Raw genomic sequence first — 72,089 nt, 5'->3', positions numbered from 1 at the left:
TACTTACTCATTTCACCCCCACCTACTGTACAACACTGTCTTTTTTTATTTCCAACCAATTTTATACATAAACGCGTGTTTTTTATTTTTTTTCTCTTTATTGTTATACTTGCTGGAGCGCCATGTTTGATCCCCCCCTCATGATAGGGTCTTGGGCGGTTTTGTTTCCCATCTCTGGCGGGTCCACAATTTTATTTCTCCGGTCCGCCCCTTAATTTTTTAAATAAGTCTACCCCACATATACTATATTATCTATCCTCGTTTTATCCTCCTGGCCAAAATGTGCATCTACTCCCGCTTAGGCTCATGCAATTTGTACGCTGTGTACTTTACTCTTTCTTTTTGTTTTGTACAACAAATACCGATTACCTCCACGCCCAGTGAAATGGGGACCGCCGATATCTCTCGTAGTCCCCCACCCGGTTGTATATGGTATTCTCCAAATACTTCTCTGAGGATATGTGGTTGCACTTTTTTTTTTTTTTATACTGTTATTGATATTTATTTGCACATTTTTTCTTTTTTGTTGGTACTCTGACCTCTGGTTTTATCCTTTTTTGTTGGAATTGTCTTTATCTCCCCCCACTCACCCTCTTGTTTCCGTTATTTATTTCATCAGGGACTCTGTACTGATGTTATATCTTATTTCTACATTATACTTTTTTACTGTTTGTTATTTTTCTTTTTATCAGTCTCTCTAAATACCATTAACGTCTAGTTTCTGTATTGTTATAACACTGCTGTTTTACCTCTCTGTTTATAATGTATTATGATTCCATTCTTGATGTTTTTCCGATTAGTGTATATTCTGTCTTTACACTCTGTATGTTATGCGTAATGGAAACATGATCTATACATATATATTATCACTTCCTTTTGTATTGTATTTGTACGCTATTTTTAAATGGCCCCTGTTTTGTATATTATTCTATATATGTCATTTACCTTTGTCTCCGGTTTCGTTAAATGCCCCTGTGTTGTTTGGTATATTTTTTATTATAACTAATTTGGATATAAATATATGTGAGTTTATAAATATATCTTGGATAAAATCTACACTGTTTGTATTTTTTCATACTGATTCAGTGCCCGTATAAATTTTTTAGTAAGTACTCACTGTTTGGTTTATTTAAATTGTTTTATTATTATTTTATCTATAATATACCCGTGACTTATTTGTTTTTTGTGTAATCGGGTTATAGCCTATGATTTGATTCTTCCACACTGTACATACATACATTAAGTTTCTTCCTTTCAACCTATTTTTTTAAATAGTCTACTCAGGCCAACAACAAGTTATTTTTAAAAATCTCATATTCTGTAAAATCACCTCGTTCGGTGACACCTATTAACACACCCCATATTTGTTTTTTATGATTTCACTTTTATGTTTAATTTTTTTACAGGTTTTGTTGTTCTAATTTTTTATGTAAAAACAGTTTCCTTATATTCCCCATTAGTATCGTATTTCCCTGACCTTAACTCTGAAAAAACCTCTACTAAAAATTCTGGGCCCTTACCCGCAGAGAGTTCTCCACTCAACCACCCTGAAAATCCATGTCCCGAAACAAAACATCAATTTTCTTACATAAACATTTATTATAACTACGAGAAAGGACATAATCTGAATTAAAATGCATTTACCTAAATTGGGATGATTTTCAAACTGACTTCCCCCACGATCAGCTCCAGCAGAATTTGTAGTAGAGAAACCCTTTGGCAGGAGGAGCGTCGTGGTGGCTCGATCTTCAAATACGACAAGAATAGAGCTAGGAATCGAAGAGGAGAGGAGGAGAGAAGGGGAGAGGGGCGTTTAGAGAGAGAGAAATGGAGGTTCTTGCGCCAAGAATCTACCTAAAAAATTTGGGGTTTTGGCAAATTTATAGACCCTAGGTTCGTCAATGAGAACGTCATTTAGTTCGGACGAACTCCCTCCCTCATCGCGTAATTTTCAAGCTGCCCAAAACATCTCTCGGTTGTATTTTCTGTCGACGAGGCGTAGCTTAGCTTCGTTTTGACAAGGTTCCCCTATGTGTCATCGACCAATTTCCCTGTGTTCGTCGACAAGGCCCTGACTGTGTAAGAGTTTGGTTATTCCATAAAAAATGCAATGTCCGTAGTCGATCTGACGCCTGCTTGCATCCTTCAATTTCGCTTCCATTTTCGCCTCTCTTTAATATTTAAATTCTCATTATCTGATCTTTTGGGTTTGTTTAAATCGAAAAGGTCAGTCAAAGTTTGGTTCTCCAAAAAGTAGTCAAACTTGGTCTAACTCTGTCTTGACCGGTATGGCAGGATGAATGGACATATTGAAGCGTGCCACCTACTGACGTGGCATCTGCAGACGTGGTAGTAAGTGCAATTCCTTCCCAAACAAATAATCTTCTATCTGCATCTTCCAGAAACTGAAATTGTTTCTGTTGAACATTTCGATTTTTGAGCTCTTTTCATTTAAAATCTTGATTCGCTGATCTAGAGATGTAATTAGCTCAAATGGATTGCGTGGTTGGATCTGTAACGATCGAAAACCTTAGAAATGGTTCAAGTCGCTCAAAAAATAGACCAAAAACGACTCCAAAAAGTTCAGTCAAAGTTTGGTCAAACCTAGTCAAACTTGGTCAACTATGCTAACATGGCAGGCTGACGTGGCATGTTGACGCTGCACCTATTGACATGGCAGTGAGGCCCACCTACTGACGTGGCACCCCTGATGATGTGGAAAGCTGAGGACAGGGGAAAATAGGTCCCGGGGTGGGATGACGGGCGGGCCACTGGGCTGATAGAAGCAGATGCGGGACAATGGCAAGTGCAGGAAAATGCCTTGCGGGGGGGGTCGGATCCGGTTCTCGCGGACTAGTCTTGGGTGATCCGGTTAAGTCAGGTCCGGTTTGGTCAGGTTCACTTTGGGTTGCAGGTCGAGGGTCTGACGGCTGGCCGAGGAAGCACCGGTCGCAACGAATGCGGCCATGAGGGCAGCTAGTCCTGGCTCGTGGCACAGGCGCGTGCGAGGCATCTTGCTCCGGCAAGGCACGTGAGGGCGCGTGAGCCTTCTTCTAAACTTTGTTCGAGCTCCAGCTTGCACGGTTCTCTTTGTTTCGACGAGCTGAATGCGATGGTGGTCTCAAAACTTGGTTTCGATCCACTAGACAAAGCTTTGATTTCAGGATCACTTCCGATCTACCTTTTCTACTCCAATCGGGCTCTGATATCACTTGTTAGGAACCTGTGAGCATCCAGATCAATGTGACACCAAAAATTTAACGTGGTTCGGTCAATAACGACCTACGTCCACAGAGCACACACCAAATATTCACTATTGCTGAAAAAATTACAATTCTCACACTCTTTCTCCCTCTCTTCTCAAATTTTTACTATATGCTCCTCTCTGAGTTCTCTCTGTTCTAACTCGTAATTTCTTAGCCCTCTATTTATAGGCTAAATTCATCATTAAATTAATTTACAATTTAAACCATAAGAATCCAAAACATGGGAAGTTACATCATGGGGGATTAATTTCACCGCGTGTGAGGATTGATTGCAAAGCAGTTTACAATATCAGATCATGAATGGATCGCGTCTCCAAATCGACCTCAGCTCTCCCCTGGATGTCTTCTGGCTCCAGCTCTACCATATCTCCCACTTGGAGACAGAGACGCCTCCTGAACTAGTATCAAGAATAAATGGTGCTGCTCAAAAACTATGTGTTCAGGCTATGAAGACCAATTGAAGGTAGAACTCACAACTTAAGCGTATCAGTAGTTACCATTCTTTCTTCCTATCTGCCGATTCCATGAATAATTGATGGCTTTCACTTCACAACTGGGGTAAAAATGCCAGTGAGTTCTCCCCTTCCTTCTGCTATTAAGTCATTTGACTACCAAATCGACCGTGCGGCTGTACCTTCTAGAGCCGTCAGGTCCTCTGCGATTTTTGTACCACCCACGTTATTGTTGTGAGCCTTTGGCGCAAGTCCACATCTGTTCGAGCTGAGGACTTCATCTTATCCTTTTATTGCCAAACCTACCTAATTGATCGTATCTGCCCACCTAACATGATTCATCATAAGCATTAGGCTTCCTCCATCTGTAGGAAGGAAGTATCAATATACCTTCTGTTTGGTATATGAGACCGAGAGTAGATCTCCTAAGTCCGGGAGCTGGGAAAGTAGGAGGATGGGTGGGTGACGACGATATGATCCACATGTTCACCACCTAAAGATCCGTATTTTACTGTTGTGTCCCTACACGTCTGAGTGGACCAGTTCTAGTCCAATTCTATTTGGGGCACGGGTTGTTTATCTGGAAAATAACTCTCTTTGGTTCTTGACTATACAATCCTCGCACATCAATCTGTAGTGAAATAGACATGGAGGCAATTTGAGGTTAAAAAAGTGTTCTGATTTTATTACCTCGCGCAGCGTTAGTACACCCTTGAAACTACATTCATCGCCAATGAATTCGTCGTGTATCCCTCATTGCCAAACTAACCAACTAAAATCAAATTCTTTTCAGGTCTGGAATATACCTGACATACTTCAGCTTCCCTACTGTCATCGTTTATATGGATCTTCACAACTCCCATTGTCGGTGTTACATCGCAGGTTGATGTTGCCAAGGTACAACCTTTACCACAATTACCTGGTGTGACTCTCCTAGGCAATCTCTGCCAACATTGTGGCATGAAATGGGCTCGGGGTCTAAGACCCCAAGACTCCTGCTTCTCTCCAAAGAGCAGATCAAAATCTTATCATTTTCAGAAGCATATTTGACTTCTTCGCATCTTAGAAATCGAAGTGTTTTTGGTGAACCATTGTGCGAGTTTTTGAGTTTTGTTTAATTGACCCAAATTTTTTTCTTGATTCACTCGATCTAGAAATGAAATTAGCTCAATGGATAGGTGATTGGATCCGGACGATCGAGCAACCCTACAGATGGACTGATGGGAATGGAATACCATTCCAACATTATTTCTATTAACTTGTTTGATTTTATGACTTTTCAAAGTGGGAAATGCGCTATTTTCGCGTCTAAAAGTGAGGCGAAGAAGAGATTTGATTATTAGATGGAGGAATTGCTGTCTAACCTACAGAAATGCAGACATCCCATTTTTTATTCAGAGCTTATATAATATAATTGGGTAAATATCCATATAAATAATGTGAAAAATATAGGAAAATGAAAAAAAATCAATGAAAAAAGAAAATTTTTACAAGTAAAAAAAAGGAAAATAAACAGAAATTTAAAGGGATCAATGGTGTTGGCTTTTCCATACTTGCCACCTGCACACACATAAATAATTTTCATTTATAAAATCAACACAAATAAAAACCCTAATTGAGTTTTTAAAAATTTGATTGAACAATTAAATTGATTAATCAGTTTAATTAACAAACTATTTTTAAGTTTGATTCATCAATTTAAATTTATTGGTCAATCAAATTTAAATCAAGGTTCTTCTCTCAGACCTATAAATAGAGAACTTCAGAAGAGACAAAAAAAAAACACACACACACACACATACACACAGAGATAGAAAGAGAGAAGAATTGCTCATTGGAAAAATTGGGAAAGAATTTTGAGAAGAAAAGCTGAGAGTTTAAGGGATTAGGGTCTGGAGAAGAAAAGTTGGTGGTTGTGACCGAATTTCAAAAGTGAAGAATAGAAAGAGAATATTGGAGCTTGGGCAAAGGAGGAATGAGATAGAAAATTTTGAAACAAGAGGTTGGTTTTCAAAATTTTGCGTTAGTCAGTTTAATTATGTTTAAATTTGAACCATGCTTAAAAATAAAATTCTGTAATTTGAGCTTAAATTTAAATAAATCCCTTGAAAATTCCTATAAAATCCTCTGAGTAGGCTAGGGTATTTGACCCAGACCCAGACTTGAGAATTTAGATCCAAATATTGGATCCAAAAACTTAGACTTGAATATTTCTAGATCTAACCCGAAAACCCTCGGTCAATTTGACTCAAGTCAAAGACAATCGACTCGAATACCCAACTCGGGTCTGACCCAAATACTTGGACCCAAGTCAATTTTGAGTTGGGTCAGCTAAGCCCAATCCAACCCTAGGCACAAACCTAGATTTAAACCCTCAACCCTAAGCCCAAGCCCAAATGAACCTAGCTCAGCTGACCCTACCTTGAACCTAACCAAAACTAAACCCAATTTTAACCCTAGCCCAAACCTGGCCTAATCCAATCGAACCAACCCAAGACTTGAACTCTGGCCCAACTGGGCTTGGCCAAACCTAAAACTAACCTGAAACCTAAAATCAAGTCTAGCTCACCCTTGCCCAACTTGACCTAGGTTAGACATAAGCCCAACTAGCCTACGATCTAATTGGGCCTAACTTAACTAAAGGTAACCTAAACTAACCCAACCAACTTAACCTCAACCTTGACCAGCCTTACTCAAGCCACCACCTAAGCTAATCTAACCTGGGTTAATGCCCAGGACAACTAGCCTCTAACCCCCTATTTGGCTTGCACGAAAATGCGAGAAATGCCCTAAAAAATCCAAGAAAATCAAAGTAAATAAGGAAATAAAGAGAAATTAAGAAAATGAGAGAGGGATTTGAGAGGGTTACCTTTGGATCTAGCATATAGGGCAAGAGCTTAATGCTCTCTATCTGATACCCCGCAGAAGAAAGGCTTAAAAAGTATTTGATGTTACCACCCATATTAACAAGGCGCCCCTTTCTTTTCGGGAGCCTTCCCATAAGAACTCCACAATTAAGCATGCTTGACTTAGAGTAATCTTGGGATGGGTGACCTTCTGGAAAGTTTTCTCAGGAAGTGTGTGAGTGAGGACAAAACTCACTAAAAATGACACATGTTGGTCTGTGGGGCCAGTCATTAGTCTGATAAGGTCCCCCCTGTTGTCTGGTCCACGTGGAGGAGGAGAGACGCAGTACTCCTTGCCAGACCCAGGTTGGGGCGTTTACAAAATGGTATTAGAGCAATTACTCAGCCTGAAGTGTGATGAGATTCACATCGCCTGAGTTTGGAAATATGGGTTTGCAATAAGGACGTTGCGTTCTGTAAGTGGGGGAGAATGTGATACCCCGTGAAAGAAAGACTTAAGAAGGATTTGATGTTACTACCCATATTAACAAAGTGGACATTTCTTTTCGGGAGTCTTCCTATAAGAATTCCACGGTTAAGCGTGCTTGGATTGGAGTAATCTTGGGATGGGTGACCTTTTGGGAAGTTTTCTTAGGAAGTGTGCGAGTGAGGACAAAACACACTAAAAAGGACACGTGTTGGTCTATGGGGCCAGTCATTAGTCCGATAAGACCCGCCCCCCTATTGTCTTGTCCATGTAGGGGAAGAGAGACGTAGTGCTCCCTAGCAGACCCAGGTCAGGGCGTTACACTCTACCACAACACATTCACCATTTGAGAGAACGACGAAGGAGAAAGAGCGGGACAGAGGAGAGAGAAAAGGAGAGAATAGAGAATGAGAGAGTGAGGAAAAAGAAAGAAAAAGAACAGAGAGAGAGAGAGAGAGAGAGAGAGAGTTGTGATATGGATCTAATAATTAAGATGCACAGCAAAATAAATACAACAAGTAAATGAAACACAACTAGAAAATGATAAATAACAAGAACAACGACAAGATTTACATGGTTCGGTAAAGCCTACATCCACAGAAGCAATGACACAAGAATTTCACTAAGTAGACAATACACTTCTCAAATGATCACTTTTAATCAATATATGCCCAGAATGACATATATAATAGTCCCTTGAAGGTTTCCCTCTGAATATCCAACCACCTAACATTCAAAATTCAAAATTCAGAAAAACTACTCACAACCTAGGTGCATTTGTCGACGAGTACAGGGGATTTGTCGACGATCCATCGAAGGCCACTCATCGACGATAACAAAGCATTCGTCGACGAGTACAGAACTTTGAGATTTCCTTGCTCTCGGGATCTACTCGTCAACAAGCATAGGGCACTCGTTGACGAGTCCCTACTATGTTGCCCCTATATGTTTTTCTTCTTCGTTCTTTATTTAAGAAAACCAAAAGTATAAGAGCCACACCTCAAACAAAAATCTCCACCTTGGCGATTATATGACCCTTAGGAGAATCCTGAAAATTATGTCTAACTGCTCCACCTTGAACTTGAAACGCTTGGTTGGGTTTGTCTCCCTCTATCAATTGGAGACATGGATTAAGTCTAAGCAATGCTTGAACTTCTCAAAAGTAACTAATTGTTTTCAAAATATCCGTTGCATTTTCAAATGTGTGAACTTTCTCCAACACAAGCTCACCTGAAGTAATCAATTCCCGAACCCTATGGAACCTCACATCAATGTGCTTGGTTCTAGCATGGTATATTTGATTCTTCGCCAAGTAAATGGCACTCTGACTATCACAATGCAACATCACTCCATCTTGTTGTAACCTCAACTCTCTAAGTAAACCAGTATGCCATAAGCCCTCCTTTATAGCTTCGGCAACTGTTATATATTTCGCCTCAGTCGTGGATAATGCTACCTAAGATTGTACCATGGATCTCCAACACACCGGTCCTTCTACAAGGGTAAACACATATCCCATTGTAGACTTTCTCTCATCCATATCTTCGGTATAATTAGCATTAACAAACCCCATAACTAAAGGACAACCCTGTTGCTTGTCGAACATGATGCTATATCCCGATGTACCCCGTAAGTATCTAAGTATCCATTTAACGGTTTCCCAATGCTGCCTTCCTGGATTAGAAAGAAACTTACTTACCACGCTCACCGCATAAGCCAAATCTGGCCTGGTACACACCATGGCATACATCAAACTCCCCACAACACTAGAATAGAGGACCTTTGACATGTCCTAGATTTCCTCATCCGTACTTGGGCAATCTGCAGTAGACAATTTGAAATGATTCGCTAGAGGTGTGCACACTGGTCTTGCATTAGTCATGCTAAACCTCTCCAACACCTTCTGTACATAACCACCTTGAGATAGCCATAATCTCCCTGCAGTTCTGTGACTTCTATCACAGCGAATCTCCATCCCAAGTATTTTCTTGGCCAAGCCAAGATCCTTCATGTCAAATTTCTTATACAAGAGGTCGTTTAACCGATTCACCTCAGTTAAATCTTTTGCAGCTATCGACATATCATCGACGTACAATAACAAGAAAATAAGAGAACCATCCTCGAGCTTGTTCACATATACGCAACATTCATACTCACACCTCTTGTAGCCAATATTGATCATGTAAGAATCAAATAGTTTATACCATTTCCTTAGAGACTATTTCAGCCCAAAAAGAGGTTTCCTCAACCTGCAAACTAAACTTTCTTTTCCCGGTTCAATGAATCCCTTCGGCTATATCATGTAGATTTGTTCCTTCAAGTCACCATGAAGAAACGTCATCTTCACATCCATTTGTTCCAAATAAAGATCATAGTAGGCTACCAACCCCAACACAATTCTAATAGAAGTATGTCGGACTACTAGAGAAAAGATCTCATCATAATCTATCCCCTTCTTATATGAGTATACTTTTGCTACCAATAGTGCCTTCAATTTCTCTCCTTCTTTTTTTGAAATTGCTTCATTCTTTCTATATACCCATTTGCAACCTATTTGTCTCTTCCCATCTGGAAGCTCCACCAAATCTCAAGTTTGGTTCTTATGTAGCGATTCCATCTCCTCAATCATCGCACCCATCCACCTATCTTTCTCCTGGTCGTGCACTGCCTCTTGAAATGTAGTTGGATCGTTGCAACTAGTAAGAAAAGCATAAGATACTAACTCTTCAAATGCATACCTTGGTGGAGGTCTAATAGTGTGTCTGGATCTCTGTATAGGAATATCGTTGATTTGCTGGTTTCCCAAGCTAGAACTCCCTGTAACCATATTACCATGATCATTTCTGTTTCCCTGAGCTTTCAAATCCACCTGCACAACATGTTCATCGCTGCCCTAGCTTTTTGGCTCGTGTTTTTGTTCATCATACTCTTGAGTACGCTTCACCATAACCTCTTATCAAAGACTACATCCCTACTGATCACCACCTTATTTGCCACAGGGTCTCATAGCTTGTACCCCTTCACACCTTCAAGATATTCCAAAAAGATGCAATGACGAGACTTTGGGTCAAACTTAGACCTCTCCTCACTAGATATGTGAACATAGGCTAAACATCTTAATACTTTCAATCCGAAGTAGTCTACTGCATTTCCCGTCCAAATCACTTCTGTCACTCTATCCTCTAGTGACGTCCTTGGTGATTGATTTGTCAGAAAACAAGTCATACTTACTGCCTCAGCCCAGAAGTTCTTTGGTAGCCCTATAGTTAATTTGAGACACCGAGCCCTTTCAGAAAAGTCTGGTTCATCCGTTCTGCCATACCATTTTGCTGGGGTGTCTGACAAACTGTAAAGTGTCTCTTGATGCCCTACTCCACACAAAAATCCATAAACCGAGAATTAGCATACTCAGTCCCATTATCTGACCTTAAGTATTTGATTCTTCTCCCTGTCAGATTTTCCACTTCAGCCTTCCAAATCTTAAACTAGGCAAACGTATCTGATTTGTGACCCATGAAGTAAACCCAGACCTTCCATGAGTAATCATCAATGAAACTCACATAATACACATGTCCACCCTTTGATGCAACTCTAATCGGGCCCCAAACATCTGAATGCACCTAATCAAGAACCTTTTGTCTTGTGTATAGTTGATCTAAACTTTGCTCTGTTTTGTTTTCCACGAACACAAATCCTGCAAAATTCTAGCTGACATGATTTCAAGCCCTTCAACAATTTCCTCTTGTGTAGTTCTTTCATGCCATGTTCCCCCATATGCCCAAGGTACATATGCTACAAGACGGTCTCATCTGATTCAGCATTTATGGCTGCAGTTCCACCTACAACGGTAGTTCTCTGCAATGTGTAGATATTCCCATCCAAATTTCTGCCCTTTCATTACAGTCATATTTCCTTTCTATACCGTCAGAACTCCACCTTTGGACTTGTAATTAAAGCCATTTCAATCCAAAGTTCCAAGTGATATCAAATTCTTCCTCAACTCTGGTATATGTCTTACATTACACAATGTTCTTACAACACCATCAAACATTTTTATCTTTACATTTCCTATGCCAATGATTTTGCAAGAAGCATCATTACCCATAAGAACTAATCTAGAATTCACTAATCTGTAAGTACTGAACCACTCCTTGTTCGGAGTTATGTGATAAGAGCATGCCGAGTCAAGTATCTAAGAGTTCGTTAGATTTTTCGACCTCGCTAAAATTGATAGAGCATGGGTACTTCAAAATCTGTGATGTTTTCGACCTCGCTAAAGCTGATAGAGCATCACCATCACTACATGCTGAACCTCCTTCTTGAACAACATTCAAAGATTTCGAAGTACCCTCGTGTTTCTTAGAGTTTCCCTTCTCCTAATCCAGACACTTCGGTTTCACATGCCCTTTTTTACCGCATCTATAACACCAGATTTCTTTCTTCTTCTTGGATTGATTTCAGGATTTTTGACTTGATCCATGTTTGGATTTTCCCTTGCCTCGCTCGTTACTACCCTTTACCACAAGTCCTTCTCGTTCATCACATATTTTCAATCTTTGATGAAAATTTAGCAAAGCACTTGTTACCTCTTATAGATCAAAAGTTTCTTTTCCCCACGTAAGAGTGGTCACAAGATTTTCATAGGTATGAGTCAAGGGCAAAGAGTTTAACAGCATCAAAGCTTTGTCATCCTCATCAAACTTAAAGTTAACTCTCATCAAATCACTAATAATTTGATTGAAAGCATTAATATGTTGATCTAAGTTTGATCCTTCAACTATATTAAGCCAATACAAACGTTGCTTAAGAAAAAGTTTATTATTAAGAAATTTGGATATGTACCGCCTCTCTAACTTTGACCATATAGCTGCTAGAGAATCCTCCTCCATCACCCGATAGAGTACTTCGTCGGCCAAACACAAGCATATTGTAGAAGCGGCCTTTGCTTTCAAATCTACCCATGTTGCCTCATCCATTCCTTCCGGTTGAGTATCAAGTAGAGCCTTAACCATCCCTTGTTGCACAAGAATGTCTTTCACTCTCCTCTACTATAAACCAAAGTTCCCGGTTCCATCAAATTTGACCATGTCAAATCTTGTAGAAGACGATCCCGATGCTATAATAACAATCACTTTGATACCAATTTGTTGTGATAAGCATCGAATAATTAAGATGCACAGCAGAATAAATACAACATGTAAATGAAACACAACCAAAAAAGTGATAAACAACAATAACAACAATAAGATTTACGTAGTTCGCCAAAGCCTACATCTACATAAACAATGGCACAAGAATTTCACTAAAGAAATCACAAAGTACACAATACACTTCTCAAATTATCACTCTTAATCAATATATGCCTAGAATGACATATATAATAGTCCCTCAGAGGTTTCCCTTCGAATACTCGTCGACGAGTACAAGGGATTCGTCGACGATCCATAGAAGACCACTTGTCAACGATAACAGGGCATTCATCGATGAGTACAGAACTCTGAGACTTTCCTACTCTCGGGATCTACTCGTCGACGAGCACAGGGTGCTCGTCGATGAGTCCTCGTTGTGTTGCCCCTTTATGTTTTTCTTCTTCCTTCTTTGTTTAAGAAAACCAAAGTATAAGAGTCACACCTCAAACAACAGAGAGAGAGAGAGAGAGAGAGAGAGAGAGAGAGATCTGTGCGAGAGAAAGAGTGAGGAGCGAAGAGAAAGGAAAAGAAAATAAGAGATTTTAAAATATATATATACACACATAAATATTAGTGGGAGATATGTTACCATGTGGACAGTGGCACATGGCGTGTTCAGGACCACACATTTAAGAAGCGACGTGGCACAATCCTGAGAGTCCAATATATGTGTGTTTTCTCTGGATGGATGGATTGCTGTCACGTCAGCGATCCATGCCAAACTCCAAGCACCTACCAGATTCTGCCATGTGGCGAGTGACGTCATGCTAATGTCACCTTGTTGCAGTAAATTTAAAAAATAATAATAAATAAATAAATAGAAATAAAAAATATCAGCGCCACATGTCGCCACTGTTGGTTGACACGTGGTAGCCCTTTTCCCTAATCGGGTTAAACCGGTTTGACCTGAGTCAACCTGAGCCGACCCATTGACCTAGTCCAAATCGACCTATTCCGAATTGCCGGTTTACTCTTTAATTTAAATTTAAATTTTTAATTTTAGAAAATTGGGAAAAATAGTAAAGAAAAAACTAAAAAAATTAGGAAAAAATAAATAAAAATTATTTTAGTTATTTGGACTCAGACAACAAAAAAAATGGAAAAAATATTAAAAACAAATAAATGGGAGAAAGTCTTTAAAAATCACAAAGAATTGCAGAAAAATGTTGGAAAATTTTTCAAAAATTCTTAAAATTTTTGGAAAACCTAAGAATATTTTAAAGACGTTTCTTGCTCAAGTTTGATGAATTTGTTTGATTATTTTCTTTTATATATATATATATATATATATATATATATATATATTCTATTTAATTTGGTGTATGTTGCATACCAATGATTAAGCAAAGGATAAAAAGGTATTTCAAACATCACCTATATTAGTATGAGGAAGGTTTATCTAATAAGATCCCCTGCTTTAGAGATCGTATTAGGAATTCCTAAATCTCACCTTATTTCACACTTTCTTTTATAATTTTAATATCTATTTAGGAGTTAATTAAGACCATTAGATTCAATTTATAGATAATTCATAGTTAATTAGATACCGTTCATAGAGCATGTGTATAGGGGATGCTAGTTTCTTCCCCTCACATAATTGAACTCCTAATCCCTACTCTGGTAACTGTAAATTGAGACTATTGGTTCCTTGACCTAGGATTAGTCTAGATATCAATCAACAAGTAATAATTAGGTGAACTAACTTCATTTAGGAAAATAACAGGTTAGTGGCGACTCTATTGAACCTTTAATATTATTATTTCTCACTATGTCGAATCCTTCTCCAGGATATTGCGACGGTAGGAATCCCCCAACTCGCCCCGATACTCCCCTCATCTTCTCTCATTATCGACTCTCCCTGCTAAAGAGAGGGGGGAGAGAGAGAGAGAGAGAGAGAGAGAGAGAGAGAGAGAGAGAGAGAGAGAGAGAGAGAGAGAGATCACGCACGAAACAAAATTGGACTTCAAGATTAGATAGAGAAAATTAAGGCCCGACCTGGTTAAAATCCGATGGAAATTCAAACTGACAAGCTTGGAATCCATATAGTTGTCGCTTCTTCCTCCTCCATTATTGCTTATTCATGCGATATCTTCACTCTCTCTCTCTCTCTCTACAAATTGCTCAACAGTTGAATTATATATTCTCTCTCTAGAAATCGCGCTTGAATGACGAAGATTGATGGCCCCCATGATCGCACCTCCTCCTAATTCTCTCTCTCTCTCTCTCTCTCTCTCTCTCTCTCTCTCTCTCTCTCTCTCTCTCTCTTTTCTCTCTCTCTCTCTCTCTCTCTCTCTCTGATTCCTAGCCTTTAAGCCATGGTGTTTTGTTTCATTTTAATGAATTCATTAGTATTCCATTTCATTATTAATTACTTATAACATGAGAATGGAATGGAGAATGGGAATGCCCATTCCATTCCAGTGCAATTCTATGTTTGTCACCAAATAGTGGAATGTGAATGGTCATTTCATTCCATTCTCCAATTCATTGTATTCTTTTCCCATTCTATCTTTGTGTACCAAACATAGTGTAATTTTCTCACGATCAAAATAAAAGTCTCTAAATTTATGTTCTAAAAAATAAAAAAATTATAATTTTGTGATTTTCTTATTAAATGTTTGGCAATTACGAGATTATAATTTTAAAGATAACTTCAGTTATTATGTTACAAAATAAATCATTCATTTTATGGTAAAAATATTATTTTAGGGATGGAAATAACAGACTATCTACCATCTGCCACAGATTGTCCAATCTGAACCACCATAAATATGTAACTTAAATAAGTCGGATATAGACTGTAACATCCTAACCCAATAATCTACCCAATCTGCCTTGAATTATCCGATCTGATTTGCTTTATTAAGTTATTTCACGTTTCGATATTATAGAAATCTTGCTACATAAGGTCGAATAAAGCACTCCATGTGTTTCAGAGTATGAATCTCAAGTTTTGAATTTAAAATAGAATCCAATATAATATTGTATTGATTTCTATCAAAATCTATAAAAATCCAATTTCAAGGCCCAAAATCTACAATCCAGAACACAACATTAGTTTGTCACATCCTAACTTTTGAAAATAATTTTTTGAAAAAAAAAATACTAAATTCTCTTGACATTTGGTGAAAAGACACAACAGACATTCCCTTCTTGAGGTTGAATATATATTTTAAAAAAATTCATAAACTTTCCTCGTAATTAAACTACTTCTAAAAGACTAATGGAGAAAACTTGGCCGTCCTCGAAGTGATAAAAATTAAAATCTCAATTTTACCCTTCATTTTCTATTTATGAAATTTGAAATTCCCTAAATGTGCCAACAGACACACTAAATGCCACTCCTTCCAAGGCCATCCCCAACTCCCATCCATACAACTCCCACAACTCACCTTCCCTCAGCCCACAAATTAATCATTCATTTAAAAATTTATACCCCACATCCATTTCAAACCCAAACAATTAATTCACTCACCTTTCCATCTCCCCTATGTGTCCTGTCAACAAATTCTCCACCAAAAAGGATAAAATTGAAAATTTTATTTCAAGCCCATTGCTGTTACAAAGCATGATTCTTGGTACTAATTGGTATTTTCATTTTCTTCTTCCCCCTCTCTCTTTTTCTTGATTTTGACTAAATTAACCTTCCTGAAATTTTAGGTTGGTGTTTAAGTAGGCTCACTTATAATTGTTTTACCTTTATTACATAGCTCGTAGACTAATTTGGCACTAACCCAATAATACTTTTGCTTTCGGGGACTAGGTTGGAGGCCAACATATTGACAAGAACATTTTATCTTTTTGAAGGATCTTATGATTAACATGATGTTGGATTTCTTTTTTTTTTTCGTACTTTAAATGCTCCATTTGTCTTGTGGAGCGCAAAAGGAGTGTGTTTGTTATCTTTTGATGTAGATTTTTATTTTTTCAAGAGATCATTGCGATATGAAGGTGTGAAATCAGCATTTGTCAAATATACATTGGAAGTTCATGAAGGAGGGGTCAAGTAGGCTTCATCCCATCTTATTCTTCCTCTTTTTATCTTGGGAACCGATGATTACTAAGCAATATCTGGAGAATGAGTGGTATGCATGTCAACTTGTGAAGATCTACTTTTTATGTTTGATCTCTCTTATTGATTTTGTTTTTGCACATTGCCAAATTACTCGCAAACAACTATTGTTACGCACATGTTCAAATACAGTGGATAAAAAATGAGAATAGTATAAATGACCATGCTATGTATTTGTATTTTCTTTATTTGTTTCTAATTAATCCTATCAAATTTCAACTCTAAGAAACTATTTTCTTCATATATTTCTCATTCTCTAATTTCCACTAAAAGGAAAAACACAAATTTTCTTTAGAAATCAAATCTAAACTTTGTAAAGAATATTGTAGGCACACCTTTAGAAAGAAGGATTAATGTAGTCAATGCAAATAATAATTTGAACAAACAATAGATAACAAGTTTTCTCTTTATTTTTTTTTTACCCCACATGCAATGCATATGCTGCACACAAATTTGATTTCAAAAAAGATTCGTGCAATTTTGGAACCTCAATAGAGATCCAGATTTAGTAATAGAGGTTCATGAGATTTTTAAAATCTTATCCTATGTTTGGATACATAGAGTTGAGTTTTTTTTTTTTTTGAATTCGCACAAAATTGATTCAAATTTATAAATTCAAATTTCCAAATATTACTTAGCAAATATCATTTTTTTGTTTTTTGTTTTTTGTTAAAAACATCCATATTGGGTTAAAGGCCATTACAACTTGGACTCGGGGCCAAAGAAAGGGCCTTGAGTGGAAGCATAGCCCGGGTTTCCATGGGCCATAGACCATGGGCCATGGGTAACAGATTTAGGTTGTGCCATGTACCAGCAACAAGCACATCAAAAGTCAAAACGCAAACGCACAAGTTGAGGCCCAGTTAAGCCCAAAACCAACCATTGAAAAAAAAACTATGGAAAATTTGGTATCATTCAAAATTTATGTGATACGGCCACCAAAAGAGAAGACCAAGGAGAGAGGGTTGAAAAAAAATCAACAAATTGAGTTCAATAATGAAGATTCTTAATAATTCTATTCATTACTATAATATACATCTACATAGGAAAAGTAAAAACAAAAAAAATTAAAACTAAATCCTTTATTAATTTAAATTAAAATTTGTAATATTCAATAATTGAAAATAACCCCCGCATAAATATTGATAACTACTAGTCAATTCATTAAATATATGACATGTAAGCCTTTTTTTTTCTTAGGAGAGGGTCTTCAAATAGAGAAAATATTAGATGTACCTATCTAATATGATTTATGGTCTAATTCAATCAAAATACGCACGCAGGGCAAAATCATATTAGGTTCAGTATATACATGTATCTAATACATGTAGTTACTATTTGTTTTAAGTCAATTCTCCCCTATTGAGAGAATCTCCACTTTGTATTGAGAATTAACATTATTAAGAAAAGAACCAATAGTGCACTTCAACTTGGCAATTGGAATTTCTTTAGAATACATTTGCATGCTTTTATTTCTTCTTGATGAAGAAAAAATAAAAATATTTTCATGCATTATGAAAACTACTCCTTTCATAAAAATGTAGGTGTCCGAAAAGAATATGATAAAATTTGAAGGAAGAGTGTCATACGACACAATTTTTACTAGTGAGTCAATCTTGAAGGTTAACAAACCATATTTTTCACCTTCAACTTGGTTTACCCAAACATAGCCCTTGCTAATCCTAACCAACTCCTTATACAATTCCATACTCTAGCAGAGAACTCACATCTAAAATAAATATGGTCAATTGTTTCATTTTATCTCATTACATAATACACATTTGGAATCATCAACGAACCCCACTAAGTTGTCACAAGTGGGAAGCTTTCCTTTAATACCAAACCACAAAGTGAAAGCGTGTTTAGGGGTACTTCCAACTTTCCACACCACATTATACCATGACATCCTGTTCAGGTTTAGCTCTCCAGAAATTGTAACATTATGTCGGGCCTTTGCATTGTAATTCCCATCTTTCTAAGAGAAGCTGTACAGCTTTAAACCAATTATTCGGCTTCAATTGTTCAACATTGGCCGCTGGTTACAACTTTGATTCTACCTGCGATTCATGAACTTCGAGACTTTTCCTAAATTTTTACGGCAACCAAACGAGGCAAAAGTTGATATTTTCCCCCAATAGTAGGGGTGCACAAAAATTATCGAAAAACTAAAATTGGACCGAAAACATAAACAGTTCAGTGCTTTGGTTTTCGGTTTCGGTTTTGGTTTTTGAAAATCAAAATGTTTGGTTTCCGTTTCAATTTCGATTTTATATTGAAACCGAACAGAAAGAACAGAAAAATTGATTTATATAAAAAAATATATAATATGACTAGTATATATAGGAGATTAGGGATTTTGGGTTTTCACTTTCACTTTGTCGTCTAATTCCTCATTTCTCTTATTCTCTCTGTCCTTGACTCTTTGCGCCGTGCGTCCAAGTTTTTTTCCATTTTATCTTTATTTTAAAATAATATATTAAATAATACCCTGTTTGGGAAAATATTTCTTACAATAACTCTAATATAATCTCGCTGCTTGGTCCAACGAAATTTAAATAAATCTCGTTGGATCAAGCAGCGAGATTTAAAGGATCAGGGCAGTGGGGATAGTGTTACGTGGCAAGCAAATCTTACTGGACCATCCAGTGAGATTTGCCTCAAAACTAGAGCGGGCCTTTACATAAAAATCAGATCCACGCTTACATTAAATTCAAGTTCTCAGGCTTTCCCTCTCTTTCCTCTGTATTGTGGGTAGTACCTCCTCATCCACACCAGCTTTAATAATACCCTTTTTACCTATGCATGTCCCCTGCAAATTAAAACTTGGAAACTGCAAAAAACACAGCTTTAATAATATCCTTTCACCTCATCCTCTTCCTCTTGGGTTTTTTTTTTTTTTTTCATGACATGACTCAAAAATTATTTTAAAAAATAAAAATTTTGTAAAATTTTCACTTTTAATTAATATTAAATTTTTGTAACCCCAAAAAAGTACATTTAAGTATATTAATTAAAATTTTAAAATTTTAATATAAATTAATATTTCACTTATAAAATTTTCCCCTTGTGTTTATTTATTCAATTATTTTGTACACATATTATGTGACTAAAAACAAAATAATCAATAAGATTAAAAGATATAAATTTTTAACCAACAATAAAAATAATATTAAACTTTTAAGTTGATTTTATTATTATTGGGATTGAGACAAAGTAAAGTTAGGATTTTTGACTTCATTTAAAAAAGTAAGCATTTCCTATTTTATTCTTAAAAAAATCTGTATTAAGAATTGAATTTTGAATAAATAGAAAAATTTTAATTTATGTATTATGAATTTTAAAAATAAATAAACACGAGTAACATGAATAGGATCCTATTTTTTAAATATTTTAAAAAATAAAAATATATTTATTTATTTTTAACAGAAAACTGTTACCCGTGTTTATTTATTTTTAAAATTGATAATACATAAATTAAAATTTTTCTATTTACTTAAAATTTTTAAACTTTGTTTTTAGAGTTATTGAGAAAATGTTTCCTGTTTTAAACAAAGTCAAAAACAATAACTTTGCATTCATTATTATATTAAGCGTTATTGTTGAAATATTTTCCGTATTATTTAATATATTATTTTAAAATTAAGATAAAACCGGAAAAAACTCCCGTGGGTCACTCTCACTCTCTCGTCTGCGATTCCCCCACCCCCCTGCTACTGCTACGCCGCTAGCCTGCTTGCCAGCACCCAGCGACCAGCACCACTGCACCAGTAGCCACGCAGCCACGCTGAATCTCCCTCTCGGCACTCTCCCCTATCGTCGTCTCTCACTCTCTGTCTCTCCTCTGCGATTCCCCCCTCCCCCTTCTAGGTTGCTAGCCAAGTAGCCAATCCCAGTAGCCACGCAGCACGCTGAATCTGCCTCTCTGTCTATCGTCGTCTGAATCGTCTCTCACTCTTGCCTCTCGGATCTAATCTCAGGCTCAGCCAGGTCTCGGTTAAAAACCGAAAATTGTAACTGAACCGGCAAATTTTCGGTTTTCAGTGGAAGAACAACTTCGGTTCGGTTTCGGTTCCGGTACGGCGATTTCAAAACCGACATTTTCGGTTCGGTTCGGTTCGGTTTTCGGTTCTGGCCGAAACCGAACTGCACTGAAGCAACTCCGTTCTCTTTTTTTCCCCCTTTTCCTCGAAGGCATTCATTATTATATTAAGCAGTTTTTGGGGAACGGCAGTAATTGATGAGGTCGTAGAATACCCCATTTGAAGCTGAGCACGGTAATCTCACGAATAAAAGAATTGGTAACTAGGTGTCTGATCAGAATTGTGAGTGCCGATGATGATTGCCGGAACCAGAGGCATTGGGCTCCCATTAATAAATCTTCTAAGATTTAAGGGATTACCCATTTTGCAACAGCTACACTTGGAGGAGGAGCTGCTACGGACCTCGTCGGATAATTGGTGCATTATGAATGATGGAACGAATGACCCTACTGTCGTGATGGGGGTTTCTGGGTACATCACTTCTTTTCATTTTATTTCCCCCCTTTTTTCCTACTTGCTTACAGATAAAATGGTTTTGAGATCGTATCGATTTACTTGCCTTGGCGAAGGGGATGGTGACTAACCGAAGTAGAGTTTGTGAGTCATTTAATAAAAAAATTTAAAATTAAGATTTGCTTTATTTTATAATTTATCGGATTTAAATGTAAACATTAATCCCCTTGAAAGGAGTCATCACAACCGCCATATTAATCGATTCTGAAGAATTGGAAGTCTTACAGCTCACATAATGGGACTGTTTTGACTTCACTGAAGCACCAAATAACTTCATTGGTGATTCTCTACAGCCTTCAGTACCCCATGGTTCGATCTCTTGAACGTTAGCCATAAACTTGTCAAGGACTTTTAACAAAGGTGCATTCGACTGGAATGGACACTAAGCTGTATGATTATCAATAAACTATTAACAACCCAGCTACTGTTCCCTGATGATAAGACTCCCGACTCCAACACGGCACAATATATATATATATATATATGTTGGCGGTGGGAACTTTGCAAAGCGTTTAATGTAGTCACAGAATTCTTTAGCCTCAATCATCCTCTTGAGTTGTGCCCTGTAGGTAACATTTGTTTGCATTCAATGAATGATTAATTTTGATTTCTTGAATATTTTACACAGGAAACCTTCTGAACTGCTCGAAATTGACTCAGTATTAAGAGATCGGGTTCCTGTCATTAGAAGGTTTACTGGGGGAGGTACTGTTATTGTTGATTGTGGGACAATATTTGTTACTTTTATATGCAACAAGGATGCTATTCCTGGGTTACAACCATATCCTGGCCCTATCATGTCTTGGAGCAGTCTATTGTACCATGATGTGTTCCAAGGAATTGGTGATTTCAACCTTTGTGAAAATGGTACGTGTTGATTCATCTCTTGGGCATTGTCTCTGTATAGCTGATTTTGTGAAAGCAGTAACGTATTTCATTTTTGTAATACTTCTTTCAATGGCAATCTATCCCTGCTTCATTTTTTTTTTTGATTTTTTTTTCTGCAATTTTAACTTTTGAAGCTTTCATTTATTCCCATTGATACATATTGCTTTGTATTGCCTTCTTTCCTTGAGGATGACTTTTTTTTGTTTCATTGCGTTCACTTTCTAAACAATTGGTGAGAGGATCAGCTTACACTTCTATAATAAGGTTTCCTGTTTGAGGCATTTTATACCATAAGATAGGGTTTTTGATGTACTGGGTTTTTGGATGTCAACTAATCAGTGTTGCTTGTATGATCAATAAAAAATTTCAATCTTGTGTATTTAGTCAATTCATTGTTCCTTAATGGCAATTTAAATTTGTTGGCTGAAACTTTAAGTCAAGCATGTTTCTACAGTTGGACAGCCACATACTAGAGTTTGGAATTTCCACAAAACCCAACTTATCCTGTGGGAAGGGTTGGATGAGTTGGATTCCCTTAACTAGCCTGGTTGATTTCACTGCTCTTCAGTCTTTCAAACTCCAATGATTACGTGTCCTTGTGATGTACATATCACAACATGAACGTTGATGCGGGATGTGCATCAAACGCAACTCCTTTTAGATATATCCCCATGGGATCACCAAGTGAAAGATGGCGTGATGGTAGCTTGTTTTTTTAAAATTTTTTTTTTTATTAATAAGTTCTTGCATTACAACTGTGATTCACTTAATACCCATGATGAAAGAAGTCAATTATGTAGTTGCTTTGTTTTATTCAAGTTATAGAAGGGAAAAAAAATTAATGACTCTCAAAGAATTCATTGTTCTATTATGCCTTTTTTTTTTCTCAGGGGAGAGGGGAGGGGAGGGGGGAGGATTATTTGCATTAAAAAATCATTCAAAAATACACGTTCGGAAAAGAAGTTGCCAACATAACGCCTTTATGCTCTTCATTTCTATACAAGTGCCTTAACAACTTTAAATTCAATGTACTTCCTAATTAACTAGTTGTACCTATTTGTGTGTGAAATATTTCCATTGATATGTTTGGTAAATTGTAATAGACCTTTATATTTTACAGGGTTTTCTTCACCCCCTTTGGATTGGTAAATTAGACATGCACCCAACTCACACACACCCATAGCACAAACTCCATGATGAGGGAGTTGAGCCTTGGCTGCTGTTGTGGGGCCAAGAGGTGAGCAATTGAGTAAATATTTATGAATTGATATGAGATTTTGTTGGTGAGATTGCTGTGTTTATTGTAGACATGTAAGCTTTGTTAACTACCTGCATTAGAATATGATGTTCTGGAAGTAAATGTGCACTAAAACTATGCTTTTTGCCTTTCTTTTAGATTATGTATTTGGTAATCGCAAGTTTGGTGGAAATGCTCAATCCATTACGAAAAACCGCTGGATTCAGCACACTTCTTTTTTATGGGACTATGATGTCAAGAACATGGCTTACCTAAAACATCCAAAACGAGCTCCTGAATATCGATTGGTATGATAATTGATAATTTAACTATTTATGTTTCCTCTTTATAAATGTTCTTGCTACATTGATGATGGATTCTAATGTCAATACCTCTTATTTCTCTAAAACCCTCCCTGCTAAAAGTTCAAAGAAAACAAAATTGAAACAATTGATAGAAATGGAGAAATGTGATGAGTCAAAAGAACTGGTAACATGCATGTGATGTTGACAAGTAGTTTGGTTCTTATTAATTCATTTATTTTAAAAATTGCTTATTTAATTTACATCCATAATTCTAATAGAGTGTCTATATATTTCATCTTGTTCTTAATACTCACCATGCAAAATTTGCTTGGTGGAAACCCATAAGGTAGTTTTTTCTCATTGTGGCATTGCTAGAAATAATTGCATGGAAGCTGGTTTGTCCTTGTTGCTTAGGTACCTTTTAGATTCATAAATGGGAAGTTGGAAACAGAAATAAGAAAACTTTCATTCATTTCTAGTGATACAAATGAAGTTGTCAGGTGAGGCTTAAGGCCCAACATGGTAGGGGCACAGTGTAAGGGTCAATATTCCATATTAATGTTTAGTAGATATAAGAATACTGAAAATTTCAAGAAAAAGAGAAATAGTTTATCCAAAAAAAAAAGGGTAAGGGAAACTTGACATATAGCAAGTAAACAAAGATTGTAAAAATGTTTGCTAGACACTTAGGGGCACACTAGCACATCTAAACAAAGGGAATAGCTGATTTTTAATCCTTTGTATTGAAATTTGACTAATGAAAAAAAGATAAGATGATTGTATGGTGAAATACAAAGACTGTCAGACATGGTTCAATCAAGAAACTATCCTGTGTGAGGGAAAGGAGAAGAAACAGGTCTTTGAATTTTTATGGACAGAAGTCCTGGCTTGAATTATGACAGGAGGTGGCACAAAGGGAGTGGCTAGACTATGTTGCACGGGTCGAACACTTTACAAGGTCGTGCGGCACTAGCTAAAACATTCTTGCCTAACTAGTCTGCCAAAGTATACTGTGGTCAACCACGAGAACACACTCTCAACTTGCAAAGTAAGCAGAAACATTAACCAATAATTTAAGCAAATAAGAATCACATTTTAAACAATGAAACATCATAATTTATTAACAACAACTTTGTAAATGACATGTTTTTAGTGAGGGAGGCAAGTTGGATAAACAAGTTTAACAAATGTTAGTGAATTTTACAAGACTGATGAACACTCACCCTCCCTTAAAGAGCTTTATATGCTATTCATGGTTTTAAATCGCAGTAATGAATAGCATGGTTTTGAATAATGGCCGCGACCGTTACGTAACGATTTTTTAAATTACCAATACTGTTACATGCCGAGAAATTGGTGGGAAGAAAAATCACGGTTGTAGCGGCCATTATGGACTGCAACCGTTATGTAAAGGCTGCTACAGCCGTTATGTGACCGCTACAAGACTGTCACACCAAAAAAATTATATTATTTTTTACTTTTTCTTCTTATTTTTTCCCTCTTTCATAAATCATATACCATGTGCCGAGAGTAGGAAAAAATTATAATGAAGATGACAATGATACAAAATTTACTATTTCCTTAAATACTCATAAGAGATGCATTAATTAATAATTTGAAAATACTAACTTGTTAGGAAAATATTTTATTTTGATAATATTAGTAATGTGATATTTATGTTTTATATTTTTCAACTTCAACCTTCTTTCTTTTCTAGCTATTTTGTATTTGTATTATTCGTATGTCTTATGTGTCTAATAGATTAATGGAGTGTATAATGTATTTTGTTTTATTAATTAATTTAGCACACATAATAATTTATCACAGATATGAACAATGAGAAATATAAATACGCACACAAGTAATTTTTCTATGAATGGTGGTTTAAAACAAATGTAAACTTGTTGTCCTTACCAAACTTAGTTACTTGAACTGAAGGATCCAAAATACACTAAAACTCTTTCTAAGAAGGCCTAAAAGCTTAAAACATGCAAGTATGCTAATATGCACAAGGTTGTGCATGCTTCAAAAAAATTCATTGCCATTACACCTGCTTCCCATTATGTAACATATGCTACTCCCGCTTCCTGATACACCTGTTGCTGTTATGTTAATGAGTAGCGGATGTTACATAACAAGAAGTGGGTGTAATGGTCGTGAATTTTTTTGAAGCACGCACAACCTTATGCATATATACTTGCATGTTTTAAGCTTTCCTTGTTGATATACGGTTTGTATTATTTATAGAGAGTAGTGGTTGTACAAAATTAATTGAAAAAAAAAAAAACAAAAATCATTTATTATGATTTCATGGTATTAGAGCTAGGAGATTAAACCTAGCTATCAATGGCGGAAACTGCCGGCCAAAACAGAGGTTCGATGACCTTTGAATCTCACAAGGGTGAGAACGAAGCTATCTCCACCATGGGCTCAAGAGGACGCGACAACGCGTCCTTCCGGCTCACTGTGGAGAAGATGAATGGCAAGAATTTTCGAGAATGGGCACAATTGATCAAACTTGTGATTGATGGCAAGGTAAAGTTGGGATTTCTTACTGGTGAGACACAGAGACTTGCCCCAACCGAAGTTGCCACCCTTCAGAATTGGAAATTGGAGAACCCTATGGTCACGGCATGGCTAGTGAACTCCATTGCATCCATGCCTATTTGTATATATTGTGAATAGTATAGTATGATTGTTTGCATGATGAGTTCGGTTATGTGAGGGGAAGGTACTAGCACCCCTTACACACCCGTTCTATGAACGGTACCTAATTAATTAAAAATCATCGAAAATTAAATTTAATAGCCTTTTAATTTTACTCCCTTTGTAAATTTACAAAATACTAAAGTACATGCAAACAAATAGACCACACAAGTATTCACATTTTTACACAGTATATTCATAATAGAAAATCCCTAAGAATTAAAGCATGTGAGGCTTAAAAAGCCCGTGCCCCTCTAAGGCGCTCCTTAAGCACATCACATTGGTGTTGTTCTTAACACCTTGCTCATCGTGACCCTGTTCCAAGCCCATGACTCTATTCTCCACTTGTTCGCTCATGACTCTAGCTTTTCTTCGAGTGTTGTATGGATGAGTAGAGGCCTCAATGTTTGAAGTCTAAACTTACTCCTTGCTCTTCTACAGAAAATCCTTCTCTTAGAATATGAATGCATGAGTATGTTATGCATGAATATTTGATGTATGAATGCAATGAGGAAGGATCATGCAATGTATGAATACCAAATGATTGTATTGCCAAAATTATTAAGATAGCCTTTATTACTTCAACAAGTGGGTACATTGATTAGTTCTATATCCTTCTTTCCCCATTAGAACCATATCCCCTCTATATCTTTTTTTTTTTTCAATTGTCTTAATGCCCGAAGTCAGCTTTCTGCAAGGTTCGATTGATTTGAGCCTCAATTTGAAGCATCTTTCTTCATGCTATTATCTCTTCTTCGGCTTGTATGCATTGACTCTTCTTTCGCTTTACGCTTTTCTGACACCAAAGGATTAGTTGGTGCTCCCTATCCTTTGCTCTCTTGGCAATGAGCTGTGCTTCAATGAGTCTTTCTTCTAGCTGCGTTTGATTCGTGAGTGTTCTTAGTGGAATTTTTGCAATTTGAGGATTAACTTGATTGGCAACCCAACTGTCGTAATTTCCCCGTACATTCATCAAAGGCTTGCCTGAATTAATAATATAGATAGTCTTCCATGAAGCTGCAAATATTCCAATTGACTTGTGGGCTTCTTCTTGTTCGTAAGCAAACTCTAATTTGCTTAACTCGTGAGTCATTGATATGAATTGACATGAACCCAATTGCCTTCTGAACATAAGGGGAGCATACGCGGCCCCTCCCCATGGGCCTAGTAATGGGACCCATGGAAAGCTACCGCACTGGTAGACCATATCGGAATCTCCCATCCATGGTGCCATCCATGAGAATCCTTTGGTTTCCCAATTGCACATCCTTTTAGCCCATTCTTCTTTGCTTGAATGTTGCTCCCACGAAGCCTTCTCAAAATCAGTTAAAGGGATCCGGAGTCTCGATCGGATGGAAGTGGCTTTCCTTGCACGGTACATGACTCATGAACCATACGTAAAGTAATGGAACACAACATTTCAATCAGCCCTTTCCCTTAGTTCGATAATGATCCAGGGATCGGATTGTTTCTGCTAGAATGCCTGGTACCGGATTAGCCCCTTTTTGGACTTGGGCCACAAAGGAAACAACTACATGATCAATAGCCCCTATTTCTTTCGAGAAGACTACCAACCCATAGATAGTGAGGGCCAGCATGCTCATGTGACTTTCTTATGATTCCTCCTGTTTCACTAGAGTTTTCAATACTTCCCAAGAGATGGTTTTTGCTTCCTTGCTGACTTGATCATTTATCCTCTAGGCTTTGACCCCAATTTCCCTGCTTAGCTCCTTCATGTATAACATAGTTGTGTTAGGCATATAGGCTTTGTAAGTCTTTGGTAGGTGCAGCAGAGACATATACTCTTCCATGGTAGGAGCCATGTCTACCCCTTCCATAGTGAAGCAATGGTAGGGAGGATTCCAAAATTCTGTCAGGACGTTTATTACATCATAGTTGACCACGACATGCAATAGGAAGACTATGTGACCATACAACTTTGAGAATTGCAGACGTCTTTCAGCTGTCCAATGGATCCAGATTTTCTTAACTTCGTTCAGGACGTTGGTTCTAATATCCAGCTTGACCCAGACATGCAACACCTTTTCTGAGCTTTGATTCAAACTATCTCTGTAATGGTTCTTCTGGGCTTCAAAATATGATTGAACTACCATCTCCTCCTCTTTGCGTATTGCCATTGGCCCTACCATGAAATAATTTCGGGCTATCTTAGAATTTTTGCAATACAATGATGGCCTATCATGTATGCAAATGAATGGATGATGCTAACTATAATCAATCAAAACACAAAACAGGATTATGGAGAAGGATGTCGATCCAGTCCCTCGCCCCAGGTGGGTGTCTTAATAGAGGCTTTTGTTTAGTTGAAAGCTCTATCCTTGTGGTCAAGTATGCAAGGTTAAGCTCTAATTCCTATAAACAACAGGTTCCTAGCACGTCCCCTATCCTCACCCAATGGGCTTGGACAAAGTTCAAACTGAGCGGAGCTCCAAAAGACCTCGTCTCATGAGGGCTAATAGTATTGTGCTCCATTCTATTCCTAAAGGGCGAAGCCTGGGTAGAAGACTTGTGAAAGTGTGTATTCCTAATTTGGCTTGCTCCCATGTTCCCGACATGCAATATTCAGATATAAGCACAGAATTGAAATACAAGTCATCATGCAAAATATCATATTATACTACTCACAACATATACAAATAAGCATTAAAATATTCACAAGTATATAATATTAACAACATAAGAGGGAGTAATTAAAGGCCTATTGAATTTGAGTTTGGGATAATTAACAATTAATTAATGGCTCGACTCTTTTCTTCCCTAGCGGAGTTGTCAAGCTGTCGTGACATCCTGGGAGCAAGAGTGCCCCGGGGCGAATAAAAAAAATGATAATAAGTTAGATTTTTGAGAAAATTGGAGTTGAAGTTGCCACTAACCTTTTGGACTGTGGTTAGAACACATGATTACTACCCAATTAAGGGTAGAATCGGTTTGCGTGTACTAAGATTGGGATTGGGAGTTCGGTTATGTGAAGGGAAGGTACTAGCACCCCCTATACACCCGTTCTATGAATGATACCTAATCAATTAAAAATTATCCCAAATTAAATTTAATAGCCTTTTACTTTACTCCCTTTGTAAATTTACAAAATACTAAAGTACATGCAAACAAGTAGACCACACAAATATTCACATTTTAACATAGTATATTCATAATATAGTATCCCTTAGAACTAAGACACGTGAAGCTTAAAAAGTCCGTGCCCGGTTTTGAAATCATAGGGATTAAAATCAAGAAAATATTTTATTAAAATAACTTCTAGATTTATTTAAAAAATTTTATAGAATTTTTCTAAATATTAAACAATATTTTCCAATTTTTTTTTTTGGCAAGATTTTGGGAACCATTTTCTATTTTTCTGAATGAAAAGTGTGTAAAAACAATTTTCGGACCTCAAAAATATTTTTCAAAATTTTTCTCTAATTTTTCCAAATTTTTTTTGTGATTTTTTCTATATTTTCTCAAATTTTCGAATAAATAACATAATAAGAAAATAAATAAAAAAATACAAGATACCAGTTCAATACTGGTTCAGTGGGTCAAACGGTTCGCAGAGGAATAGATCGGGTTAATTGGACTGGGCCACATGTCGTATACGGGTGAGGACCATGGTATTAAATAATGGCCGTTACGTAGCGTAATGGCCGTTACGTAACAGAAAAACAGGTCACCGATTCCGTTACAGGCCGCATTAGCGGTGAGCCAAAAATTCACATGAGTAATGGCCGTTATGGAATCGTAACGGTTCGTAACGGCCGTTACAGAGACGTAATGGCTCGTAACGGCTGTTATACTAACTTTATGGAACGTAATGTCCGTTACTCCACGTCACGGCCGAAAGCCCCTTATAGCGTACCTTGTCTCCTCAAATTTGCTCCACTTTGTGCGTCTCTCCTTCTTCTGATATCGTCATTTGAATACTCCAAAGTCCGAAGAACCGAAAAGCAGCTTCGAGCCTTCGAACCCTTACATCTGTAGTCTGCAAGCTGAGTTTAGTTCCCTTTTCACTTGAATTACTCTTCGATTCTTCGTCTCCTTCGTACGTATAGCTTCGATCTACTGATCTGAAGCTTCGAAATCCTGAAAACCCCCAAAATCTGCTTCGTACAGCTTCGTCTTCCTCGGTCTGTCATTCATCTCCTTCGTCCAAGAACACAAAAATCAGCAAGCCTTCGATTCCTCCAAAATTTGGAGGCTTGCAGGTTGCAGCTGCAGCAGACCAGCAATTCTCTTGCAGCGCAGGCTCGCAACTTCCGTGGGAGTGGGAGTCGGGAGTGGGTATTGGGTATTGGGTATTGGGTAAGTGGTAATTGGGTAGTGGGTATGTAATTTATTATTTCAATTTATGCTTTATTGCTTAATAATTTATTCTGTTTTATTATTTCAATTTATGCTTTATTGCATTATATAAATTGTAAATTTCAGTTTATTTAATTACTAATTAGTATATAAATTGTAAATTTTGTTTTATAATTTCAGTTTATAAATATAATTAGTATATAAATTTAGTTTATTTATTATTTAATTAGAATACAAATTAACAATTGTAAATTAATAATGATTGTATAAGTAAAATTTATTAATTAAAATAAAAAAAATAGTATAAAGTTTTTAAAATATAAAATTTATAGAGTTACTTAAACTCTTAGAGAGTTAGAACCTAGAACTTAGAACTTAGAAACTTAGAGTACAAATTTAGTAAAAAAAATATTAACTAATATTCTACATATTTATTTATTTTAATTCCTTGAGGTCCTTGACAATTAATAATTTAATATTAGATCAATTTATAATAAATTCTAATTTGTACACAATTAGTCAAGTCTCAACTCTTAAGTGACTCAAGTTCAAGTCTATTACCATTTAAATAATTAAATTGTAAGATTTATAATTCCATATTTATTTTGTTAAATTGTAAATTTTAAAGTAATGTAAATTATAAATATATATATATATATATATATATATATTGTAAAGAGCGCACTAAAGTTAATCTAAAAATCATAATGCCTATTAAAAAACATTTGTAGGTTAAATGAAGACCTTTAAAATTCATTAAAAATCATGTATTAATGGATTTCATGCTTATTTTTCGATTTTGGCATGGTTGTGCATGCGTGAAAAAAATTCACGACCGTTACACCGCTTCTCATTACGTAACACCCGCGTCTCCCGCGTCCTGCGACCATTACGCGACGTTACCCGTGACCGCGATTTCGAACCATGGTGAGGACATGTGGCTTGTATATATATATATTCTCATTCAAGCTAGGAAAAACCCATTAGTCTTACCTCTTGTCTTCCTCTCCTCAGATCTTCTTTTCCTATTGGTGAGTCTGTAGGTGTCAGTTAAGCGCGTCCTTCTGAGAGTGGTTCCTGGGCACTACTCACTCATAAGGAGAGGAACAAGTTTCACAAGCTCAAGCAAATGCTTCTTCCAATTGATAATGCAATCAATGTCCCATACAACGTAGGTGATGACCTATTTATAGCCTTACATGAATATGACTCCTTAAATTTAGAGAACAAAAATAAAATATTTAAAACATGCTAGTGGCCTAATTCAAGGAGGAGACAAAGTGGCCTAATTCAAGGGTGGGATACAAAGTGGCTTAATTCATGGTGTGAGACAAAGTGGCCAAAATTCAAGGGTGGGATACAAAGTGCTAACTTTATGGTGTGAGACAAAGTGGCCAAAATTTAAGGTGGGGAACAAAGTGGCTAAATTTCTAGTATGGCCAAAATTTAAGGTGGGGGACAAAGTGGCTAATTTTATGGTGTGAGACAAAGTGGCCAAAATTTAAGGTGGGAGACAAAGTGGCCAAAATTTATGGTGTGAGATAAAGTGGCCAAAATTTAAGGTGGGGGACAAAGTGGCTAATTTTTATAGTGTGAGACAAAGTGGCCAAAATTTAAGGTGGGAGACAAAGTGGCCAAAATTAAGGTGTGGGACAAACACATTTAGATACACACACCAACTCCTATAATAAACACTAACTCACACATGCAGGCAAGCTTAATTGTCTTGCATCTTACAAATATAATACAAATGCCAAAAGGGGGCTCAAATTTGTGTGGGGCCCACAAGCCATATGGATCCACTGGAGCCGTGTGGGGCCCACAAGCCTTGTGGCCTCACATTGGTCTTGAACTCGAACTTGCGTCGGCATATCAACTGGGGTCTTTGGGCACGATTGGGCTTATTCTCCAATTAATGGAGATTCTGGTAGTGAGTCTAAGGAGGGAACATTTCAAATTTTTGCAATATGCCTAGAGAATGTGTTTTCATACTTACCATTATCCGAGGTAATTTTTAATTTTCCTTGATTTTTCATTTAACAATTATGACTTTCTTACTTTCTTTGCAATTTGGTGAACAGGACCCTGTTCCATACTCAAAATGACCTGGTAAAAATTAGGGTGTCCACACCAAGGACTAGTAGGAAAGATACCATATACCAAGGACTGTAGGATTACCTTTTTGGGGCAAAAGACGCAATGTGAGAAGATGTTTGTTGAGACGACTGATACTGTAGAAACCTTGAATACTCCTCCTCTGATATATTCATAGTACGCGGTTCACTCAAACAAGTGATTAACGGAGGAACTATACTTTTGGGATTTACAAACTTCATCCCAACATTCACAAACTCAGACCAATGACCATAAGATTAATTGTTGGAACAATCGAAACAACCACGAACAAGGTGACCAACCATGAACAAGTCACAAATAAATCTACTAACTAGACTGCCAACAACGCCAATAAACTCAAACACAGCCCCAAGAAAGCAACTTATAGCACTGAAACAACTGGATAAGTGAACCACTGAAACTACCATGGAGAAATCGCCAACTAATATAACACTGCCATAGCCTCACAAAAAAACAGCTATGAGCATTGTCACTACTTCCAGGAAAGTCACCAATGACTGTTACTAACAGCGAACAACTGACGAAGTACCAGGAGTGGATGGTTAAACAAAGATTGGATCTTTGAGCAAAACACATGTACAACAGCTTGATATTTTGATATATGGAAGGAATTAGACCATTGAATCAATAAACACCGCAAATCCCACTGTTTCAGACACAAATAAATTCAATAACCATTGATAAACTGCGTTACGAAGCATTAAACAACCATTCCTTGGGTGCCGCACTTGAGCACTGCAATTAAAAAAGGTGAGATCTTTGGGCAAAAAACATCACGAAAAACTCCAAAAACATTTTAATCGATAGATTGGATCATTGCTGGATCATTTCAGGTCAAAACCATGCCTGAAGGTGGATTCATGTGCTGGTGCGTAGGGTCGGCCCTGGCAGCCTTCGTCTGGCGCGCGGGACACTGCCTGGAGGTGGGATTTCATTGGGGGGCTGATCGGCAGTGTCTGTTGATGACTATGGTGTTGGTTTTGACAAATCTATAGTGGATTTGATATTCTCGAACTGGCAGTGTCGCCCAGAAAATTCCAGCGACTGGTTTGAGTTTCTGCTGCTGCTGGCTATTTTCTAGGGTTATAGTATTGCTGAAAAATCTTCTATGATGGTAGGCATGCAGCGGATTTTGGGTTTTAGGCATTGGTTTGATAGTGGTGGTAAAACTTAGGGTTTAGGTTTCATAATCATGCTCTGATACCATGTTGAATAATTGGGTAAGAAGACCTAAACTCAATGATAGGTCTCTCCCTCTATTTATAATATACAATAGGAATGACCATAATACCCTAACTAAGTTACACTTATTACAAACCAAACAATTAATAATAATGCTAAATGACTAAATAACCATTAAACAATACTTCTATACCCAATAAGTATTTTAGTGGTCCCAAATCTTTGGTTTGAAACTTAGTTTAAAGAAAAAGTTTGAGACTCTGAATACCTTTATCATCATCACCTGTAATAACAATATCATCCACATAAACAACAAGAAGGATCCTACCCGATTAAGTATGGCGATAAAACACAAAATGACCCACTGCACACCATTGAAGACCAAACTCAAGCACTATAGCCCAATGACCAAACCATGCTTTGGGAGGCCGTTTTAAACCGTATGGTCTCTTCTTGAGCCGACACATTAAGCTTGACTCCCCTTGAGCAACAAACCTAGGTGGTTGCTCCATATAGATCTCCACCTCAAGATCACCATGTAAGAAGACATTCTTCACATCTAACTGATGTAGAGGCCAGTGACATATGGCCAAGGAGATGAATAGATGCATTGATGTAAGTTTGGAAACTGGAGCAAAGGTGTTAGAATAATCGAAACCATACACCTGAGTGCACGCTTTAGCAAGAAGATTGGCCTTTAGATGAGTCACAGGACCATCAGGGTTGACTTTCACTGAGTATACCCAGCTACAAGCAACCAAAAACTTGTTAGGAGGAGGAGATACCAAGTCCCAAGTGTCATTGTATTGTAAAGCATTCATCTCTTTAACCTTAGCATTTCTCCACCCAGAGTGGGCTAAGACTTTCAAAAGGGATTTAGGAAGGGTAGTAGATGATAGAAGAGTAACAAAACGATACAAGGAGGGTGATAAGAAGTCATAACAAACATAGTTGGAAATGATATGTTGGGTACATGTGCGTTTCATGGTTTTAAATCGCGGTCGCGGGTCACGTAGCGTGACGGTCGCAAGTGTCGTGGGACATGGGAGGCTCGGGTGTTATGTAACGGGAAGTGGGTGTAATGGTCGTGAATTTTTTTCATGCATGCACGGCCATGTCAAAATTGAAAAATAAGCATGAAATCCATTAATACATGATTTTTAATGAATTTTGACAGCTTTTATTCAACCTAAAAATGCTTTTTAATAGGCAATATGATTTTTATATTAATTTTAGAGCATTGTTTACAAAAAAAGGCATATTGTTTTATAGTTACATTACTTTAATGGGTAAAAAAAAATTTAGAAATGTAATTAAAATAAAGAATCAATTAATTAAAGAAATAAAATTACTAAAAATGAGTCAATATATATACACATGAATTTGAAAATGGATTGGTATCAATAGTTGAATACATGAATACAATATTACAAATTTATAACATAGCATATGTCACCACCAAAAAGAATGATGTGGAGGGTCTTCATAATCTGCATCTTCATCTTGAGATTGAGATTGAGAATTATCTCCCCACCCTTGTGGAAATACATAGCTGAATATACCCATGTTTACATTCTTTCGTTGTTGAACCTGAAAATCTACTGGTGGTGAAAATACAACTGATATAGAAGGCGCATAATCCTCTCCTTGACCATATCCTGAATAATATCTATAAGTTGAGGCTGGGGTTGGCTCTAGGTAGTGTGTAGAAGAAGACTTAGTAGATCCTAACCTACTAGGATAAAGATGAGACACATAATATGGATCATAGTGTTGAGGTGGTGGATATCCTGGATGAGATTCATACGATTGTGATGATGTATCATCTAAACCAAAGTTGCCAAAACTATGAACCACACCATATGAATCTTCAGCAGAATGACGATCTCGGTGTCGGCAACTTCTTTTAGTTTGTGCACTATGACTCCCACTAGGGCCACCACTAGTAGCACTCCTCCTACTGAGTTGTGAAGATTGGTACTCTGGAGGAATACCCTAGTCATAATTTTCGGGTATATCATGTAGTCCATAATGACTAGGAGGATATGTATCCCTTGCAAATGATGTCCCTGTGTCATACCCATAATCATATTCTACACTGCCACCACCACCACCACCACCATCACCCCCAGCCCTAGTCCCAGTACCACTACCACCATCATCATCACTTGGTGGGCTCAAACTAAGATTGTCATCACTTTGACTACGTTCAGGGCTTGAATTTGAAACATGCATGTTTATTGGTTGTTAATCACCTCGTTCTGCAGTACCACCAATCTTTTCATCTAATCAATTTGAGCTGTCTTGACCGTCGAGTAATGACGCCTCTCTCTGCTCTAACCATTGACTCAAAGGATCATCTTCTTCGAAAATATAGTCCAAATTGATAGGGTTCAAACAATCTTCAATTTCTTGTTGGCTTCTTCTCATTGTATGTCTTAACTTTAATCTTATGTTTTAATGCACGAAAACAAATTTTTGCAGTCTTATGTACTTTAGTCTATTTCTTATTTTCATATGGATGAGACTAAAGGTGCTCCATTTACGCTCACAGTTCGAAGCTGATGTGGTCTAGTTAAGAACTTTGATTGCTATTCTTTGGAGCTTAGGTGCACACATGCCATTATGAATCCACCATTCGATTGCATGAATAATTAAAGAGAGTTTTATGTTAATATAGTGTATTTTTCAAAAGTCAAATTTGAATATAAAAATGACAAAATAGATCCATTCATCCATTATTTAGCTATATTTACCAGGATTTGTTTGTTTTGTTGCCTTTTGAACCAACGGGGTTCCAAATATCTCATGCCTATCCTGATATAGCAACAACTAAAAAAGGATGATTGTGAAGTATAATTAATTAATTAGATATATTGATATATATTCTAGAAAGTATTACATAATACTGAACAATTCATTATTCAATTCAATAAGACCAATACTTACTTGATTAATAGCCTGAATTTGAGTATCTATATTGGGCACCAACTTGGTTATCACTTTTTTAACCCCATCCACGATTTCTTTAGCAACTTCAGGAGAGGATGAGGCACCATAAAGAAATTAGGGGTTCAAAAAATATCCTGAAATTAAATTTACAAACATATTAATCAATAATAGTGTTTTAATGCAACTATGCATAATTTAAAAGTTAAAATAATAATAAATTGTGTTTTATTTACACTTACCAACAAAGTGCAAATGTTGGTGCAATTGAATACTCCATCGGATAATAATTTTCCAATAGTCTTTGTAGAGTAGGCAATATTTTGAGTGGCTCACTTTGCCCTATCAATTGCCTCGTATTTGAAACCCATAGTTGGTTTTTCATCATCATCAACCAATTTAAGAATGTTCACTAAGGGTTTCTATACTTTAATTATATTGAGGCCTTTTGCCAAAACTCTTTCCCTAAGATAATCTTCTTCGCATCATATGCTAGGCCTGATTATGCCATCCCAAACCTTGAGTTTTTCTAATCATCAGATATGAACATTTCCCTCAATGCTTGTAAATGCCTAATAATTGTCTCCAATGCAATAAAGTTAGTGGCAAATCGAGTGATGGTAGGGCGAAGTAATTCTCTATCATTTGTGAATTTCTTCATGAAATTCATTATCCATGTATGGTTGTAAATAAAAGAGGTTATTGTTTTTGCATCTTCTAAGACCTTTTTCATTTTACTTTTCTTACCAATATCTTCAAAAATAAGGTCTATGCAATGAGCCGCACATGCTGTCTAGCAGAGGTTGGGCCTCGTCTGCTTTAATAATTACCCCACTGCCTTCATTGCAGCTTCATTATCAGTCACTACTTGGACAAAATTTTTCTCTCTAATTTCTTTAACCACCTCGTCCATTAATCTAAAAGGAAATTATAGATTTAACAATTACTACAACTTAATTAAAAATATATAAGTCCATAGTACTATTTCCATATACAATCAAAATTAGAAAATTACTTGAAATAATATTCAATTGTTCTTCTTGACACATCAGAGACATCAATTGACTTATGAAACACAGTGTTTGTATTGTAGTAAACTAAAATGTTTATTATGTATTTTCTAGTTGGTCCTGACCAACCATCACAAATAATAGTTACACCTCTCTCATTGCAAATGCTAGCAAAAGAAGATACATAGTCTTTCATTACCCGATACTCTTGCTCTAAATAAATTTTAGGTACTTCATTGGGTGATGGACCCTTCACCCCCTTTCCAACCTCTACATCAACATCAAGCATAAAATGCATAAATAGAGAGTCAGCTATAGTTGCTGGAACCCGATTATAAATTATGAATTTTCTAATTGTTTTTCCTTATTCACTTCTTAAACCTTTTAGTACCTTAGTGTTTATTTTTGGCTGTTTTGCACTCTTGCTTCTTTCTAAAATAGGATTCATTGCCCTTAGTCTAGCTTCACTGGTATTGAGACTGATCCATTGTCGTCCACTAGCTCCAGCTTCTTGAATACTATAAGATCTAGCTCTACTGAAACCATTGGCACCACCACTGCTAGAGCCACCTCCCTCTTAATAAATATTACCCCCTCCAGTTGTCTTGCTCGAATCTTTGTCTCTCTTCCCATTGTTGCTGTGATCGTATGCTTTCTTGTCGAGCAAATCTCATTATTTCTTCTTTTGAGTCTTCTTCATCGCTCAAATTCTCAAAATCTCCTCTAACTTTTGCTTCTGCTTCTTCTTGCCTTTTTTGTTTGTCTCTTGTCTTCACAACATATTATTGTAGATGTTTTATCATTTGTTCTCTTGTGTTATTATATTCGAGCATCCAGCCACTTGACATTTTTTATGAGCCAAGTGTTGTTTCAAGCATGAAATACCCCCTTTAATTATATTTCCACACAATTTACACATAATAATATGTCTGTTACCGTCATGGTTTTAAATCGCGGTAGCAGGAAGCGTAACGTAACGGTAACGGGTGTAACGGGTTACATAACAGGAAACGAGCTGTGAATTTTTTTGAAGCACGCACAACCTTGTGCATGTTAGTGTACTTGCATGTTTTAAGGCTTTAGCCTTTCTTAGAAAGAGTTTTAGTGTATTTTGGATCCTTTAGTTCGAGTAACTAAGTTTTTTGGTAAGGGCAAGAAGTTTACATTTGTTTTAAACCACCATTGATAGAAAAATTACATGTGTTTACGTATTTATACTTCTCATTATTCTTATCTGTGATAAATCCTTATGTGTGCTAAATTAATTAATAAAATAAAATACATTATACACTCCATTAATCTATTTGACACATAAGACATACGAATAATACAAATATAAAATAGCTAGAAAAGAAAGAAGGTTGAAGAAAAATATAGAACATAAATATCACATAACTAATATTGTCAAAATAAAATGTTTTCCTAAGTTAGTATTTTGTATCATTGTCATCTTCATTATAATCTTTTACCCCTCTCGCCATATTATATCTTGAGAATGATTTATGAATAAGAGGGAAAAAGTGAGAAGAAAAAGTAAAAAAATAAAATAATTTTTTTATGTAACAATCTTGTAGCGGTTACGTAACGGCCTTTACGTAATGGTCGCGGTCCATAACAACCGCTATAGCCATGATTTTTCTTCCCACCGATTTCGCGGCCTTTATTTAAAACCATGTTTTTTTTTTTCCCAATAAAAGAGGGTGGCACCTTCTTTCTTTATTAGAAAACCCCTCACTTATGGTGGAGGAATACTGTGGTTCCAACAAAGCAGACTACAAATAGATAAAAACAAAATGTAACGAAAACAAAACGAAGACATAACGACACATTAGACTCTGAAATTCGGAAAAGTAGTTTTTTCAAGTCGTATCATGCCTCTAATTAGATGAGGTAAAGAAGCAAACTCCAAATATCTCATAGTGGCGCCTTCTTCGCCCTGACGTGCCAAGAAGACCGCAGCCTTATTTCCTTTTCTTAATTGGTGAGCAATGGTGAAATTAATCATGGAAAGAGCCTCAAGCAGCTCTTCCCAAAAATCCCACAAATATCATACCATGCATCTCCGAGAACGAACCCAATCGACCACTACATTAGAGTCACATTCAATCTCCACATTCATATAACCCATCTTTTTGCACATCCGCATTCCTTCTTTCAGGGCCCTAAGTTCGGCTTTATTATTAGTGCCGTAGCCAAAGAAGGAAGAGTAAGCACCTAGGAAAGCCTTGTTGCAATCTCGAAACACACCACCCCCTCCACATGTCCCTGGGTTCCCACGGCAACTGCCATCTACGTTCAACTTTACGGGCCCAACCCGAGGGTTCCCCCACCTAACAACAAAAGGAGTCTGTGCCTTCAGAGTGATAATTGGAATCTCAAGAGCACTTATTACTTTGCTATCCTGAGTGGGAAGGGATCCGCTTGATCTCATATTCTCCGAAATCCTCCTAAGCCATAACTTGATTACCAACCAAACTCCTTCAGCCGATTCCTTAGGTTCCTTCCATTCGGACTCTACATCGACGCACCCAAAGTCTCCAACTTATTAAACTCGAAAGATACCAATGATTACACCCCTCTGAGTCGATTTCTTAGCATAAGTAAACCATTGTTTTACACAACAAATCCAAGAAACTGCAGTCGTTCAAGGAACCCCCAAGGCTGTAGCGGCAAAATCCCAAACCTTCACAGCAATCTCGCTCGTACAAAGCACATGATTCAAGGTTTTTGTTTGCCCCAGCTCGGAACAGTTACACCGAGAAGCAAGAGCAATTCTCAAGGATTGAACTTTCTCATCCAACGGCAAGTTGTCAAAATGAGTTTTCCAAGCACATATGCTAACCTTCTTTGGCAAGAGAATGTGCCACAACCAATCCATATCCCTTACATAGGGCCCTTTGACTCTAATTAAATCCCATGCACTTGGCAACATGAAGCTTCCTTTATCATTGAGTTTCCAAATTAGAATATCCTCCCTTGATATCCCACAAGCAATATTCTGTATGACTTCTTTGGCTTTGTCATTACCAACCAACTCCACTAAGTGCTACCTATCCCAGGCACCATCCACCCACACATCTTTAATATTAAGCAGTAGGTTTTGAATATTGTTAAATTGCAAACAAAGCGGGCCACTAGCCAACCAATTATCAAACCAAAACGAACCCTTGTTATTCTTTACCTTCAGCTGCACGTTCTCTGTCACCAAAGGTAAAACCCGCATGACTGATTTCCAAAACCAAGAACTTGAGTCTTTAGAAACCACCATGGAGATATGTCCCTGTTTCACATATTTAGCATGGAAGAATTTTGTCCAAAGATTGTCTCAAGTCATGAGCCTCCATGCAAATTTCACTAGTGGGCTTGCACATTTAGACCACGAGCACCACTTCATTTTTAGCTTTCCATTTATCTCACCCCAAAAGAAAGTTGAGAGGATAGAATTCATCTTCTTGTGGACTACCTTTGGAATGTCTAAAACCGCCAACAAATGAGTTGCCATACAAGTGAGAACATGCTTTAAAAGAATTAGACAACCACCTTGCGAGAGCAGCTTTAGCTTCCACTCCGCCACCTTACTTTTTATTTTTCAACCATTGGCTCCAAAGATCTAATCGTAAAACGCCTAGAAACAAACGGGACGCCTAAGTAAGTGACTAGGAAAACACCCTCCACAAATCTCGTTAATCTTATCAGACTCCACCTCCGCCATAGCCACATTGGAATTTTCTTTGAAAAGAAGATAGCTGATTTTTCTTTGCTAATCATTTGGCCAGACCACTGCTCATATATACCCAAAACTTTAATAAGACGCCGCATGGATCGTTTCTCTCCATTAAGAAAAATCAAAATGTCATCTGCATAGAGTAAATGCAAAATCAAAGGAGCCCCTCAAGGGTGAGGAAAACAGCCAATACGCCCCGTCTCAAAGTTTTTCTGCAGCAATCGAGATAAAACCTCCTCCATGACAATAAATAGATAAGGCAATAACGGGTCTCCCTTAGACCTCTGGTAGGCTTGAAGAATTCTTTGTATGAGCCATTCATCATGATGGAAAACCAAGGAGCTTGAATACACATTCAGCCGCCAACTTAAAAAAATTTGAAGAGAAACCAAATCCCTCTAACACCCGAAGCAAAAAATCCTAATCGACCTGGTCTTATGCCTTTGCCATATCAATTTTCACCATAATATTACCACTTAACATTATTTTTGTTCATGGAGTGCACCATCTCCTGAGCAAGAGTAATATTTTCAAATATGCTTTAGCTTGGAATGAACTACCCTTGCTCTGGCGATAATATTTGGGTAAGTAAACCAGTCATGCGCTGTACAGTAATTTTAGAAAAAATCTTGTAAGCAACAGAATACCTAAATGCCATCCAATGTCCTCACTAGGAGGTAAGTTTTAATTTCCTTTTCACGTGACATCTTGATAGACTTTTTTTGATGATCTCTTTATAAAACACATAGAAAATACAAAGTTATAGTCCTTATAAAAAAATGAAATTAAGATATAATATACTTTGTAAGTACTAAGTAGTCCTTCTAATTTTAAATATTTATTACACAAAAATAAAATATTCTATTTGATTAAAAATAATAAGTAGTGTTTATTTAAAATCTTTAAACAATTAAAAATTTAAAATATTAGATATTTCATCTATTAAGAAAATAAGAGTCATAAAATAAAAAAATATTAATTATTTATGTAGAATATATATATTTTAAGCCACTAAATTTATTTCTCAAATCTTAGCAAAAAGGAATTTAGGATTTTAGGTAGACCTTATATAATATATAATATATAAATAAAGCTAAACCTAATATAATGTTTAAATAATGTGATATATAAATAACTAAAGCAATATATATTATATAAATAAATCTAAACTTGATATAATATATAAACAATATAATATATAAATTATATACTAGTTTAAGATTTAAGTAAACAACAAGAGGAAAAAAAAAGGAACCTAAAGAGTGAAGATTCAAGAGTGAGAGAGCAAAGGGTGTGTTGGAGGTGTCTCAAAGAGTCCACTCCAAGACTCGAAGTCTCGAAGACCAGGAGGGAGATGGGGCTGGCGGTGACTGGCAGAGCATTTGCAGGCCTGGCGGTGATTGGTTGAGCTACTGTAGGGCTGGCCTGTGACTATCAAATAGGCTAGGACAAAGCTTCAAGACTTTGACTGCTTGAGTTTTTGGGGGGGGGGGGGGGGGGGAATCTAAGACTTCAATGGTTTGACTCCTTGAGGGGGGGAAATCTTAGCCTTTGAACTCGAGGAGAGGGAGTGCTGGCCGATTGCAACGAAGGGTCCTTATTCTTCAGCTTCCAACAACAAATCAAAGGAATGATTTCTTGATTTTAGTCTTTGGAATGGTAAATCTGCCAAGGATGAGTGGTTGGGAGAGGGTAAAGCAGGGAATCGTGAGAAAGTTGGGTGGATTTGAAGGAGACAAGCGAATTGGAGTGTTGGCTAGCTTAACGGTCCATAACGGATTGTAACGGATCGTAACAGTCGTGAATTTCCCCCCCCTCGCAATATTGGACCATAATGGTTCCAACCTCACCATTTTTTGTTACGTAACGGTCGTTATTTGAAGCCATGGTGCATTTTCCTTTTTGAAGAGCAATGGGAGGATCAACATCATGGGAAATATGATCAATACAAAGGAAACCAAAGGCGTAGTAGTAGAAGTTAGAGGGGATTTTCTTCTTTGGAGCCACCGTTGTGAATACACTTGCAAATTAGGATGATCAAGATGATGAGAAGAACTCGAACAACGAGACTCATGTGGTTGGTAGGGCAAGGGCAACAAAGTAGAGTTTGGAAGATTAGGCAAAGGAAGAGACTCATTGAGCTTAGAAGCACTCAGAGACTGGGTGTAGTAAGGTGTACACTCAAAGAAGGTAACATCTGTAGAAACTAAGAAGCGATGTAGTACAGGATTATAACAACGATATACTTTTTGAGTATATGAGTAGCCCAGAAAGACGCATTTTATAGCACGAGGATCCAACTTATCCACCCAGGAGTTAGTTGATGAACAAAGGACACACACTCGAATATATGAGGAGGGAGAGAGAATAAAGGTGAATTAGGAAAGAGAATGGAGTAGGGAATTTTACCACTAAGAACAGAGAATCGCATCCTATTGATCAGATAGCAAGCAATAAGTACAACATCACTCTAAAACACTTTAGGTACATGCATTTGATAAAGTAAGGTGGAAGTGATTTCAAGGATATATCTATTTTTCCCCTCTGCAACCCTAATTTTTTTAAGAGTATGGGAACGTGATGACTGATGGACAATACCAAATTGAGTCATATAATTAGTGAACGGGCTTGCAGCCCGTTTATTTACTTGGGAAGCAAAAGAGGCACAATGGTGCTTTCCCAACTGACAAGACTCACAATCAAGACAAGGCACATAACTCAAATCAGGAACAAGACGTTTCAACGTTTCTAGTGAAGGATGACCAAGATGACAGTGAATTTGGAGAGATTTGGCAGTAGTTGTGTAGGCGATAGAAGGAGATAACAACTCAAAGTGATTGAGTTAGCCAACTTCATGCCCTCTGCCAATTGTCTTCCTCATCTCCATTTCTTGAATAACTACAAAATTAGGGAAGAATGTTCCTGAACAATTCATGGATTTAGTAATTTTTCTAATGGACACAAGATTGAAAGGAAACTTAGGAATATACAAAATTGAAGGAAGAGAAATAGAAGATGGATTTACAGTCTTAATTGCCTTGATTTGCAGTGGTGTATCTATTAGCAAGAGTAACACAAGGTAAATTTGCAAAATATTGAAGAGTATAGAAGAAATTAGATATACCTGGGATATGACTAGTGGTTATGAAGTCAATGACCCAAGGACTAGGATGAGAAGTAATGGATGACGAGCATATTTTGGGATTACCTGTTTGGGCAAAAGATGCAACGGAAGAGAAGCTTGCTAGAACTTGGAATTAACAAAAGATGCAATGGAAGAGAAGCTTGCTAGAACTTGGAAACTCTTCCTCTGACATAGATATAGTACATTGGCCCCCACTCGGCCCCAAAGGTGTGGAGTTAGTGGTGGCTGCATTGGCTGCCCCCAAAGGTGTGAAGTCGGTGGTGGTTGCATTGGCAACATGTGAAGGTTTGTCGAGGAGATCCCAACACCACTTAACAGTATGATTATTTTTCCACAATAAGTGCATGTGTGAGGAATGCCTCTACCTCATCCATCCTTACCGCCATGACTAGTCGAACCACCTCGATAACTTCTGCGATTGTTTGGTAGAGAACTAGAATCACCCTGTAGAGCAAAGGCTGTCCTCTTAGAGTTAGATGCAAGAACAGGAGAATGTGTGCCTAAAGGAAGCACGAAGGACATGAGAATAAACATCAACAAATGATGGCAACTCTGCACTACCAAGTACCTGAGACTGGGCTACCTCAAACTTGGGTCTCAAGCCTGCTAGAGCCTGAAGAACTGTCATCTACTCTCTCTGCTTCTGCATCTCACGAACATCGGTGGTTATAGGTTGAACAACGTTAAGCTCCTCGTGAGTACACTTCATCTTTCCAAAATAATCTGCAATGGTCCTATCTCTTTGTTGTAACTGAAAGTACTCTTAGGATAAATTATACATACATGTAATGTTACTAGATTATAGAAGCTTGGCATAATCCTAAGTCTCCTTTCACGTATCTAGATGCATGCACATCCGTGTAATCTGTGGTTCCATCAAATTCCACAAGAGGAAAACAATCAAGGCATCTTCTTGAATCCACACCTCTTTTCTCTTCTCATTAGAAGGGTCAGATTGGAGCAAGTGATCAAGTTTTCCCAATCTTGTTAAATAAGCCCGAACAACTTTAGACCATTGAACACAACTCTTTCCATCCAACTTTTGAGTTGTTATTTGGGGCAGTGATGAAGGAAACATGTTTTTGGGATTCATAGAATCCATCCCAATACTCACAAACTTGCAGCCACAACAATGTCAATCAAAAAGAACAATCAAAACTAATAAGGACAATCACAAACTATGTTAAGCACTGACACAACCATGGACGAGGTGAACAACTTACCAAATGGTATGGTACCGCCACAACCTCACAACTTAACTTATGGACACTGCCATTGCTCCAAGAAACTCTAAAAGAAACCTTTACAAACACTAGGGAAAAAAAATTAATGAATTGCCACAAGTACATGGTTGAAAAAGGTTGGATCTTTGAGCAAAAAACATACCCAACAACTTGATAATATTGTTAGGAGAAGGAATCATAACATGGTAAGAGTAAAAAGAATGGAAAAAGGTGGTCGAAAACTCTCTCACGCACCAGCGTGTGGGGTCAGCATTGCCGGAAATTGGCCAGTGGTTGGAGCTATTTTCGGCGATGGGGTTTTGTGGGGGTACACTTCGGAGGGCTTTGTTTTTGGCTATATGATTAGTTTTGTGAAATAATGAAGGGTGGAGGTGGATCTGAGAAGGGCAGCGATGGGAATGTGTTTTCGAGCGACGGTTGAGTATGATAGGGTTTAGGCTGGATCATGCTCTAATACCATGTTGATATTTTGATTAAATGAATGACCTAACTTGAAGATGGGTCTCTCTCTCTCTCCCTTTATTTATAATACAAATCTAATGACAATAATACCCTTACTCTCACTAATTAATATACTAACACATTGAATAATAATACTAAAAGACAAATAACCTCTAACAATATATAAAAAAAAAAAAACTTCAGAACATTTAATCAAATTGGCCAGTGGTTGGGGCTATTTCCAGCGATGGGGTTTTGTGGGGGTACACTTCGGAGGGCTTTGTTTTTGGCTATATGATTACTTTTGTGAAATAATGAAGGGTGGAGGTGGATCTGAGAAGGGCAGTGACGGGAATGTGTTTTCGAGCGATGGTTGAGTATGATAGGATTTAGGCTGGATCATGCTCTAATACTGTGTTGATATTTTGATTAAATGAATGACCTAACTTGAAGATGCGTCTCTCTCTCTCTCCCTTTATTTATAATACAAATCTAATGACAATAATACCCTTACTCTCACTAATTAATATACTAACACATTGAATAATAATACTAAAAGACAAATAACCTCTAACAGTATATTAAAAAAAAAACTTCAGAAATTTAATCTAAAAGCTAATAAAGGGGCAAAATTTGGGAATTATCTATTTTGTTTCTCACTATTTATAGTCATCTATTTGACGATTTCTAGAACTTCCATTCATAATTTTCATAATTTATTAAATTTTCAATGTTTGTTTAATTGAAATTGAAATGTCAAATCCAAGTTGAAAAATTTCCATCGAAGTTCCCATAAATTGAGACCCCCAAAAGTTCTGTTGAAATCAAAATTTAGTCCTTGATGTTAGTCTACAAAACTATGAAAAATGGCGATATCATCTCCTTCCCAAAGGATCAGGAATCATCAACAGAGGCATCTCCCCAACATGTCTTTCCCACTATGATGATCCAACGGCATCCAAATCCATCACCACTTTCGAAAGACCATAAGATCATAATCAAACCGTCAGCTACCTCTGTCAACCTGACCGATCCAGCTTCTCTAGGATCTCTGGTCCCTATCTCATACTTCAAGGGAGATGGTTTTCTGGTTTACAAACCTATGACCAAATCCGGTCATAAGTGGTTTGACGTTGACTGTACCTGTGATGAATGTCTTAAATGATCCAGTGTATGAATGGTCCGATGAAGAAGAAGTTAAAGGTAAGAAGAAGAATAACAAGCCCAAACAGAATCTCAAAAAGGGATATGACGACGGAGATTTAGAAGTCGACTTGTTAGGAGAACCACCCGATCAGCTTGATAACTCTCGAACTCTTCATCTTCATCCGAAGAGTCTGAAAGATTTGTTTGTCCACATTGTTGGAAAGCAAGGATAGAATCTTCATCTTGTTGATAATCGATGGAGAATATGGGGACATTTTTTTTACATAATGCCCCTTTTGATTGCAGATGTAGCATCGATGATCTTTTAATTCTTTCTTGTGCTTCCTCTTTCTCAAATACTTCCGACCATAGGTCTAGTATACTGAACCACAAATCCTAGTTTCTCTGGGATCTCAGGTTCCTATCCTATACTTCAAGGGAGGCGGTTTTTCGATCTACGAACCTATGACCAAATCTAGTTATAAGTGGTTTGACATTGACTGTACCTGTGACGAATGTCTTAATGATCTAGTGTACGAATGGTCTGAAGAAGAAGAAGTTAAAGGTAAGAAGAAGAAGTTAAAGGTAAGAAGAAGAAGAACAAGTCACAACGTAAACTCAAAAAGAGATATGACGGCGGAGATCCAGAAGGCGACTTGTTAGGAGAACCATCTACGAAATTTAACTACTATGTCAAATACAAGGGGGAAAGTGCTAGATACTATAGAAATGGGGAAAAACACTGGGTAATGAGAGCTTTTGGCTCTCCCGTCATCCTGAAAATGCGCTGGGTTGAATAAATCTTGTGGTAATCTGTCTGGGTCAACCTGATTTATGTAGCATAGACGTTTCCTTATATCAATCCATTTATGCGTTGGTAGGTGTGGATCCTCAAAGAGATTCTCTTTGAAGCTCCGTATCCATTCATAGATGGGAGAGATATTAACATATCTATTCCCATCTTGGATTTTGATCTCACCTTTGAGGTAGAAAATAACCAGTAAATATAGGGACCCAATAATGAAATTTAATTGCTCAACCCATTGTGTTTCTCTTTTGAAGAATAGTAGCCAATCTTTAAAGTAATTGTATTTATGTGGTCTTTGTCTCCAATTTGTTAAGAAGGCATAGGTCCAGGGTTTGTGAAGGATCATACCGAGTTGGTAGGTCCTTGCAAGGTACCAAAGAAGGAGGAATGCTTCTTTAGGGAAGGTCAGATGGGAAAGTGTGGGGACCCAAAGGCCATTGATGTATGGAAAAAAAGGGTGCCAGTCCAGGTATTTTATCGGTGAATCGACTAAACCGTACTTTGAGAGGAGAAGAGATTGGAGACCTTGGATCATTTTGCGATTTCGCTTATCAATGGTGTGGCTTAGGATGTTATCCTGGATTTCACTTGGAAGAGTCTGGACCAGTTGTGAAAGAGATGAGGAAGACGAGGATGCCATGAAGAAGAGAACCTAGGGATGAGTTTGGGGATTTGTTGGTTTTAAGAGGAAGTCACTAAGGATGTTGTGCTTTCCTTTGGCGTGGTTTACTTTGAATTTATACTGTGAAAACCAATTTGCCCATCTAAGGAGTTGTCCTTGCGGGAGGATCTTCTGCTTGAATTGGATCATTTTTGGAAAGGACATATCCATTTCAATTTGAAAAGTATGTCCAGTCCAATGGAATTCAAACATTTCAATCCCTCTTTTTACCGCCAATATCTCTTTGAAGGTGGAGTGATAGTGCGATTATGATTCTTTGAATGCTCCACTTTTGTATCCACATATATGTCTAGTCTCATTTTCTTTTTCCTCGATTAAGCTGCTCCCCAATAGAAATCACTAGCATTAGTCCATAGGATTCTCCTTCCTTTGTCAGGAATTTGGAGTGGTGGCAATGTTGTGGTCATGACTTTGAGTGATTTTACTACTTCCATGTGTTTAGCTTCCCAAGGGGGCACGTCTTTCTTTTTCAAAAGTTGGTGGAGTGGTGCTGTGTAAATTGCCAGCTTTGGGATAAAGTCTGTCATATAATTGATAATACCAAGGAACTGCTGCAATTGCTTTGTCGTCATCCGACTATTTGGAAAGGTGCTGAGCTGTGTAACAATATGTGGTTGCAGCTAATATTTCCCTTGGCTAATCTTTATCCCAAGAAAATCAACTGTCTCGACACCAATAATCATTTTCTTTTCTGACAGCATGATTCTGTAGTGCTCTACTATATTTGTGAATTGATTCAGAAGCTTAGCATGTGATATTGTATCTTTTGAGAATAGAAGGATATCATTAATAGAGATCAGGGCATGATGAAGTATGGGCTAGAAGATCTTGATCATTGCCTTTTGGAAAATGGGAAGGGCCATTTTAAGCCCAAATGGCATAACAGTCCATTGGTAGTGGAAATTGGGTATGTAGAAGGCCATCTTAGGCCTGTCATCTAGATGGATGCCTAATTGCCAAAAGCCCGCTTTCAAGTCAAATTTTGAAATGATTTGGGCCTCTAATAATTGTGAAAATAGGCTGGTAATATTTGGCTTTGGGAACTTGTCATCAGCAAGAAAATGGTTGAGGGGCTGGTAGTTGATGACTAGTCTAAGCTTTCCTCGAGATTGTTAAGCCCTTTTGTTGACATAGAAGGTTTCACAAGCCCACTGCGACTTTGTTGGTTCAATTAGCCCTTCTTCTTGGAGTTGGGTCGACTCATCTTGGGCCAAAGAATAATGTTTTGGATTCATCCCCTTGTGGCTGGCTTTAGTCGGGTTGATATCTTCATTCTTTTTGAAGGGGAGACTAACAAAGAACTCTGAATTCTTCCATAAAGGCTTTGAGCATTTCTCCAAAAACTCACTGTGACTGTCAGCACAATTTTCTGAATTATTCATGCCTTAATCTCCTTCAAGGACCGAGTGATCTGGAAGAGATTAGGTGTCTTGGTCTATCGTAACAAATATGATAGGAATTTTAAACTTTGTGTTGTCTACTAAACCTTGTTTAAGTGCTGAATGATATCGAATCCAATGAGAAGATCTTTGTTTGGAAGGTTTGACCCAAAGAATGTTGCCTTGATTAAGCATTCTGGATGAAGTTTAATATAAATAGGTACAATTTTTAACCTGACCTGGAAGTGTTCTCCATTTGCTGCCTTAAATCCTTGGTTACAAGTCTTCCATTTGTCTTTTGGGAGATTTCCTGGTTTGAGAAAGCTGCATGCTGCTCGTGTCAAAGAATGCAATGACTTTAATTGACTTTGAGTATTTATCAGCTAATACCCAGATTAGAGCAAAAGGTGAAACATGATGTCCCTTCTTAAATTGTGCTGATAATGATTATCGGATGGATCTTCCTCTATTGATTCTATCGGGTAGCACTCATTGTTAATGGGTTAGATATGAGAACATTCAAGTGAATCGGTTTGATAACTATCGAACTCTTCATCTTCATCTGAAGAGTCTAAAAGATCTGTCTGCCCACATCGTGGAAAGCAAGGATAGAATCTTCATCTTGTTGATCATCTATGGAGAATATGGATTCAATGTTGTCATCTGAATGCCAATATGAGACTTTGTGCAACATCTGGATTAATTTAATTCTCCTTTGTTTCTGGGGACATATTTTTTGCATAATGCCCCTTTTGATTGCAGATGTAGCATCGATGATCTTCTAATTCTTTCTCGTGCTTCCTCTTTCTCAAATATTTCCAATCCTTCTCATTGTGCTTTGACCTTCTAGATTTTTTGCGGGGATAAACGTCTTCACGTTCTCTTGTTGGGTAGGAATATTGCTTGTTTCCTTTGCACTTGATGAGGAGGTCCTTTCTTTTGCATTCCTTGGTGATTTTCTTGCCTACTTTCTGGACTCTTCTGTACATGTCATGCTTTCTGCAAAGCACATCTAGATTCATAAGAGCACTCTAATATAGTTTACTAAGGGAGGTGCTTTCGAGTCTTTTTCCACTCATTTGAAGTTCTTGGAGGACATCTTTTCCTAGTGGATCAGACAAGCTATTAAGATAAGCTTGTTTGAGGTTGATGTCATCTAGTCTGCAAAGAGTGTAATATCTTTCAAAGATAAGATTATAATGCTTCTCTAGGTCTTTTCTTTTAAGTGAGCAACGATTGATCTTCATGTATTCTTCTCTGGCCCGAGTGACGTGGTCTTCCCAGGCACCACAAAATTCTTCAATGATTGTGGAGATGAAGACATCAAGGTTTGGTACCTGCGATATCTGCAACTGTCTGTAATCTTAATCTTCCAATGAACTTGGAAACAACCCTTCCAATGACCTCTTTGGGGGTAATTCCCTCTTTCATTAATTCTGTTTTGCACCATGGATGGAGTTCAAGGATCTTATTCCTCCTTTGGGTTGGAGGTATTCCTTCCAAAGAGATGGTTGGCCCATTTCCACAGTTGCTTGAACTATACGTAGGAATACCTGATTCAATATTTTTTGAGAGGTTGATGTTGTCACTTACTCATTCATCGTCTGTAGGACTGTCGTATTTTGTCTTGTGGGTAGATGGTTGGGTCATCATTGTAGGCTTTAGAAGTTGAATCTCTTCTTTAGAGGAATCATCATTCGTCATGATGACAAGTGATAATTTTGGTGCTTTTTCCAGATGTAATGGATCAACCATCTCAGTAAGGAGGTTGGAGATTAGATAATCCTTTTCTAGAACCTCAATTTGTGGTTCTTGATTTGGGTCACTTGATTATCCAAATTTTTGCTTGCCTTTCTTCTTTTGAGCAGTGGAGATAGCCGTTGATTCAACCCTCCGGGTTTGGGCCAGCTTTTGTGTATACTGCCTCTTTTTGAGATGGAGAAAAGAGTCATTGCCTCTGAATGATGTTTGCATTGAAACTGGCTGATATGTTGGTTGAGGAGAGCTGAAAGCCAAAGTAGATGGAGGGAAGAGAGGGTCAATCCTCGTTTAAGTGCTGAATGATCCTACATTGTTGCTTGAACTATGCGTGGGAATAGCTGATGCAGTATTTTCTGAGAGATTGATGTTGTCATCTGCTCCTTCATCGTTTGTAGGACTATTGTATTCTCTCCTGTGGGTGGATGGTTGTGCCATCATTGTAGGTTTTGGAAGTTGAATCTTTTCTTAAGAGGAATCATCATCCACCATGATGACAAGTGATGCTTTTGGTGCTTCTTCTAGATGTAATGGATCGGCCATCTCATTAAGTAGCTTGGAGATAAGATTATCCTTTTCTAGAACCCCAATTTGTGTTTCTTGATCTGGATCACTTGATTCTCCAAATTTTTGCTTGTCTTTCTTCTTATAAGGAGTGGAGACAGCTGTTGATTCAACCCTTTGGGTTACGGCCGACTTTTGAGTATACTGTCTCTTTTTGAGATGGAGAAAAGAGTCACTACCTCTGAAAGATGCTTGCATTAAAATTGGCTGATATGTTGGTTGACGAGAGTTGAAAGCCAAAGTAGATGGAGGGAAGAGAGGGTCAATCCTCGCCTGTCTATGTTGTTGCTGCTGGCTTTGCTTGAGAGAATTTAGCTAGGCTTTGAGGTGCTGTATTTCTGCTTCCTTCTTTTTGAAAGCTAGAGAGAATGTTGACATATGCTCAATCATTTGCATTAGCTCCCTATGCAATCTTTGAATATAGTTTTGGCATTTGTCGATGGGGATTGATGTGATATCGAACTTGTTTTCGTCATTGTTGGCCAGCTCTCTCTGGTTATCCATAATTTGCTGGAGCATTTTGTTCTGGGTTGTGGCTTTTTCTGATTGCCAATTGAGAGTTGCTTCAGCTGGGGATACCTACTTGGTTGACCCGCATGGGATGACAACAATTGGATCTTTGATCTTCCAGGGTTGCTTCGTACGAGATCGCATATTTTCGTACTCTAATGGTGGCAAATCACCATCATAGCTCGAAGGTCTGAGCATGTAAATCTGGGGAAACTTATCATCCTTTGTGCTTTCCCCCTTGTATTTGACATAGTAGTCAAATTTCCCAAATGGTTCTCCCAACAAGTCGACTTCTAGATCTCCGTCGTCATATCTCTTCTTGAGTTTCTGCTGGGACTTGTTGTCTTCTTCTTCTTACCTTTAACTTCTTCTTCATCAGACCACTTGTACACTAGATCATTAAGACATTCATCACAAGTACAATCAATGTCAAACCACTAATGACTGGATTTGGTCATAGGTTCGTAAATCGGAAAATCGTCTCCCTTGAAGTATAGGATAGGGATCTGTGATCCCGGAGAAGCTGGATTGGTCAGGTTGATAAAGGTGGCTGATGGTTTGATCATGATCTTCTAGTCTTTCGGAAGTGGTGATGGATTTGGATGTAGTTGGATCATCATAGTGGAAAGACATGCTGGGGAGATGCCTTTGTTGATGATTCCTGATCCTTTGGGAAGGAGATGTGAACATCGCCATTTTTCATAGTTTTGTAGGCCGGATCATGAAGGATGATAAGCTTAGGGATCTGGTGAAGTTGCTCATACTTGGTTACCCAAGATTTTGGGAGAAGTTTTAGGAGTTCTTGTCTAGGTAGTTGCCTTAGAATGTGGACTTGGCTCAGGACAAGAGAAGTATCATAATTGACAAGGAGAGCATCTTGATTTTCCCCAAGGGCAACCAGATCAAAAGAATGGTTCTGAAGTCTATAAACCATTTGATGATGGAGGGTTGCTGCTATGGAATTGGAGATTTGGGGGGTTCCAACAATTTGGATCTGGACTTAAAGAGTAGTTCTCATATTGGGGTCGGAAAGATGCAAACTTAAATTGGGGAAGACAGTGAAATTGACTGTCCCTTCATTAAGCGTTGTTTGCATAGTGGCAATACAGACATGCTCGTACTTAAGAGAACTTTGAATCAAGGAGAGCAATTTTGGAGCAAACCGGTAGGCCATTTCTCTTGTGAAAAGTAAGGTAGAGCTTAATAGCACCAATATGAATATGGTTGAATCCTTGGTTGAGGTACCTTTTGGGAAGCTCTGGGAGAATTCTAGAGTGACGAGCTGTTCTGCTTCAGTTGCCAAGAGCTGGTGAGAGTCTAAAGGAGAAGCCTCAATGGCTTCTTTGACACCTCTCGATACAGGTGTCTTGCCAGTGACTTTCTTCAGAATGTTTAGAGGATATTTGGTTTTGTCATAGACGTAATATGGCTTTGTAATCTAAGGACTCTTGGTTTGGGGGACAAGGCTATCTTCTGGTACATAATCCACTTCGTACATATAATCATGACGATCTAGGCTTAAGGCAGATGACGATTTGGGAGAAGAGCTAAGAGAAGGGGATGGAGTTAACATGGTTCTGGAAGACATGATTTCTTAATTGACAAGATCAGAATCTCCCTCACATCTCTTGCCCAACTTGTGGAATAAAACACAGAATCAAAAAAAGTTTCATTGTTCTCTGTCCGACCAAAACACAACCTTTTTTTGGCCTTCAAATAGGTCAAGGGCACCTTAGATCTTATTCTTTAATGACTTAAAGAGAAAAGGGAAGCTTAGAATGAAACCTATAGTCTGGTTTTGTCCATCACTGTTCTAATGTGGAGGATCCATACTGAATGTGGCAACCACAGAGCATACTGAGTTTAAGACAATTACCTCTGTTGTGAGCAAAGAGATCCCTCGAGTGATGGAGGCTCCCTTGAAGAGTTTGAGAGTTATCAAGCTGATCCACTTGAGTGTTCTCATATCCAACCCATTAACAATGAGTTCTACCCAACAGCATCAACAGAAGAAGTTCACAACCTTTGTTCCATCCAAGAATCATTATCAACACAATTTAAGAAGAGAAATTATGTTTCACCCTCTGCTCCAATCTGGGTATTAGCTGATAAATACTCAAAACTGGTTAAAGTCGTTGCATTCTTTGACACAGGAGCAACATGCAGCTTTCTCAAACAAAGAATTCTCCTAAAAGACAAATGGAAGCCTTGTAACCAAGGATTCAAGGTAGCAAATGGAGAACACTTCCAGGTCATGTTAAAAAGTGTACCTCTTTATATTAAGCTTCATCCAGAATGCTTAATCAAGGAAACATTTTTTGGGTCAAACCTTCCAAACAAAGATCTTCTCATCGGATTCGATATCATTCTGCACTTAAACAAGGTTCAGTGGAGGACAACACAAGGTTAAGGTGCTTTCGAGTATTTTTCCACTCATTTGAAGCTCTTGGAGGACTTCTTCTCCTAGTGGATCAGGCAAGTTATTAAGATAAGCTTGCTTGAGGTTGATGTCATCAAGTCCGTAGAGAGTATTATATCTTTTAGAGATAAGATTATAATGCTTCTATATATAATTCCATTCTAGTTTGTGATGTGGGGTCTGTCTATGTGAACCATACGTTGTCAATAAATTTATGTGCCAAAAGAACCAAAATGCTCGGTCCAAGTGACATTGGCAAAGTATTTTGGACCTTGATGTTTACATAAAGTAGGTGTGTTGGCATGATATTTGCAGCGTCAACTATGTTAAAGTGGGAGTTTTGTAGCCTTGCACTTTGTAGCAGATAGACCCAACTTAAAAAAAAAAAAGTGAAAATCTCGTCTTTGAGAAGCTTAGTGTCCTAGTCGTCATTAGGGAGGATATGGCTAACCATGTTAAGGTCTTGGAAATTTTTTTTAAAAATATTATTTTTAAAGATAAGGTCTTAGACTCGTGCTGGCATTGCATAGTTTCACAGGGACAACAAGAAATTATTCCAAATATTTGGTTGTTTACAGTTGTGAATTATAACATGTAAAATTGGGTTAAGCGGCTAAATCAATATATCTTGGAGTTATCTTATTTATTTATTTATTTATTCGTTTTCTTGCTAAATGCACTTAAAAACTTTGTAGTCATTTAAGTTATTATATATTATAGGTTTCATAAGTGTTCGTTTTTACTCTTTAGTTCATTCACATAACATGGAAGTTACGGTAGCTGTAATGCCATATGGTGCTCTCTGACCAAGCATTTGTAGCAACAATGCATTTGTGGCAAAATTGTTGCTAGCTTATTCTTTCGAATAAATATCTCAGTTGAATTACTTTTTTCATTTACAAAGCAGTCAATAATTGTCATGGCTCTTCAGTGAACTTTAGGATGTAATGGTAGGCTCTTATCAACGTAACCGTCTTGGAACAGTCAACTTTAGGCTGTATTGGCTCTTCTTGGTAGGTTACCATGCTCTTGAATGGGCTATGAAATTTACTATTCATTTGGTATGTAAGAATGGAATGGAATCAAATTTTTCTCTTTGATTTCTACATGTTCTTAATTCAATTTTTTGTTCCATTCCAGTCTCACCCCATTTCATTCTGCCAAACATGGCACAAGTACTTAATTTTGAGCATGGTGGTGTATAAATGCAGTCGTATTGCTAATGCTACTGAGTGTGAGACAAAGTATATATGTTGACAGTGTGTGTGCTAGTTGTATGATACTTGATTCTTAGAAATGATCATGCATGGATCTTGCATGTCTTATTTCATGTATTGTTTGACATGATTTATCTTCAAGAAGATTTTAAATTGCAACTCTTTTAACACATTAAATGAATCCCACAAGTTGTGTGGCTACTACCAGTTTAGAGAATTAAAAAGGAGTTGTCACTCTGATGTATTGCTCATAATTTGAAAAATTTATCGGCAGCAGAGTCATTCATTTAGGGAGATTTATGATTTTTGGAAATATGGAATCATTTGATACAGGTTCATATTCTTGGCTGATGTATAAAATGGGGAAATTAAGAGTCTTGGCTGCATAACAAATTTTGATGCTGTGTTCAGAAGTAGGTTGAGTTTACTGAGAGATTCCAACGAGTCTACAAGTAGGGACTTGATGGTTTATCTTGAGAGTTCAGTGTCTCAGGTTGTTGCAGCTTCAAGCAAGTTAATTATTTATTCAAAAATGAAGCTGGGTTTAGGAGTGTAATTGCCTACGCTGATCCTAATAAAATACTTGATGGGTTAGGTTTAGTTTTTATTAGGTCGGTTGTCTTTTTGAGTCATTTGCTTTTTTAATTTTCTAAATCCTTGGTTTAGTTGTTTCTCACTCCTTTGTAATTTAACATTTCTGCCTTTACAACATGCTTCTGTTGAGTCTTCTAATTTCTGATGGTCATATTATCTCTCTCCTGTCTAGGCAAGGGGCCATTTGGAGTTCATATGCCGTTTGAAGGACCATATGCCAAGACCAGTTTTCATTGAGGGAACTGTTAAGGCAGTTGGAACCCATTTTTCAGTTAGATCCAGAGAGCTGGAAGCAATTGAAACTGCCCCAAGTAGAATATTTGCTCACTCTTCCAGGCTGCTGACAAAGCAGGAGCTAGCAGCGACTGTTCCTGCATCTGATTTTGAGATTTCTGCACCTGAATCTTTCAGAAGTGTAACTATTTGATATTTAGGGTTTATAGTTTCAATTCGTAGCGTGAAACCTACTAGGTTACGTGCCTTCTCATTTGGTGCCAAAATCATAGTCTGCTTTCCCAAATGCTGAAATACTCATTTTAAGTTGCAAGCTTGCAAGATGTAGAATGCAGGTTCAAATTATAAGGTAGTGTCTGGGAGTATAGATTTTGAGACTTGAATTTGAATTTGTGTGGTTTTAAAAGAAATGGAATATAGTTTTATATTGTATTTTGTTCACTTATACAAATCTAAGTAGATTCGAAGTCTCTGCTCACAAACATTCAGTAAGAATCTACACAAAGATTGCAATTTTTTTTTTTTGAAAGTATCAGACCTGCAAGCTGTTTGATAAAAGTTCTTCAATGCATAGTTTCAAGAAACGTAGATTTGTCTGTAGTCTAAATTGCTGGGAATCATTTATAAAAAAATATTTTTTTTAGAAGTACTTGTTTAAGTGTAAATCAAATATTTATTGCTATTTATTAATACAAGTATTTATTAAAATATTTTACTAAAATGTATTAAGATGTTTCAAATGGGGTTAAGATGGGAATTATATTCTCATTTGTAATGAGTTTTTTTTTTTTTTTCTTTGTTTACTTTTCAAAAAAGTACTTATTTTATGTACTTGTGTGAAGAAGAAGTACTTGGTTTTCTCTTAAATAAAATGTACTTATTTTAAAAAGTATTTTTAATTATTTTTTTAAAAAATATTTTTAGATTTTTTTTAAAAAATATATCTATAATTATATATATATATTATTTATAATAAGTAATTTCAAATAATTTTTACATAAGTAGTTTTTGAAATAGACATCTTTGCACAAGTACTTTCCTGTAAGTGGGTGTGCAATTCTTGTGAAGTAGGGATTGGGTGCTATGATGGATGAGCAAGGAGGTTTGTTAATAACTAATTTGGTATTTTTACTATTTTCTATTTCTATTTTTATAGAGTGCAAAAGGAAATTATAAAAATGCATTTATATTGTTAGTTTTTTATTTCTATGGTTTGTTTTCAGCTATTTGCGAAAAGATTGAAAATTATATTTTTATGGTTTTCAATTATTTTGGTAATTGTTGCTAGAAATTTTAATATCTAGAAATAGTTTTTTTAAAATTAAGGTATGCATTTTATATATTTTTAAAATAAAATTGAAATAAAATGATCATATGAATTTTAATATAATTTAAAAATATACATAATTTTTTAAAAAATAATAATAAAGCCAATTATAAAATATTTTTATTATTATTTTTTATTTTTGTAATTTTTGACAATGATACCAAATGATCCTCAAGTTTTGTGTGAGAAGTAATAAAAGTTGGTGTTTGATTAGGGTTTCTTAGGAATGGAATGATAGCATATATATTTGATAGAATATTATTTGTTAACGTACAACAAATGTATTATTTTCAACTTTTATTACAGCAGAAAATAATTTTTAATTTTATTTTAGTTTTTAAAAAATTATAAAAAAGTAATTTTTAAAGATTTTTACAATGTTTTTATGTAAAAAATAAAAAAATAAAAACTTCTTTGGGCACTACTCATTTTTCTTGTAAAAATATACTTATTTTTATTTTAATTTTTAAATAATTTAAAAAATATCTCTTAATAATTTAAAAAAAATTTAAAAATTAAGTTCTCTTTTTTATAATTATTCTGAAATCTAAAAAAAAATTTGATAAATATTTTGTTTAACTTGACAAACTTCTTATGTTACCTTTTCAATACCCATCTTGAAAAATTTAAAAATAAGTAGAAATTTTTATAATTTTTTGAGAAATTTAAAATAAAAATAAAAAATATTTTTCAAAACTAAATGGATCTTAGTTTTGTCTATTTTATATCATAGATGATGAAAATTTTATAACATTGTCATTTGATTTGAGATATACATACGTGTGTGTGTGTGTGTAAAAGCAAAAAAGACATTCACTTTTCTCGAGATTTGACAAAAGCATAGAAGTTTCAAAAATATCACAAATGTCCCCTAAGGTTTGTCAAAAAGACACATACTTTCTTTAATAATACTTGTCTTTTTACAAAATATAAGGAAATATTTGTATCTTTTTCAACAAACTTAAGGAAAGGTCTCTGAAAATTTTAAAACCTTAGGGAAGGTTTCTAGAGTTTTTGAAACCTTAAGGGAGATCATTGTTTTTTTACCAAATCTTACAAAGAGGTTACTATTTTTGCCCATATATATATGTATGTATTATGTTTTAAACTTCGACCATTCTATTATATAGCTAGACTTGAAGTTTCACTAAATTACACATATCTTAACCTTTAAAATATGATAATTAATGCTCTAAACCTTTTAAAAAGTCATAATTCATATGCGAGTACACATATGACTCTTGATTATACTAACTTTTATTAAGTTACTTGACTAACACGCACTTGCATTTTGTAAAGTGAGCCCATTTAAAAGCTAGAAAAGAATTCTCTCTCAACGAAAATTGAGTTGGCCCTAAAATAGGTTCTATTCTCTACCTTGTTATCGGCAAATTGTTCATCTTATTTAAAGGTGCATAATTTTATCATTTTAAAAAATACGTCACTCCTTAGTTTCTCAACTTGACTAAAATTGGTTCAATGGAGGGAGACATGAGTTATGCATACATTTTTTTTTTTTAGAAAAGTTAAGTTAATATCAAAACCTAAAATGTTGGGAATAATGTAGAACTGAGTAAAATTTTTGAAATTAGATGTATAATTTACCCAAAAGAAGATTTTTGGTCATAAAATTACAGGCAATGACTACTAGTACCTTGTAACTAGTTTACCTTTTCCAAGACCCAATGAATGACCCATGCTTGTGTATGAACCTAAATAGATTGAAATCAATAGGTGGAACAGAAAAATAGGGGTCTTTGGACTCTTCCTATTGAAGGATTTTATATATGATGCCCAAAATTATATTTGAAGAGCACTTTAGGGTTCGTTTGGACATGATATTGTATGAGGGAAAGAAAACGAAAGGAAAAAAAAAATTATATTTTCCATCTATATTGATTATTATTAAAAATAAAAAATGTATTTCAATATAATTAGAAATTAAAAAAAATTGACTGTTAATGGTGCATATTTTTTATTTTCGTTGACAACCAAACATGAAAAATGATTTATTTCAAAATTACCTTTCCTTTCTCTAGTATTCTGTAAGTTCCAAACAAACCCTTATGGTCCATGAAAATAGAACTTGCCACTCTTATTAGAATACAAGAATCTAAAAGCATCAACCTAAAGGAAAGAAAAGAGTGTAGACATCCTAATTTTTACCAGACTTTTCTGGAAAGATCCGATGTAATAAAAGTTGACTTCGAATCCCGAGAATCGGATGACCCTTTTTGAAATGTCCGATATTTTAAATTGAGTCCCGGTAATTTTATTTGAGTCCTCGTGTTTTTGTCGAGTCATAGTTTGTTTTAAATTGAGTCCCGATGTTTTTTACAGAGTCTCGGCATTTTTATTTGAGTCCTGGTATGTTTAATTGAGTCCCGTTGTTTAAATCGAATCCCGTTATTTTAAAAAATAAGTCTCTTTTGGCTTTAAAATTGAATCTTTCAATTTGAGCATTTTCAATTTTTAAATTGATTTTTTCTAAAATTTTCAAATTTTTCACAGTCGAGTTATTTAATTTTTAAAAATAAATTTTTACCGAGTAGTCTTTCCAAGCCCGAGTCCTTCTAATTTTTGGGAATCAAGTTTAATTTCCAAAACCCGGGACTTCCTTTTTGGGAAGATAAATATTAGACAACAAAAATAAATAAATAAGAGATTAAAAAAAAATAAAAAAATAAAGAAACAAAGAAATCCGAAATTCACATGCGCAGGTGAGGAGGTTAGAAAATATTCCCCGTCAGGAAATTCTGTTAGGACCATTCACGCGGGGAAAAGTTGGTTTTTAGTGCCAAAGCTACTCTACTTGCACCCCATAAAGGGAAGAGTCTCTGCGCACAAAAAAGGGAGGGGGTATTCTACACTGTTCACTCCACGCCATTTCTTTTTTTTTTTTTCTCCATCTTTCTCAGATCTTCATCTTCGCCCTCTCTGCAACCCAGGCGTATCGCCGATCCCCGTGCACTCGCCGCCATAACCGCCCTCTTCTGCTACCAGAGGCCGCGAGCACAACTCTCCATAACCATCTCCACCCTTCATTGTCACCCAAACTCAGATCCAGACCCGAGCCACCTGTTACCACTCTGACCGCCTCACCACTCTCCAGCAACCTCGCACTAGCAGCGAACGGAACCACCTTCGTCATCGCCATCGTCACCCCCGGCAACACCCATGCTCTCGACCATTCGTCCCGGAGGATTTGGAGCTTAAACAGTGGGTCAAACTCACTTCGGCTGGAGATGTTGCTGTTTGTTCTGGTGTTCTAGTTGGATCTTCGGTGGAGTGATCTGTGTCTCTCTGGGTGAGTTCCCTCCTGGATCTGTCTTGACTCTTAAGTTTTGATTGAATTCTTGCATGTCCACTGGAGTGTGGCAGGTGTTCAAAATCACTTTCAGAACAAGAAGGTCCAATCCTGGGTGATGCTGATTTAGAATGTGAAATGTGAGGCAGACACACATTTTCGGATACAGTTGGGGTCGGATATGTGTATTGTTTTTTTATTTATTTATTATTCTGGAGTTTCGGTTGTATCCGTGTTAGGCGTGGTGCAGTCCCACTCTTAGATCAGGAGTAGACCTCGTTTGAGTTGTTAGTTTGTTGGGAGTATGTTGATTTAAGCTTGGATGTCGGCTTCGATCGTTCTTTCTGCATACACTGTTCGGGATTTCCTTCTAGTCACTGTTCAGGTTTTTCTTTTGAGCTCTCACCCAGCACACCACCGTCCCCATCTTACTAACCTTCCACTTAACACGTCCCATCTGCTTCTTCCCTCTCCTCTCCTCCTCTCTCTCCATTGCTTTCTATCTCTACCATGGAATCCGACAGCCGACCGTTATTCCTTCCGACGATTGAGTCGCCGCTCTGCGAATGAGAAATGCAACCTTGCGAGCTTCTTTTGCTTTGTATGTAGAAGTCGTCGAGCTTGCTTCCTCTGTTCTTGCCCATCGCTAGTAGCTTTTCCGGTGCCACAAACATCTCTGCTTATCGTCTCCGAGACTCGAATTCTCCGATCAGATCATCGATCTTGCCCGCCGGTGGATTAATTGTGCACCGCTCAACCGGACTGTGGTTCGTGCATGGATGTTGCATATCGGCCTGCTAGATCTCAATCTCAGTGTCGGTTCAAGTGATACGGTTCGGAATGAAGAGCCGGTGATGTAACGCCCCAACCCCCTAAGTGGGTCCGGAGTGCTACTAATCCATTCATTTACCTGATAATCCACAATCTAACATCAGCATTCACAACCATTCATCTATAATATTCTAACAAATATAATACCAGAGTTTTCTACATCTATATACATTCCAAAATAAACCATTCATCTACCTGTATTCACATATATACATATCTCCAAAAACATAATCTATAACTTCCAGCATTCACAACTCAGAAAACTTAAAACGTAAAACATAAAAGTTATACATCCCAAAAGTATCATCAAAGTTTATACCATTTTTCTTCCTATATCCAAAAATGTTATAACAACCCCAAGCTCTATAAGGTCGATCACATGGAGGTCCTGAAAAAGATAAATTTGTATTCAGGTGAGATACATCTCAATAAAGGAATAAATAATATATTAAATCAATGTGTGATCAACATGAGATTTGTAAATAACATATGAATATGTATATATCATTTTCAAATCATTATCATATATTCTAAATTCTTTTCTTGAGCCCGATCAAACACATGGAAGGTATTTTACCCATGAAAATACCTAAGGATTGGGGTGGTTACCCGCCCATACAAGTAGCACCCCTATGCTCTGATACTTCAGGTAACCAATGGTCACAACTAAAGCATATCAAGATACTTACCTTACTTAGTAAGCCCTCAGGTGAAAAACTAATCTTGTACCCACACAGTTCATATAAAGGTTTACCAGCAAAGGCTCCCCAGAATAAGGAAATTTACTTGCCCATGCAAGTAATTTCCCTCTGCCCTAATACGTTATGCAGCCTACTGCTACATCTGATACCTACTAGGGTACTCACCTTTCTCAGTAAGCCCTCAGACGAAAAGTTCGCCCCACACATAACACGTACCATGTTATACTAGCATATATACTGATACTATTGTAATACATTATTCTGCATATCATTATTCTGTACCTCTCATATGTTCATGTTCTTAACTTTGACATTTTATAATATTTCACTTTACGTGGCTCTTTCCCATTTTACATTGTTCACATTTCATATTTTATTTTCATTTCATTCATATTCTATTTCATTTTTATTTTCATTTCATTTCATTTCCTGCATTCGTACTACAACTCCTTTTAGTTGTACATCAGTTAATCCACATAGATATGTGCTATTCTGCTACTACAGTTCCTTTTAGCTGTTCATCAGTTAAATTACAGCTCCTTTCAGTTGTTCATCATTTATCCATGGTTACATTAACAATCACATGCAGCAGCATAATCCATATAACATTTTCATTCTCATTGTATTCCTTGTATAACTTGTATCTCATACACATAACATAATTCAACACAAAATTGTCATTTTACTCATGCCACACAATTTAGTAGTATATTTCAAACATTTTCTGTAAAATAAGCCAACCCTCATTTATCATTTATATATTGAAAATATATCTTTAATTTCCTACACAATTATCCTAAAAAATCTTTCACTTTCATCAGTCAATTTTCACAAATATATATCTAATAAAAACAACCCTAGGCTCAGAAATTATAATTTAAACGGTTGGCATTTTAAACCCATACGAAAACATATGCATATATACATAACATGATCCATTTATCTGTTTAATTCATAAAAACCTGGTTTAATATACTTTTCCCTTTACCTGCTTTCTTGAACTACGCCAACAGAAACCCCAAATGATGCCTATGGCACTCACCCGAACCCTGAATCAAAAACCCTAGTTTAATCAGATAAACCACAAATAACTTACTCTTTCTGCATTTTCTCAACCTATAAACCTCGAATATGATGCCATGACCTGATGTACCCCATAAATATCTAAAGATCCATTTGACTGCTTTCCAATGTTGTCTACTTGGATTAGAAAGAAACTTACTCAACCTATAAAGAGATTTCTTCAACTTTCAAACTAAATTTTCCTTCCCTGTTTCACAAAATCTGTAAAGCCCCCGGATCCGCCACGTGGGGCCCAGAGTGTTATGAGACCAACACGCATCTCTGATACCATTCACGCAGCGGAACTAATTAAATAACCTTAAACATAATACCAGAGTTCTATATTTACATATGCAAATCCATATAATTATAATCTCACTCTTCATAATACAAAACGGAATTAAAATATAGTAAACATTAAGCTAAATACATATCGGTACTGATATATTCAACTCATAAAAACTACCCCGCCCTAGAGCTATCTAAGCTCGATCATTTGGATAACCTGAAAAGATTAAATCATCGACGGGGTGAGACACCTCTGAGTAAGGAAGAAATAATTTACAATAGTGTGTGGCTGAAGTGTTTAATATACAGTTAAAATAACCATACAAATGCATTCATAATCTGATAGCAGCCAAGGTAACCCATTCATGATCACACCATGGTCAATTTCTCTGTCATCCAATCACATGTCCACATACATAAATATTTTTTTTTTTTACTGATAATCCTAAGAATAGGGAAGCCTACCCGCCCATACAAGTAGATTTCCTCTGCTCTAGTGCTAACACCAGGGCACTCACCTTTCTCAGTAAGCCCTCGGGTTATGTATCCAAGTAAAGTCTTCAAGATTAGGGAAGGTCACTTGCCCATACAAGTGGTTTCCCTCTACTTTGGAATCCAAAAATAATTACCACGGTACTCACCTTCCTCAGTAGGTTTTATGATGAATTGCCATTTTCGCGGAACATGATATTATTATGGATTTTTATAATAGAAAATCGGAGTACCGGCTGAGAATTTTATATTTGCTTTGCCGGCGTACGGGCCGAGCTATGGATATGTTTTTTCGGCATATGGGCTGAGCTATAGATATGTTTTGCCGGCGTACGGGTTGAGCTATGGTAAAATATGAAATACTGGTGTACGGGCCGATGATTTTCATGATGTATATATATATGCAAAATGATGTGATGATATTTATTTGGCAATTAATAGTATGAAATATTGATGTATTAGAATTTGATTATATGCTATATGTTATCAGAACCTAGTTGGCTTGGTCTCGGCTAGCACTTGCACGGTACCGCTGCTATGTGTTCATGATCATCATGATATTGTGTTAACGCTGCTGTACAGAGTAGCGTGAGGACGGATAATTGATCTGGTTTTAAGAAGTGTGGACGCCCTTGGTGTACGAACCAAGTCTGGCAGACCCATCAGACTTACATACTATACTTTTGACTTGGTAGTGGTCGACCAACCATTGTTAGGTTCCACTTTCGGGCCACACAACCCAGTCATGTGGGGGTAATACATGACAACAACCAGCTAACCTATTAGGATTGTTTTCTTATTATTATTATATGGGATGGATTATGTTTAAAGAAATCCTGTATGTTCTGCTATGCTATGATTATACATGTTTTTCCCAAAAATGATACATACAGTTTTACTGATTATGTTTATGTATATGATTATATGTACAACACAGAAATGCTCATGTTGCCACATACTAGTATTAGTTTATTTCCCTTACTGAGAGGTGTCTCACCCCAAAATTTCATAACATTTCAGGAGCTCTAGATAGAAGAGCGGATAATGCTCCACTAAGATAGTTACGACTGATCTGCCCTCTCTGAAGGGTTTGTAGGAAGGGTTTTTAAGATGGGTTTTTGTGGGAAATGACCCTAGGAATCTTTTGGGTGGTTTATATATGTAAATACAGTGGATATAGTAACTTTAATATTGTGATGGATGATTTGTATATGGTATTATGAGTTAATTAAGATTTTATGTTTTCTGCTGCTTAGGCTTCGGTATTGTGTTTCTAGTAAGTCCCTAGTACCCACGGGTTCAGGTTGATTATGACCTACATGATTTGATATGTTGGTATTGTATTTTATTATTTAAGGAAAAAAAAATGTGGCAATAAAGCAGGTCGTCACAGTTTGATATCAGAGCTTAGGTTGGTAGGTTCTGTAGACTTTAGAATGCAGTGGAAATGATACCAGAGTATAGGAAAATGATGTAAGGTTTTGTTCTACAATCTAAAAGAGTAGGACTTCCAAGGTGGTTTCTGCGTTTTTCCTAGGGTGACGATTTCAGGAAAACCATAGTAAACTGCTATCGGGTTACGTTCCTAGAATATAGGACTGGGGTTAGAAGTAAGCTGAGAATGTTAGAATAAGAAGTTAGGTTAGATGGGTAAATTATAAGGATAGGATTTATATGTTACGTTTTTTGTTTTCAAGATGGATCTAGGAGGAGGTAGTGCCCATGCGAGCGACAGTGACAGGGCAGGGCCCTCGAATGCAAGCGGGACTGACTCTGACGAGGTATTACGTAGCGTGGCTTAGGGGGTTATGGCTGAGATCGCTAGGAGCTCTAGGGAGCAGGGTGGTCTATTGCAGGCCATGAGTGCACTATAGAGAAGTTTACGAAGATGAATCCTCTGACATTTTCAAGAGGGGCCGATACTGCAGCCATGGAGAATTGGATGCAAGAGATTGAGAAAGTCTTGGCTGTGTTGTAGTGTACGGAAGAACAGAGGGTTCTCTTTGCCACTTATAAACTGACGGGGGAAGCTGAGAGGTGGTGGACGACCGTGAGATTGTTGGAGTAGCAGAGGACGACGTCGATAGTCGTGACTTGGGATCCTTTTAAAGAGTTGTTCTTCGATAGATATTTCCCAGCTACTGTCAGGGAGGCTAAAGTGGAGGAGTTCCTGAGTCTGAAGTAGGGACAGTTATCAGTCCAGCAGTATGCGGTGCATTTTATTGAGCTCTCTCGCTTCGCTCCGTATATTGTTACCGATGAGGTGAAAAAGGTGAGGTAATTTAAGAGAGGTTTGAGGCAAGGTATCTTCAAGCAGGTGGTGATGCTGCGAATCTAGGAATTTGCTGAGTTAGTCAATAGGGCAGCCTTGGCAAAGGTTGGTGAGTGTTTGGATGCAGAGGAGCAAGGATAGAAGAAGAGATCTGTATCTTCGGACTATCAGCAGGGTCTTAGAAAGAATCAGTGGAGGAGAGGAAACCATGGTAGAGGACGGAGGTATGAGACTAGAGGTTGTGAGGCTCAGACAGTGTAGGGTCCTCCAGTCTGCCAAACTTGTGGGAGGAGACACAAGGGAGAGTGTCGAGTAGGTGGAGTTATTTTCTACCGCTGCGGTAGATAGGGTCATATGGTGCGAGATTGCCCTACACCACCAGATGCAGCTCTTGCTCCCAGACCATACATGGGAGGTTATCAGGCGTCATGAGGGGGCCAGCAAAGGAATACAACTCTAGCTAAAGTGTTCGCTCTGATGTCGGGTGACGCTGAGATAGCCGGCAATGTGGTGACAGGTATGGTTAGTATATTTTCTTTTAAAGTTATTGCATTGTTTGATTCAGGAGCTACACACTCATTTGTATCTTCGGAGTGCACTAGACTATGTGGGGCAGAAACATAGTTGTTGGACACTGAGGTGTTGGTATCTACACCGACTGGGTTAGCAGTGAAGTGTAGTAGAGTGCTTCGGGGTTATTTAGTTGACATTCAAGGGAAAATTTTATCTACCGATTTAATAGTGCTGGATATGCATGGATTTGATGTTATCTTCGACATGGATTGACTAGAAGCTAATTTTGCCAGCATAGAGTGCCATTCATGAGAAGTGATATTCAGACCTCCTGGATGAGCAAAATTCAAGTTCATAGGGTCGCAAGTGCAATCTTCGTCTCGGCTAGTTTCAACTATCTAGGCCAGAAGACTACTGCTGAGTGGTTGTCAGGGGTTTGTGGCAGTTGTGAAGGAGATGTCAGAGAATGAATTGAAACTTGCTAGCATGCCCGTGGTAGAAGAGTTTACAAATGTTTTTCGAGAGAGATTACCAGGCTTACCGCTTGATCGCGAGGTAGATTTTCCTTTTGATCTACTTCTAGGTACAACGGCGATTTCCAAAGTACCTTACTGAATGGCGCCAGTAGAATTGGTAGAATTGAAAGATCAGTTGCAAGATTTACTTGATAAAGGCTTCATACGATCTAATGTATCTTCGTGGGGAGTTCCAGTTCTATTTGTGAAGAAGAAAGACGGGTCTATGAGGATGTGTACATATTATAAAGAGATTAATAAAGTGATGATGAAGAACAAATACCCTCTACCCCATATAGATAGTTTGTTTGACCAGCTCTAGGGTACACAGGTGTATTCAAAGATTGACCTCAAATCTGGCTATCATCAGGTAAAAGTGAAAGCATAAGACATCTCGAAGACAGCCTTCAGGACCAGGTACGGGCATTACGAGTTCCTTGTTATGCCATTTGGTCTGACGAATGCTCCTGTTATATTTATGGATTTGATGAATAGGATTTTTCATCCATATTTAGATCAGTTTGTTGTTTTTTTTATTGATGATGTACTGATCTATTCGAAAAGCTATGAGGAGCATGAGATGCACTTAAGGCAAGTTTTGTAGACGCTCAGGGAGAAGAAGTTATATGCCAAATTCAGTAAATGTGACTTTTATCTTGAGAAGGTTGTGTTTTTGGGGCATGTTATTTCTGGAGATGGAATTTCTTTGGATCCTAGTAAGATTGAGGTGGTTGTGAATTGGGCAGAACCGAGGAATGTCTAGGAGATTAGGAGTTTCTTGGGGCTAGCTGGGTATTACCATCGTTTCGTTAAGGGATTCTTAGCATTATCAGGACCTTTGACATGGCTGACTAGGAAGAATGTCAAATTAGAGTGGGACGATAGCTGTGAGCAGAGTTTTTAGGAATTGAAGTAGAGGCTAGTCACAACACCAATTTTGATCATCCTGTGAGGGGGTGAAGGTTATGTCATTTGCAGCGATGCGTCCTTGAAGGGACTTGGCTGTGTATTGATACAACATCGTAGGGTAGTAGCGTATGCTTCTAGGAAATTGAAAGAATATGAAAAGAACTACCATACTGATGATCTTGAATTGGCTGCAGTAGTGCACGCATTGAAGATTTGGAGGCATTACTTGTATGGCGAGCGATATGAAATCTTCTCAGATCACAAGAGTTAAAAGTACTTTTTCACGCAGAAGAAATTGAACATGAGGCAGAGAAGGTGGTTAGAACTCATTAAAGATTTTGACTGCAATATCAGTTACCAACTAGGGAAGGCGAACGTGGTAGCTGATGCTTTGAGTAGAAAATCTGTGGGACCAGCGTTGGCAGTTATGGAGATCCAGCATCCGCTCATGATGGATTTGGAGAGATTCGATATAGAGTTGGTCGAGAGTGGTTCTCAAGCTTATATTGCTAGTTTAGTGGTGTAGCCTACTCTGTAGGAGAGGATTAAAGCTGCCTAGAAGGAGGATCCAGAATTAGCAGAGGTGATGGATAGAGTGCAGAATGGTTAGGGGGAGGAATTCTATTTGTCAGATGATGGAGCTCTACAGTTCCGTTCTAGGTTATGTGTTCCTACCAATGCTGACATCACAAAGATTATCTTGGAGGAGGCTCACAAGTCTTTGCATACAGTTCATCCCGATAGTGAGAGTCGTACTGGTGAAGTGGTATGAAGAAAGAAATTGCTGAATATGTAGCCCAGTGTTTGATATGCCAGTAGGTAAAAGCTGAGCACCAGAGGCTGGCAGGGCAGTTGCAGCCATTCTTTATCCCAGAGTGGAAGTGGGATCATATATCCATGAATTTTGTGTCAGGATTGCCGATGGTGTTGCATGGCCAAACTGTCATATGGGTAATTGTTGACTGTTTGACCAAGACCGCCCATTTCTTACCTATCAAGATCAGCTACTCTCTAAATCGTTTGAGAGAGATTTACATTCAGGAAATAGTTCGTTCTCATGGGGGGGCGGTATCTTTTGTGTTGGATCGAGACCCACGCTTTATGTCACAATTTTGGAGGAGTTTACAGGAAGCACTAGGGTCTCAGTTGTATTTTAGCACGACATTCCATTCTTAGTTGGACGGATAGACTGAGAGGATAATACAGATATTGGAAGATATGGTTCGAGCATGCATATTAGATTTTGGGGGTAGTTGGACTCAGTTCATGTCGCTGGTGGAATTTGCGTATAAGAACAGTTATCAGACCAACATTGGCATGACACCGTTTGAGGCTCTATATGGTAGAAGATGCCGTTCTCCTTTATTTTGGGATGAAGTGGGTGAGCGGCGAGTAGTGGGACTTGTACTTGTTTAGCAAGCACGTGATAAGTTTCAACTCATCAGAGAGAGAATCAGTGCAGCTCAGAGCCAATAGAAAAGTTATGCTGATAATCGTTGCAGGAATTTGGAATTTGATGTTAGTGAACATATATTTTTGAATATAGCTCCGTTGAAAGGGGTTATGAGGTTAGGAAGGAAGGGTAAACTTAGCCCTAGGTTTATCAATCCATTTGAGATCCTAAAGAAAGTGGGACCGGTGGCCTATAGGCTAGCTTTGCCACTTGTGTTATCTAGAATTCACGGCATATTCCACGTATCTATGTTGAGGAAATACGTCCCAGACCCTTCTTATATCATCAGTTATGGTGAATTAGAGCTTACTGATTCACTAGTATATGAGGAAATGCCAGCACATATTCTGGATAGGAAAGTGCAAGAGTTACGTAACAAGAAGATTCCTCTGGTGAAAGTTTTATGGAGAAATCATGCGGTAGAAGAGGCTTCTTGGGAATCCAAGGAATAGATAAGACTGAAGTATCCGCATTTATTTCAAGAAGTTTAACTAGGGTAAGATGTAAATAATTAGGTAATATTTCTTTTGCAGGTACATGTAATAGTTAAATTAGTAAGTGATATTTTAGTTTTGGGAGAATTTTATTTTGTTTATGTAATATCCTAAGACTCAGAATGTAACCATGGTATTCCTCCGCCATAAGTGAGGGTAGGTAATAAAATAAGTAGACCGTTTTGTTTCAAGGGATGAAGGAGCACATGAATAGCAAATTTCAAGGATGAAATTTTTGTAAGGAGGGGAGAATGTAGTGACCCAGAGAAATTATATATTTAAATAATAAAGAAGGGGAAGAAGGGATAAGGAAGCAGGGCCTCGTCGACGAATTCAGGGGGTTCATCGACGAGACAGCATGAGGGGCTTGTCGACGAGGGAGCTTTTTGTTGACAAGAAAATACCAAGAGAATGTTTTGGGCATCTTTGAATTTCATCGATGAGGAAGGAATTCGTTGATGAATT

The 72,089-nt window shown here is 37.2% G+C and overlaps 1 protein-coding gene across 1 annotated transcript; it reads left to right on the top strand.

The window, feature by feature from the left end:
* Positions 1-19,925: 19,925 nt before the first annotated feature.
* Positions 19,926-57,898, top strand: LOC131168177 (uncharacterized). Its single transcript, XM_058127445.1, has 4 exons — positions 19,926-20,823; positions 21,494-21,732; positions 23,150-23,298; positions 57,399-57,898. Exons 1-4 carry the CDS (start codon positions 20,645-20,647, stop codon positions 57,651-57,653), a joined length of 822 nt encoding a protein of 273 aa, XP_057983428.1. The 5' UTR covers positions 19,926-20,644; the 3' UTR covers positions 57,654-57,898.
* The last annotated feature ends 14,191 nt before the right edge of the window (positions 57,899-72,089 follow it).

This window comes from Malania oleifera, chromosome 11, assembly GCF_029873635.1.
Source record: "Malania oleifera isolate guangnan ecotype guangnan chromosome 11, ASM2987363v1, whole genome shotgun sequence".
NCBI lineage: Eukaryota > Viridiplantae > Streptophyta > Magnoliopsida > Santalales > Ximeniaceae > Malania > Malania oleifera.
This window is presented reverse-complemented; position numbering and strand designations above follow the sequence as displayed.

Bases quoted from the DNA above. Each gene is read 5' to 3' on its own strand.
- LOC131168177 (XM_058127445.1), top strand. From the start codon at position 20,645: ATGATGATTGCCGGAACCAGAGGCATTGGGCTCCCATTAATAAATCTT. The intron at 20,824-21,493 runs GTACATCACTTC...TATTTTACACAG, and splicing joins GTCGTGATGGGGGTTTCTGG to GAAACCTTCTGAACTGCTCG. The intron at 21,733-23,149 runs GTACGTGTTGAT...CCTTTCTTTTAG, and splicing joins TTTCAACCTTTGTGAAAATG to ATTATGTATTTGGTAATCGC.